Source organism: Cebidichthys violaceus, unplaced genomic scaffold (genome assembly GCF_023349555.1).
Source record: "Cebidichthys violaceus isolate CVI_PGR_0920_01 unplaced genomic scaffold, fCebVio1.0.p SCAF_2, whole genome shotgun sequence".
Taxonomy (NCBI): domain Eukaryota; kingdom Metazoa; phylum Chordata; class Actinopteri; order Perciformes; family Stichaeidae; genus Cebidichthys; species Cebidichthys violaceus.
Genome location: NW_027176372.1, coordinates 11,919,255 through 11,991,343, shown reverse-complemented (window position 1 = coordinate 11,991,343; position 72,089 = coordinate 11,919,255). Strand labels below are relative to the sequence as shown.

Sequence of the window (72,089 nt, the reverse complement as noted above, 5' to 3'; positions counted from 1 at the left end):
ATTGACAATAAATATTATTGAAATGCGTGTTGTTGACACATGGGTAGGCTACAGGACACAATTTAGACATTATAAGGTTCGGAATCAGACCTTTGCTGGGAGAAATGGTTTTAATTGGACTTCTCTTTGAATTTGAAATGAATACCCCTGCTTTGGGCTATATACATCATTAAACACGTAATTGCTATAGATAGCCCGAATCAGTTGAATTTCATAAAGCTTCAACTAATCAGAATTCGGGGGGAAACAAAAGGGGGAAGTTTAAAAGCTGTCCATAAATGTGTGGTTAAGTTGAAATGCAAAAAGGAACACACATCTGTTTTTGTGTTGTAGCAGTTGGACCATGTGTCTTAATTGTGGAGGTATATTCTGTCCCTTAGATTTATCCCGTTTTATGTATTTACCACACTGCCGAAATAACACTTTTACTTTACACTTATCAAAGTATACAAAAATCCCAAACGTGTAGCAGAGAGTAAACGTATTGGGGATGGAGAAACTGCATCAAAATGCATCACTTTAATTTACACGTGTTGTCAAGGCGTAAAGCCAAGACTTCTGCGGTAAAGTGCCTTCTTTTCATTTGCTTGTTTTGACATCACGCAGCGATTTATATTTAAAGGGAGGGAACTAGTGTCCCCCGAGGCGCACTCTGTGTTTGGCAAAGCGCACATCAGATGCGCGCAGTAAATGGTCTGCCTCCAGAGATAAACATGTTCCAGGGAGCATCGTTGCTCATGCAGTCAGCCTTGATTAGATTTAACGTTTTCCTGTGTTAAATCTTATCATCTCTGTTGAGGAAATCCACTGACGAAGTCAAGGAGAGGATACGTACTCTTTGAGAGTTTGCTGCCCAAGTTTGGAGACCGGACGCCAGTTGGAGAGCGCCCGGTGCGCGCGTTAATTACAACAACACTGAGGCGATTATTGAGAGGATCTGAAGATGAATGACACGGGCACTTTTTGCCAGAAAAACCAAACAGAGAACTTGACTGACTTGTCATGTCTGAATTCACGTCCCTCGTCGTACAACCACATCGACATCACCACTTTCATGCACATATTCCCTTCGATTTATGGCATCCTGTGTTCAGTGGGAGTTTTAGCCAACGGACTGGTCATCTACGCGGTGAAAACATGCAAGAAGAAAATGGTATCAGACATCTACGTGCTGAACTTGGCGATAGCCGACATGCTGTTCTTGCTTGTGATGCCCTTCAACATTCACCAGCTGGTCAGAGACAGACAGTGGGTTTTCGGAAACTTTATGTGCAAAGCGGTCGTGGTGGTGGACGTCAGCAATCAGTTCACCACAGTGGGAATTGTTACTGTGTTGTGCATTGATCGGTAAGTGTTTAATCCAGCCATATCGCAGATTTGATGACAATTCTCGTGTTTGATTATAATTATATAAGTGTTGGAAACAAAGTAAGAGCTATTCTCTAAAGCATCACAGTACCGCAGGTTGACAACAAAATACTGCATTTAGATACATGCTATACATACTAAAAGTTTGAATAATCATCATATTAATACAATTTTCTCTGAGAATAAAGCTGAAAGCATTTACCCCTTTAGCAAGTTACAGGTGCGATCATTTAGAAAGAGTCAATCACTTCACAGTCCATCTGAAAATATACCATTAGGGGAGGGTAATCCGTGCAACAGCCCATGATGACACAATGTTCCCTGCATAAATGATGTATGATGCCATGTTTATGATCTGAACACACAGAGGACATTTAATGAGCCTGTGCGCCAAGTGTTAGACTGATAAACATCTTTATTTGATGCTAATCACCGGAGCAGGAGTTGCTCTCAGAGCAACACGTCACACACTTTCAGTAACAATATACATAATGCATTTCTGTAGGGCCACTAAACCAGCTAATTGTCTTCTGATAGGCAGCACCACCAGCACTGAAAATTGGCCTCATAACATTTAGTAATTTTATCATATTATCAATGCTTCTTTGTAGTACCTAGCCTTGACAACACAATGATTCAACTCTATCCTTTCAAATTACTTTAATTATATATTTTTGAAAGTTATAAAGGTTTGCTGCTGCAAACACTAAATAAAAGAGATAAATAAAAACTAAACTTCAAGCCCTTCAAGATAAGCTATTGTAATACTTAATGAAAAGGAAATCAAACTAATGATAACCTCTAACAAACAGACAAACAAAAAGCTCTCTTGTGTGCCACCTCAATAGAAATAATACAAAAAGCAGCATGATTATAGTGTTTAGAACCTCACACAGGGCTGATTGTTATTATTTCATTCAAAGAAACTGTGATTAGAGTTTTCTATTTGACGGCTACAATGACACCCCTCAGCCCCATGCCCCACAAAATCAAAATAACATTTCTTGACAGTTATCTCAGTTTAGGAGCAAAGTCTGTTCACAGTGAAAAATGTAACTTCTAATTTTAATATAATCAACTTATATCTGTTAAAAACCATGAATCCATGACAACTCAAACTCTCTATTTTTTCCCTTCTCAGCTGTTAAGACCCATCCCAAACTGACATTCTAATCTTAGTTCACAACCTTCTGTATCCTCCTGGTAGCGCCAATAAAGACAGTGTTGTTTTAATCATCATTGGAAAAAGTTATTTCTGCTTGTTCCACTTTAAATCAGGACACTGTTTACTTTCATTTCACTGCAGTTATGTGGATACCAACATGTTCTTGTTTCCAAATAAGCAGCTAAAGTACAAGTGTCGATATTTGTTGAGGACATGGTGCAATAAATATAAGAGGTCTTTAAATATTAGAAATAAATACTTTTACTGTGGAGGCTGTCAAAATAACAATGTTTCCCCTGAATCCGTTTGCTGTGATGATATTTTTTCTCACACTGCAGCGAGACAACTACAGAGCAGCGAACAAAGAAACTGGATTGACTCAAATGTCTTTAGAGTTTAATGGGTGCCGACCCAAGGATCACACAGTAGCAAATTTGTTAGCCACACAAATAAGTATGTCATACTTTTAATAATGAACAGCTGCAGAAGGAAACAAACGTGTTTCAGCGTTCAGGCTTTATTCAACATTTCTCAGCATTAAACATAGTGTGATGAGTTCTAGCAGTCCCAAGTGTATGTTTTTTGATCATATGAATGTCTTCCCTGGCTGAACTGAGGCAATACATCAGTAGGCCAGACACATGGGTATTGATCTGCACTTACTGATTCAACCATCACACTAAAAGTATATTCAACAGAGGATGCCAGCTTCTGTTGTTGACCACAATACCAAACAATTGATGAATAGTTTAAGATACAGGATGTCTTGGACAAAATTTGATTCTTACATGGCTGCATAATCTAACCAGTCCAGTCGTGCAAGAGCACAGAGTCACATGTAACGTGTAGACTGCAACTAGAAACACGTCATTTGTTCCACTTAAATGGCACTTAGTGTAAATTATGATAAAGTGGTCATTCATTTCCTGCCAATGTCCTAAAGATTGTCAATTTTGTTGAGCTGAGCTGCTCCTCCAATTGAAACACAATCAAATGCAAAAATCACAATTGAAATGTGTTCATTTTCTACTGCTGTCACCTTGTTGAAACTATACTAATTTGTCACTGCATTCATCGCTCTACTGAGCACGTAATATATTGAGAGTGTATCGGTGACATGGTACTTGATTTCATCATTTCCCCGTGCTTGATTTGAGTCTCTGAGCTCGTCAAGGATGAAAATGACCTCTCGAAGCAAAACTAAAGTTCTTTAAATGCATTTCAGCAAAACTGCTTTTGTCATTTGTGTTTCCGACTGCAGTCCAACTCTGAAAAAAGTGACCTCTTCTTCCCAGGTACATAGCTGTTGTTCACCCCACCTCAGAGAAGAGGACCATCCAGTGGACCATCATCATCAACATGCTGGTGTGGCTGGGCAGCTTCCTCCTCACAGTCCCCGTCATGCTGTACGCCAAGGTTGTGCGCAGACAGCATTTGGAGGTGTGCATGATGAACCTGGATGGGCCTGAGGACATGTACTGGTACACACTCTACCAGTCTATCCTGGGCTTCATCATCCCCCTCATCATCATCAGCACCTTCTACTCACTCACCCTCTGCCACGTTTTCAGCTCCATCCGCCGTGTCAAACGTAAGCAGTCCGTTTGGGCTAAAAGAGCCACCAAGATGGTCCTCATGGTTATCGCCCTGTTCCTGATCTGCTGGTCACCCTACCACGTCATTCAGGTGGTCAACCTGACCAACAACACCCCGACAATTGCATTCGTCTATGCCTATAACATCAGTATCTGCCTCAGTTACTCCCACAGCTGCATCAACCCGCTTATGCTGCTCATTTTTGCCCAGAGTTACCGCGAGCGTCTTTGTTCCAGGAACGCACTGCAAAGCTCCCAGCACTCATCTAAAGTCACGGTGGTCAAAGCGGATGGTTCCAGTGTGACCAATGATCCCAACTACCGCTGTACTGTCATCTAATCAAAAACATGTCTTTTTTTATGTGAATGTTTTTGCTGCTCTTGCAAGGAATTAGTTTGATGAATGGCGTTGCCTCTGAAGTCATATTCTGCAACTTTTTCACATAAATAAATTGGAAATTGATACCATACAAAAAAAATGGGTATGAAGCTTGAGCAGAAATGTCAACCATGAGTAAGAAAAGTACAGGTAATGTCAAAGGTTTTCAACATATGCAGTGTAACACTCACTCACTCACTCACATATAAACATTCCTATTAAAGCTGACCTATATAATAATAATATGTACTAACAATTACATATTATTCCTTGTTATTTATGGTGATATTATTATTATTATTACCGTATTATGACATGTGTTTATCTACCCAGTGCTTTCCACTCCTTTGTTGTTGTTACAATAACTGCTTTTGTTATTATTTATTTATTTATTTTTATTAGTTTTTGTCTTAATTGTTTCTCCTCCTACAACAAGGCACACCTGAGGTATCATACACATACCTAATCATTTCCCAGGGTCCATCTCTGAGCCATTATTACGATAAAAGATGGTATATTTATAAAAAAATATGCATGTTATACTGTTTTGAAAACAAGGAGTCTTCAGCTTTCAGAAATGTTGTCCAAACTATGTTTTATTAGGAAGTATTTCAACAATAGAGTTGCACAAATTCAACCGTTGTAAATATACAAGTAAGTGGCGTTCAAAAGATCTGGGATAATTGTTTTTGTTAAGACTACAATAACATTCGTGGTATCCCTGGAAACATCGATACACAACGCAACGCCTGTCAGCGGGAAACAAAGCAATCAATTTTGATTTACCATCAAACTGACATAAATCTATGTTCTTGTCAAAGTATTTTACCAAGGGTTATGTTATTTTGTGAAAAGCAGATTAAGTTACTCACATGTCTGCAGGCAATGATATAAATCCTGAGAGTCACAGAGATCTGCTGCACTTCTTGCTCTTAGTAGTTGTTATAGTAGTAGTAGTAGTAGTAGTAGTAGTAGTAGTAGTAGTAGTAGTAGTAGTAGTAATACTAGTAGTAGATACCGCCACAAGATGATGACAGACCTGATAGCTTTCTATTCCCTGGATTCAGAGAAATCTAATCAGACCTGTTTCATTAAATTATTTGCATTCTCCATTTATTTGTCTTATAGCATAGAGCTCTTTGGTCATAACTGAATATCGATCAACAGTCATTATCTTTATTATTATTTCAATGTTTTTGGGAGATTTCTGTTATATCTGACTTGGCGATACGGAAATAAACAGTGAAGTAAAACTCCCAGTAAACAGTCAACATATAAACAGTAAACATGCACAAAACACTGAGATCCCACTAGTAGCCTATGGCTTTATAAATTGTATCATAAATATAATATTTCAGTGTATTTTCAGAAAATGTACAGTCCTAGTTATTCCTTAGCTTCTTACTTGTCAAAAAAGATGACAAATATGCATATAAGCCTTATGGTTGAGGAGCTATTCCTGATGCATTCTGGGTATGTTATCTTAGCCAATTATTCCGAGGGATAGGGCTAGGAGTTAGGATGTTCAGATCAACCTACTTGCTCACCCTTTCATCTTCTCCTGTCCACATTTTTTGACAAAACTGTCTATTTATGCCATTGTGATCCATATTTTGGATTGATTTTCCCCCCAGATATGTTTTCTCCCGATCAAACATATGGGTAGAAAGTTTCAGGAAATCATCCCACTGGTGCCAGTGATGAGGCAGCACCGCTGGCTCAGCTGTGGCCTCTGTGGGGGGGCTGTGGTAGTCTGGAGGGGGGTTGCAGGGGTGAGGTTAAGGAGCGAGTCCAATGGATTCAAAATCCAACAGTTAAAGATACTTCCCTGTCTCACTCCGAGGGTTTGGGTGTCTTTCCTACTTTATTTCTATTTGCTCCTTTCTCTTTCAGTTATAAATATAGACACACTCACACATGTAACCTGCACCACACTTAAAATCAACAACTGGCCGGCATATGTTATTATTTTTCTTTTTTTTTGTATATTTTCTTTTCTTTTCGGAGAATTGATTGCAAACCTTGAGGACCTTTTGTTCTCTGTCTGTTTCTATTTATCATATGTGTCTACCTCTGTCTGTGCTTTACTGTCCCTTTGCACCAAAACAAACAAACAAAGGTGTTCAACAGAAAATCAAAGGAAAAAGAAATAAATGCTCAACAAAAGGCAGGGAAAAAACTGAGTCAAAACTAGAGGGAAAATCAGCACAGACTTTTAAAGATGCACTGATGAGAAAAGATGCTGAGGAGCAACTCAGGCTTGAATCTTTGTCCTTTTGGACAAGGAGCTTTCATTAACCTTTATCAACCACAGGCTACACCCGGTGTCTAGCTGGTTAGCGACAAAACTGAAGTGCAGCTTGTGAGATCTGTCACTGACAAACAAGCGCTCTTATTATTAGCCAGCTTTCTGAGGGCTCAGGATGACATTCCACTTCACAGCTGTGAGAGTTGTTTATCTCCGCACATTATGACGTCTTCAATCGGAAAGAATTCTGATAAGGATCTATGAAGGGCTTATAAATTGTACTCTATGGCTTTATTAATGGTTGATAAAATGTACTAATGCTTTACAGTTACAACGCATTTAGGAATTTCAGGTTGTAAAAAAATGTCATTGGCGTGTGTTTAACCTTTCTATTTTGTAAGAATGTAGTTATTGCTCAAAATGCTCAAGGGTTTCTCACCTTCTAAACGTTAACAAGTTGTTAATCCAGATTGTCTGCCAAAGCAGTCAGAGGTAGTTTTCACAATCTGGCAACCCAAAATGTGTACTTAATAATGGCTCATAAAAACACAAGTCAATTATTTAGTAACAATTAATAGCCATTAGTTACAACGTATGGACCTTTTATCTCAATTATTTATGAAGCAATTGTTTGACAGATGAAATAATAAAGGCACTTTATGGTATAGTTTGTGGTAGTCAGTAGACAAATATTTCACATTTAAAGAGAAATACTGGTACCTCATCGTGAGCACAGAATCAAAGTATGTTGTTTTGTTGTTTCTAGACTCAGCAGGACAGCCCCTTTCTGTTTGTTTCAGACATCACATGCGGCGTAAAACACCAGTGACTGCTTTACACTCAATGTCTAAATATAAAAATAAAGACTAACAACAATCTGTCAGATATTCACGATAGGAAGTTGTGGATGTATTTTTGGTGTTTTTATTTTCTCTCTTTGTTTATTTATCCAAGTCCTTAAGCCTCCTGAGCTACAATTAAAGCTACACACCTCACCACCACTGTCCTTTTCGCTGTTGGGTTTCAACTAAAAGAAAATGTATGAACACACAAAGCAATGGACCTAAATACTGACAGGTTTGTTGCTTGAGATTTGGCAAAACTGATATAGCTAACACAGTACGACTCCGGAGACACATTTCCACCCTGCTGGACAATAAAGATGTATTGTTTTGTATTGTGATACGATATATTGATATTATATATTGAGTTAGATGGTGTTGGTTGTATTAATTTGCAGAATAATGTGGTGGTGTTCTCCTTTTGTCGTATTTAATGTACAACGTCCTTCAGATTGTGACTGTTGTGTGTCTTTCTTATTTTCAATGCAAGACCCATCTGTATTCACTCAAACTGCTCACAAGCTGCTTTGACGTGTATTTTTTGTTACAAGGAGCTGCTTTCATAATGGATTCAGAGGACAGATACTGTGATATTGCAGAGACAACAAAGACAGCATGAAGGACAGATAATGCTTTCGCATAAATATCATGTCATTTGCCTGATTGGACATTTGCATGATGAAAAGTGAGAGGCAATGTACAAGCAATTTACATTACCGTAATAATTTATCATCAGAGTTATTGTTTCCAATGGCAGTGGAGCACTAGATGTTATATACTGTGTGTCCTGTACAAAAATCACGTTCATGCAGAAATGTATGCTTAAATATATGGTTCTTCTCTGTGCTGTGTGCAAAGATTGTAGGCATTGTTTTTACTTTGATCCCGACTGGACTACCAGCTGGGCAAAGCGGGGAACTCTATAGAAATTAGTTTGTGATCATTTTTAAAATATGCAGCCTTGTTTGGTAATGTTAATTTCAGCAGTGTGCATCAATTTCTAATGTCTATTGGACACAGTTTCTGTTGTCGCATGTGCTACTTACAGCACGTTTCTGTATTTTGGTGGTAGTTTTCCCTAATTTGTATTGCATATGTTTTAAATAGGTGTTTTCCTAATTTGCAGTGCATTGAGCCCTCGGGGCCACCATTGATAACCCCCTGATGACATCATCAGGGTCATTTTATCAGACACTGCGAAGCCCCTCCATAGCCACAGAATACATTAAACAAGTGTTAACATTGTGCATATTGCTAAATAAAGTTGAGAGAACAAACTATCACAAACTAACTTGGGGACACAGCGTATATTTTCCTTACCGTGGCTAAATCGGGCTGACTTTGATATAGTTTTGCTCAGTGTTTGCTATTGTTAAATAGTTGTCCCTGTGTTGTGATGGTTACTGTATTCACTGGCCAATAAAATCCTCCGAAGCTTACGTAGTGTGGTGGAAAAATGTTATACCTGCTTTAAGTGAGTCTTTTGATGCTGAAATAAAGAATACCAAACTCCAGAGGTTGTCTTTAAAGTATTTATTCTCTGCGCAGAGAAGGCGCAATCATCACAACAGAATGCGTACAGTCTCAGTGAGGATGAACCAAGAAAAAAGTGAACAAGCTTTCTTTGTACAGAATGAGCAAAGGTGGGGGCCGATGGCCAACGTTACAGACATTTTGGTCTCAGACTTTTGGTCTCAGACTGATAGGAACAACAAGTGAAAACAAACGGCCCAAAGGCCTTGGCGCTGGAACATTCTCATACAACACAGTTAGTTATCTTTGTGAACAGGCAAGGGAGAATTCTTCTTTTGCACAACAGAGACACGGTGAAGTTCAACAAAGTTCAGAGCAGAAGTACTTAAGCATGAATACAATATACTGAGTAAAGATATATATATACTAAGTAAGTAGAAATATATACTCCGTAAAAAATGTACCATTACATTGGTTGTTGTAGTCGATGGTAAAACTTACATGCTATAACTTACAATTAATCTATATGAGTTCTAACTGAATGTAAACACTATTTGTAAAGATTCAGACATATATTGTACAGTATACTTTCAAATGTTTTCCAAATATTAAACAAAACTGCAGCCGGTACTTTGTCACTACTTCACACAAACTGTGTACAGAGACTATTTTCATTTGTGTTTAATTCATCAGTGCTCTCATTTATTATTCTATCAACCATAAAGAATACCTGGATGAGAGTCAGTGTTTTAATTATTGATTGGTGCAGTGGTAATACTCAAGATTTATCTTTGATTGCCCTCCCACGACTTTGCTGTTTACAGTGTTTTTCATAAGCTCTTAAGTTATTTATGACTGTAGGGCAGGCTGCTAGGGGATGCTAAGTGTAACAGTGGAAAGGACTGCATGAAAATTAGATGGTGCTGAGGGAGTCTATTTGCCTCAAGTTTGCTCGATGTTGCGGGACGTACTGTGAGTCTATGTGACCTTTAGGAAGTCAAAATCTGAGAGTTGATAGCAGAAACAGTTTCAGAGTCACGAACAATCATCCACTTAAGTGACCGTGGATGAGATCTCAACCTCGAACCGGGCTCCGGTTTGATTCTCATGTTAACAACTGCAGATTCAGACTGCAGAGAATTTGATAAGCTGTATTAAAATCCCTCTGAAGTATCAATGTATCGACGCAGCAGTTTTATGAATGATGCTGTCCCTATCATGAGGCCAAATGCTTTGGGAATTGTGGATCCTCTGTGTAATTTGATTTGAAAGTTGTGGAAACAGTTGAACAAAATTATCATGGTTTTTTTTTTTGTTTTTTTTCATGTTTAAAAACTTTGACAGTATTTATTTTATAGCCCGGATGAGACTGACACAGCAAATGTGCAATAAAATGTGCCATTTTCCCTACAAGGAAAACAAAACACAAATATAATATATTCATGAATAACAGAGAGAATATAAAAACTATCTATATGTTTATAAAGGAGATGAGACATGCTCTAATGTATATTGGATAAAAGAAAGCTAAAGCTGCAGACCATTGTACTCTGAACATAGAAAGAAAACAATCTCTGACATGCAAAAGTGCAAAGGAATGGTCATTCAAGTCGAAATTCCAAGAGTTTCAGCACTTAGTCAAAGCTCATACATTAATCCCATGTAAAACCACTTACAGTGGTTACATTTCTCTTTGTGTACAGACTAAACAAACGTTAAAAAACGTGTTAATTTGTGAGATTTAATGCTTCTGCTAGGGGAACAGACATGAAAGTCAATCAATAACTCAAGAAAAGTGAATGAGCTTATTTTCCAAAATGTATGACGAAAATGTATATTTTCATTTTGAATGGAAAGTCATTTTATTCCAAAATAAATGTCTCCTCTTGTGCATAGGAATTTGTCTTGTTCGTTATTAAAGTAAAAGAGTTAAACCTGTCATCTTACCCTGCTCTTCACATTCACTGGTACAAGCAGCACCTGTTCGGCAGCAAAAACACACCCCAGTCCTGATTCCAGAAAAGGTTGGACAGCAGTCCTTTTATGGGCAAACACATAAATCACATGATTCTCTCCTCACCTCTTCTTTGCACTGACTTCTCTTTCCTATCTCAGTGAAGCAGATACCTCCGGGTCCCACTGGAGACGACATAAATCAAATCATGGATTCTTTACACTCATGTCTCAGGTCTGGCGAAAAGAAGCCAAACTTTTTCTTTTCTTTTTTTCTTCTTCCTGCATTACAGAAAGTGCTATCATCACCACATCATAAAAGATGCACATCTGACAAATTCTCCGCTCTGCTGCTGAAACATTAAAGAAGATCGCTCCATGTAGAGTAAGTGGGCTGGTTTTACAGCACTTCTCAGGTGCTCAGGTGGAGAGTTATGGCTTGTGAAACCAACGCTGACTATAAAAACTTCACTTGTTAACACTAAAATGCTGCTGTAGCACAGTGCTGTCACAATATCATGGATATTACGCTTGAAAAAACATTGCCCTGTGGAAGAAGAAGTAGGGCAGCCTCTGCCATATTTCGAAGAGATAGACTATAAATGAATACTATGTACATTTTGGCTCATCCACCGTCCACACCGAAACCAAATATCACACTGTCCCACTCAACACTACTATTTCTGTCTCTTCAAATTGCGTTGCCAGAGATAACTCACAGGTTATATTAACTGTTATATGGGATGAGTTTTGCCAACCAACTGGAAAGATAACTGTGGTTATGTTCTTCCTTTTACTTGTTGTCAACAAATCCCATGATAAAGGATATTAACAGTCTGTGTAGCTAAAGCCTAGCTTATTTCTTCACTGCTACATTGTGGTCCAAAAACTATTAAAAACACATCAATGAGCCACACCAGTGCACTGGCTGACATGTTCCTTTATTACAATGAACATGGGCATTGTAGTTTATCTTAAGTCAATCCCACATGAATCATCCTGCTACTGTAACTACTCATTAGAGAACCACATGTATAATAATAATGTATAATAATCTGCTGCTAAAATTAGTCCCTAAGAAAATGCACAATTCAATTTTTTTAGTGAAGCTAAAGATTTGTGACCCATTTGTAAAGACCGGTGCAGTGCCCGTTCAGGTCGTGCTGGTTCAGAAGGAGCCAATTAATTTATTGCTAGTTGACCGCGAGGCCGTTCTGAACTCTAATGCCTGTTCGGAGCGGGCTTAATGCTTGGTCCCCCAGAAGTGCTGCTTGCAGTCTTTTTCGAGAACCGCTCTGCTTTTAGTGCATGATCGAGCACTCGACTGTGCCCCACTGGCTAGCTCACGGCAGCCGCTCTGGACGGCTCTCATGCGACGACCGTGGTTTGCACTTTTAGCACTGTTACCCCCATTAGCTGAGAGTTGCTGGCTTGCTGTCGACATGTTGAGAGCCGTCGGGAGACAATCAAAATGCTCCAAATCTTATCTTGAAGCTTTAATACTGAATGTATTGCTATGCAAATTGTACCAGTTAGCCAACTCGAGCTGACTAGATTATTATGTGAATGTTGAATATGAGCAGCGTTCTCCACATGCTACAATACTAATCCTCCACTGAGGGGAACATAGACTCCGAGCTTACAGCTGAATGCTGAGGTGGAGGCAGCATAAGCATGGCTTGCAGGTGAGCAGGGAGGCAGCAGGCTTCAGCACATCGACTAGATTAGAATAATGTTCACTATGCTGCAGTGAGGGCAGTATGCCATGTAAGTGTGGCAGCAGACTTGAGGTTTCGGCCTGGACTAGCTCACAGGCATTGCTTCATGTCTGATATGTTGTGTTTGAGGCCACAAATTCAAAGTTTTCTGGAGGTGGAAGGGGTGACAGCCCTGGTGTGACTCGATGCTGATCTTCATTATCTGTTACCACTCAGGTACAAATTGAACATAAGGGCACTTGGAGGCCTTAAGGAGCGTGGACTCAATATCCGTAAGCACCACAGACTGCACTGAATGATGTGCTTCTTGAGATTGAATTACTGAAAAAATTCATTGCTGGTGCCGTCGAGACCAGGTTGGTGACGCTGCTTAATTACATGCGCATAAGAAATCTAATTACTGGATGAAACTTTGTTTAAAAATATGGAAAAACATTTACATACACTCCAAAAGTCCAAGTATTCTACCCTGTAAACACTAATCCATTTGAAAAGGCTCCTTACATCTCAAATGTAAATAGTGTTTTCAAAGTGTTACTTAAAAGTTTACTTTCTATCTACAGAAACTGGTAAATGATTAAACGTATCCAGCTTCCTCCTCTTTCAGTTGGCTAACAACATAATTATGCATTCTATCCATCATCTGGTAAGAATGGGGAAGTTTGACACTTAGTTCTTGTTCTCAGTGGGTTGAATGTGCGTTCTGTCACCTCCACTCACCGTGATCCCTTGTTCTTTGTGTTAAAACACACAATGTGGGTGTTTGGATTTGATTGTCGGTCAACTTTAAACACGTTTTTGTTAATGGGCGACTGCAGAGCAGTAAAATAATAAACTTATCCGGCATTACAATGCCTGTTCCAGGCCAACGGTAACACCTGAGCTGCTACATTGAGACCCTCAGTCAAGGTGCTGCTTTATACTCATGTTGCCTGTCAACATGTTGATACGGTGTGTCAACACCTCTATTGTGTGATCAGCTATTGGGGAATAAAACATGATTGCAGAGAGAGCTGGAGGCTTCTACACAAAAGTACACAAAAGTAAAAGTTAAACTGAGGTATTTTTCAACTGGGACCCTATTTTGCCATGTTTTTGTGTCTAGGTGACTAATGGTCCAGCATTGGGCGAGAATGCTGCAGCCGGCAGCCGCTAAAGGGGATAAAATGTAATTATTCCGGGCAATTGCACACTGTCAATGTGTTGTCCATCTAATAAAAGAGCTTATTTTTGCCACTGACAGGTTCAGAATTGTCAGACATTATGGACAGGAACCTAAACTTGCTAAAGGGGAAGTATGGTTTTAAAATCTTGCGCGAGGGGACTTGTTGCCGGAAGACAATTGTGAAAACGTGAGTGAGAGTTGAAAAGAGGAGTGTTGGGCAGAGATTCATTTGTTGGAGTACAGAAAATCTCAGTTTTATGTAAAAGATTTTTAATGTCCTAGCTGAATATTTATCTGATTAAGACAACGTGGATGAGCCCTAACCCGAGCAAGACATATTTAGACTCAATAACAAACAGACCGGATCAAGCAAAAGGGAACGAAAAAGGATTTATTCCTCTGTTGAGTCCTTTCCAAATATTAATAACAATCTGAGCCTGTCATTGACAAAAATAAGCCTGGAAGGATTACATTGCTGCACGTTTAGCACTCAATGCTAAAGCAGTTTAAAAATGTGTGTCCCCATTAGTATCATAGACACAAAAACATGGGAAAATAAGGTTGAAAAATACCAAAAATTTCCCTTTGACCTTCACTGACAAAGTGAATACTTTTGTGGAGCAGCAGCGTGAAGAAGCCTCCAGCTATCTCTGCAATCATGTTTTATTCCGCTATATCTGATCACACAATAGAGGTGTTGACACACCGTATCAACATGTTGACAGGCAACATGAGTCTAAATCAGTGACTTGACTGAGGATCTCAATGCAACTGCTCAGGCATTACATCTGGCCTTGGTAAGGTCACATTGTAAAGCATTGTAAAGGTTCTGCTGCTCCATCGCCAGTGACAACACTTGCTCACCACAGCTTGCAGTTTGCTAGCTAGCAGCTGTGTTCTGGCCATCTGGGCCCACGCATGGGTGCAAAAAATCAATAAAGTTTTTACCGTTTGTCCGGCCCTGTCTGTCTCTTTACCGTCCCTCTCTGTGTGTCATTCAGAGCGTGCATGAGAGCGCGCTGCATGCGTGTTCCACTTTCACTCGTGCTTACATCATAGCCTACTTGTTTGAGCGCCAGAACCTCCTCAAAATGACTAGTTTCCCGATCAGAATTTGATATATTCAGTCCAATAATATTTGGAAAGTCGAGAAGAGCCACGCAATCGAATTAGGTTATCCCCATTTAAGTTAGCTGGTAAGTCTGTGGTGTGCATGCTCTGCCCATAGAGCGTTAACATTCTGCCAAAGTAGTGTGCAGCAGTGAGATGGCCAACATGTGGTATTTACATGTAATAAACCCTCACCCAAAATTCAGCGTGGTGTATGAGCTTTCAGCGGACATGCTGCCAACGTTTCAGAGCAGAGAATACTGCTGCTTACTTTTTCAGAATTTTGAAACTTAATTTGATATACTTGCTGTTTTTTATCTGTAAATCAATACAGATGTGGACAATACATCTGTATTGTCCACAGTTTGCCTTTATCAGAGTTCACACTCAGACATTTATTTTCTACCAACTCTTCACCAACCCACATTCCAGTTTCCAGAGATGGTCTTGTGATATTTTTTGAATACTGTTCCTTCTCAATGTTCTCGAAGATGTTCATTTGGGTTGAGGTCTTGTGACTTCTGGCAGAAAGCCACGTGCGTGAAGACTTGTTGCTTTTCCTTGGACTTTAAAGGCCTGGAAGACAGCTCTGATGCACATTTAACTTTTGTCTTGCTAGAAAACTGCAACACTATTTTAAGTCAGGCGGGACTGCATGCCTCTGCAGAACAGAGTAGCTCCTCTCTGTGGTCCGAGTGGAGATGATCTTTTGCATCTCTGAATATGCTCAACATCCTTCTCCCATGCTTCCATCTCCGTGTGTGAGTGTTAGGTCAAACGATGTTGCACGTTCAATTTTTCTTTTCTTTCCAGCAGTTAAACATGGCTACTCTTTGGTTCATTAGGTCTGCTCAGTTTTGTTTTCATTACTTTGACTTGATATATGCTGTTCTTCCACTAAATCCCTTTTATCTTTTGACTGCACTAAGAGGAGCAGTGCGTCCGTTAGTCAGCTGGCTTTGTATCACTTTGTTCCAGCTCATATACGTTTTGTAAAAAAAACACTGCAGAAGTTCATGTAAAGCCCTCTTAAAAATGTAGAATTTGGTACTTGGGAGAACAATTTGGCTCCAATGTACTTTGCTAAATGTTCTTGAAAATGTTACACACAACAGGATCTTTGCACTGAAAGTCCCTCCCCAAACATTATCAGGAACAACAATAACAAGGATGTTTCTGACCAACGCAAGACTTACAATCTCCAATCTCTCCCTTGCTTTCACCCTTACTTCTTCTCTTATTATATTGTTTTCAGTTATTGGCAAGCAACTGTTAGAGTTCTTTAGATAACTTTATCAATACGCAGAGGAAAAACTTGTCTGGTTGCCCGTCGGACAACAGCCAATCAGACAACATAATACGTGCCAAACATAACCGAAGCACTTAAAAGCCCGACAGACAAATAGGCATTGCATATGAAATGTCACCAAGAAGAATGTTTAAAAATAAAAAAATAAAAGTACAACAAACATCCTAGGAAAAAAAGCAAATATATGATTATAGAACCATCTTTTTCCATAAACGGAACTAATCAATAATAATCAATCACTGAACAAGTCCACAATGTTTGTCAAATAAGACCAGCCCAGTAGAATATCAGAACTTGATTTCCATTTACAGTGAATCTGAATCTAAAGCCACAGTTACTTCCTTCTGTTCTTTGCACCAACGACGTAACTGAAAATAAAGTGTGACCATTAGGCTGATAAAAACCTCTTTCATAGTGTCCTAAATAAAAAATAAAAAATGCCCTCAGAGAAAAATGCATGATCATCTTTATGTAGTTGCATTGTTCTGGGATTAGTGGTGGAGACTGACAAAGCTGCTGATATGTGGTTAATTCAGTGATTCACACTGAAAGCTGTTTGTGTATTGAACATGACTCATAAAGCATAAGTCATCCCTTCTTTTCATTTAGACATAATGACCAGCCTTGTACTGATAAACACCTTCCTCCAGGCCTTACCCAAAAATGAATCTGCAATGCCTGAATATCCAGTCTCCATGCACTCTGCAATAAAAAAACAAAGAATACAAGTCTGTGTTTAAAGACTGTTTTGTCTAATTCCTGCATGAATTAAGAATCAATAAAGTGTACTGTGTTCTCATGAAAGCTTTCAGAAAAATTCATACTCTCTCAGCCAAAATCAACACCAAGCTGCTCAGCAGGCAATGTCAAGTAAATACAATTATTAGATACATCATGGCCCAACAACATTATTATGTTCGTCTCTGTGGAGACTGTATGTGAACTAAATTAATCACTTTATAAAGCTTTTGGTATTTTCTCTGTGACCCTTAATACAGCATGGTTCTATGTGCTAGGTTATTTAGTGCAACATTTCTAAAGATAGCTTTTATCTTTTGGTCAAGTATTTACTTTGTGTATATATAAGAAAAATGAGCATGGTTGAGAATATGTTATATGAAAAAGAATTAGATGTCTATATTCTAGTGTTTTGTTTACAAATAGAACTATTTAACATTTTATTTTTATAAGGAACTCAGACTACCGAATGGGCTGGTTGGGTTTGTCAGGTTAGCCAATGAGAGGGCTGGTCAATGGAAGAGCAGAAGCCAGCCTACATGCCACGCAGAGACTCATAAATACAGCGTCACATGTCCTGTTTGAACAGGCTATCATATGGACAGATATAACAAACGTTTGTCACCATTAACTGCACACGCTCACTTGAGAATGGACGAGTAACCTTCCACGCAAATGTTTCTGTGTCTCTTATCCATCCATCCAGCCACTGACTGAAGCAATCCACAAAGAAAACAACAACAGCTAATCGCAAACTAATATATCACATATCTACCCACGTAAACACACACTGGCACAACTACTGAAAATGATTTGTCTCATATCCTGAAAGTGTTCCTCCTCAACTTTTCATACTGCATCAAAGGCTCACCATAATATCTCCAACTACTTTAAACACACAAGCTCACATGCGCTTATTGACGCCACAGAATCTAGTTACTCTCTCTGATTAAGCGATTCTCAGTCTCAACGAGCTGCGAAGGGCCTTCCAGTCATCGAGCGGCCCTGTGTGGGATGGTAATGTGGGATGAAATAACTGAGATTGAATATTGATCAGGTGCCTGTGTACAGCTTTGGGGCACCTCAATATAATCATTTCCACACTTGTTCTGTCTCCTTCTGAGCGAGGCTGATGGAGTGATGACAGATGCAACTACGCCACGAGAGGTGTGATTTGTCATCACTCAATGCACACAAACATACACACACGCACACACACAAATCAGCTACGAGAGTAAGATTTGGTTACACTCAAGCGCTGATCCAGATGCATCATAACTTTCGTAACGTTTCTATTTAAAGGAAGGTGTGAGATGTAGATTAAATAGCGGGGAAATGCTTGAGTGTACTGGAATTGAAATGAGTTAGACCCACTGAATCTTGATTTTTTTTTTTTGCAGCTCAAGTTTAATTGAACTGTGTCAGCAGTGTTAAAAAAAAAAAGTGGTGCTCAGGCTGAAAAAGAGAGTGTCTGAGAGGCATATTGATTAGCTGCTCCTGGAGGAAAGGATCCTCCTCATCACACTTCCTGGCAAAACCTCCCACAGGGTATCCATCTTAATGTGATATGACAACCCTAAGCCATATCAAAACTAAATCTGGACATCGATTTCGACATTCAATTTCAACGCTGAAAAACACTTTTCCGCTTTCATACGCACAGCCAGACGCTGAGGTGTTTGTCTTGCTGAAAGGGACTCCTGCTGAGGCCCTACACAGTGCATTGCTGGTCGCCCAGGTCTACTGCCAATAAACACATGTTTGTCAAAGTTTCTTGCTGTTGTTTGTGTGCTATTTTCTTTTCAACTCTATATCGTCTGACCCCCGCACAAAATCACAAATACATTGAAAACAAGAAACTTTTCAGAGCACAACAGCGAAAAAGGTCAACTTCTAGTGCCCTCAAAAGCAACTGATTAGCATTTTTCATTTCTAATTTCGATAATGTTCACTTTAGCAAGTCAATCTGCATAAAGAATCACTAAGTACTCGTGGTTGCAGCGGGTTGCCAGAGAACGTACTGTTCTCGTCGTGGCGCTTAAAGGGGAGAATATGGTTTTAAGGTATTGGCTCAGAGCTCAGCAGGCAATAAAAGGCCAGAAGACGAGAGTTTTGGCAGCAGAAGCAATTAGACCAGTTTAATAGGTGCAGAAGCTCGACTCTGCGCACAAATCTGGTCTGAAGCTAAAGAATAAATACCGCCAACAGTAATGAGGAGACCAAGGCGTGTGTGATCACGTGGAGTACATCATTTAGTATATAGATTGTTAACCACACATAATTCAAACAGTCTTGGCGAGCTCATGGCATGTGTGTGTGTGTGTGTGTGTGTGTGTGTGTGTGTGTGTGTGTGTGTGTGTGTGTGTGTGTGTGTGTGTGTGTGTGTGTGTGTGTGTGTGTGTGTGTGTGTGTGTTGGCTCAGCTGCAGTTACACGGTTGAACTAAAGTTGAACTTTATATCTGTGGAAAGTAAACTTTTTAGAGAATTATTATGAAATAGCCAGGCTGGCTGGTGCATTTTGTGGCATTATCGATTGATTTTAAACAAGGTTCAACAAGGAAAACAACAAAAGCTGCCAACACTCGTTGTAAGGTTCACACATGGCAGTATGTAGGAGCTTCAGGGCTATTGGAGAAACCCGGTTTTACTGTGTGAATTTCAGGACTTGTTTTTGTATTTCAATCATCTTTTAGGATTCACAGAGATATATGTATCACATACACTAACTATGTGCAGGTCATAGAGCTGTGCTGAAAGACAAAGTTGTGCAATTAATGAGTATTACAAGGATACAAGTAAAGATAAAAGGGGAAAGATGCATTCAAAGATACAAATAATTATACATATATAAATATCAAAATGTATGTATTTGGCCACATTTGTACATTTTTTGTAGATAAAAAACATAAAATGTACATCATTGTTAGGCACACTATACAATAACATTTTACTTTAATTACTTTACTGCATACATTCAAACAAACTACAGGTGACATGATGGATACATTGTCCATTTAGCCACTGTTAGCCGGAAACTTTTGATCATGGCACATATGTTTGCCCCATTTTCATATAAATGTTGATGATCAAATTTCATTTTTGTTTTCCCTGAGCAGTTTGAGAGCTTCTCGTGAGCTGGGCATGCTCACTCTGCTGATAAAGATTAGGCGATAATGCTCCAGAAAAGCCACTAAATGCACCTTGTGGTGACGTTGTTTCCTCAAATGAATGAGACTTCAATTGTGCTATAATTTGGAAATAAGTAAGGTGAATTTTGGTGAGCTTTCTTTAGTAACATGCAATGTCAAGATCAGGACTGTTGTCTGGATGAGTATCAGAGTGAATATGTTTACTGCATGTACTTCTTCATCCTCCTCTACCGTTCCTGGCAACTACAAAGGTTCCTTTCAACAAGCCTTATTCGCACAGGACTAGTATTACCTGGGAGTAATGGCAGAGGTCGTCTGTGTTCTTAATCCTGTGCGAATCTGCCATATCGGTAATTTGTCAAGGAAAAATTTCCACAAAAAAAACACAAATTACCTTATATAATTTGTGGTTATATAATTTATATTAATCTGGAATTATCTTCCAGATTAATATTATATTATATTATTATAATTATGGAGGCTGCATTGGCAACAGGGAATGCATTTAACACCTGCCGCTTGCCAAATACAGGATACATGTTGGCTGTGGCTGGTAAAATTTAAGGTTAGTCAAAAATAGTCAAGGATTAAGGTAACATGATGTTTTCCTTATTTCTTCTGTCTGCTACCACTGACTCATGTTTGATTTTTTTAAGCGTTCTAGATAGACTTCAAAGGGGCAGACACAAAAAATTGAGCGGCCGGTAGAAATGTTCAGTGACTAACCACAGTGGCAGGTGAGGAAAAAAATGATTTAATACCCTGGTTGGCAATTCTAATTGAAAGTTCTGACAGCATTTTAAGTGCAAATTCAGGAGGCTCATCTCGCTACACAGCATGGAGACCCAGTCGCACTACTGGAGCGAAAGGGTTTTGAATCGTAAGGTTTTAGCAAAAATGCATGCGTTTGAAAAGTACTGAGTAATTGATGTACAAATGGTTGATTTGAGCTTAAAGTATTCCTTTCAACCAAAAGAAGTGTGATTAAAGCTGGGGTAGCAAGTTCATTTTTAGCAGCATTAGGCAAGCATGTCATCATAACCTTTCAGCATATTGTAATTTAAGTGATACCCCAGAGTAGGCAGTTTTCTGGCAAAGGCAAAAAAAACAAAAAGTAAACAGTTGGAAATACACTGTTCCTCTCTCTCGTGCTTCATACAGTAACTTGTATAGAACTAGTCATTCAATTCAAACATTATCTCCCGATGGGCAATATTTTCTCTTTCTCTGAAATGCTACACCGGACACACTCGCTTTTTGATAAGACCATCCTCTGTTTTTGGGCTGCCTTGCAGTGGAGGCAGTTGCTACCAATGCTGGAATAGCATGCGGGAGTTTCCGCCGTTGAATCAGGCTTTCATCATCTGAATGGATGTACACGCACATCTGCATTTGTAGAAGAGCCAATAAGGACGCCCTCTCTCTGAAAAGACCTGTAATTAAAAGTCTCCCGCCACTGGCTACATTTTCTGAAGCCTTAAAACAGAGCCAAGAGGAGGTGCAGCTCCTGGTTTTATCTGGACTCTTGAATTACAATATGCTGAAAGGCTATTATGTAATTTTTGCCCAGTGATGCCAAAAATAAACTGCAAACCCCAGCTTTAAGTTGCCTCGCAGTAACATATATTAAGGTGGGAGGTGAACAAATCTGCACTAAATAAGCTGAGAAAGAAGTCAGAGATATTAAATAACCAGTTTTTTTGCTAAAATGATTAAGTAGGACTTGTTGGCAGCTGCATATGTTATGTAACCTTGCCTTGATGATATATAGAGGAATGACAGGATTATGAGCAAACGGCTATGTAGACAGAATTCCATATTTCATGCTAAATAAAGCTTAAACTCTTTGGTACATGAAGTATGTAAGGAACTCGTATTGCACTTCACTTTTACCTTTTTTTAGGACATTATCAGTTGATCCCTTCATGGAGTTCGAAATGATTGATATTCTGGGGAGGCAGCCATTGGCTTGTTATTTAACACCATTCAAGGCCTTTAAAAATCCTTGCATTTACACTTTAATCATTCAGTATTTATGAATATAAAGAAGACTTTTTTATGCGCTCAGAGGTAACATCTCAATTTGTGTGTTTGAGGGAATAAGGGCACACGCTCGCCTCACATAGACTTACAGTGAGAGGTCTCAATGAAGGAGTAACAGTATGTGTTTGTACACCAGGTACTGTGGTGCAACTTAAGCTCACACGCACACATACACACTTGCTTTTAGGGATGCACTGATCTGACTTTCCCAATATCAATTATGAAAACTTAAATATAGTGATGAAGTGATATTATGTACAGGGGATTGCTGTGGCACTAAAAAAATGATGCTGGCAACATGAGCTGAGTGAATGAGTAGCAGAAAATGTTCCAATAACAATGATGGAGAAACTAATTGGATCTGGCTGATACAAGACCTACTCACTAAGTGTGTGTCTTCGGTTACTTTTTGACATTTTGGGAAAGATGCTTTTGACAATGCTATTAACAGAAATGTTTACTATTTTCACCATCTTCGTTTAGTGTGTTTGCATGGAAGCATTTGATGCATAGCACTTAGCACAAAGTGCAAAACTATACCTGAAAAACTAGCAATGGGGACATTGCGCAGGATGCAGTGACTTCCTGGAGTCTTGTTTTCACCTTGAGGTTGCCAACCAGCAGACTCTCAATAAGAGAGTGAAGAGAGAGTATTGGACAATTCCTTTAAAGACTCTACATTCACTTACATTACAATCATTCTGGGCTGCCCTTAACCATAACAAATACAAGTCTAACTTCAGCCATCCCCCGACTGCCCTAAGCCTTTTTAACTTTAGCTCTAATGAAAACAGAACCCCCCCCCCCCCCCCCCCCCCATTAACTAGTTTAAATGTAAAGCTGTGGCCCCCAGAAGCACACTCACACATCCATTATGCTCTTCTGGCCGAGCACCTTGAAAGCACTATAAATATATACTGTATAGCGCTGATAAATATTCCAGCTAAAAATGGGTGACATGCAATTAGCTCTTGTGTGATTCTGTCTTTAAAGCAGAGCCACTTGGGTGAATTATTGTTGGCCAGAGAAGCTCTATCCTTCAACTTAACCCTGAGGCGCGCTCCTGTGACTGAGGTGCCAGCAGATTAAGAGCAGTGCCATGAGTTTTGTGCTTCAGCCATAATCTTTCTTGCCATTAATTAAATTGAGCTCTGATTCGATCACTGTTTTCCAGGTAATTACAGAAACTCATTCAATTACGCCATCAACCAATCAGGTCTGACCACAACACTCGCCACGCAGCTCAGACGTTGTGACATCATTGATGTCTATCTGTCTTGTTTAAGAGGAGGCCATCACCAGTTGTGGATCATGTGGTGTCAAAACAATCATAAATGTTTTAAAAGCCAGATAAGAAAAGGAGCACAACACTATGAAGATGAAGCGTATTCTTGTTTTCCAAACACATTCTCACTCCCAACTTGTCAAGTGACGCTCGACGTACCCCTCCGGCTAGTTTTGTAGGCGGGGGGGGGGGGGGGGGGGAGGGGGGGGGGGGGGGGTGTGCATAGTGTCTTTTCAAATTAACTTCCATCTTCAGAGAAAGTTAGGTTTAGGCAACTAATCCACTCAGTTAGGTTTAGGCTTGGATGTACAGTATAAAGAGAACTGATGCAGCGTCCTGTGAAAGTTGCTCAGTGGTGCATGCAGCACAAAAAGTAAAGAGTATGGAATATTTCTCCAAAGATTTGATTTGTTGATGACTCCCGCACACCGTCTCTATCCTAGCTGGTCTCAAAGAAAGCCTTTAACACACCACATGAAAAGGCGAGGGGCTGAGTGCCGTCATGTGATGTCTATTTCTCCAAGTTAGCTGACGCAGATGTGACGTCACCTGCTACTGAATGGCCGCCTTTGACAGTTTGGCAGGGAGCGTCTGCTCCACAAAGCGCATCGATGAAATCAATTGCCGTCCACGCCAGCAGGACTAACGGCCCTATCTGGAGGCTGACATGGTTCTTCCCTCGTGGAGAACCACAGGAAGTTTTCCCACTGCCACATAATGTGTTAGCGTTCCTTGATGACCAGTGTTTGTTCAGTTCAACCGGTGCATCTGGGTTTCTGCCCGTTGCTCCAAAGTTGCAGGATTCATTCCCGTGTGAACCATAGGAAAGAATTGATATGCTTGCTGACATGCTGTAACCGTATCCTATTTGTGTTATGATTGGTGTGATGAAGTTGTGATTTCGTTGATAAACAGACATTGAAGGGTGTAGATGTTGCACATGAGAAATGTACAAGCATGCATACTTATATTGCATAAACCTTTCTTTATGTCATAAATGTATCAAGCTCAACCCGAATTTGTGGTGTGACTTTTCCTATTTCAAATTCAGTGAATCCAGGTTGATCCAGAGTGATACACCTTCAGGAACCAGAAGCTTTTCTTCTCTGAGTGTCAAATGGAGGCCAGTCAGCCTCCTATAAGATCGCAAACTGTGGCTCCACTGTGCTCTTTAATTGGCTAATTACAAACTGTGTGGCTCTAACTCGGCTGCTCAGTCAAGGATTAAACTTAGGGGCTCTCGGGCTACGGACAGACACTGCAGGGCTGCACGGAATCGGACCTGGGGCCCCTGCTGTCAGTTGCATGATCGTATCTACAGTGCAATGAAGTGTGGGAAATCTCACTAATCGTTCTGCAGAGTGAACAAACTCAACAGAATATATGAATGTTGAAAGGGAGCATGGCTTGGAAGAATAACACTAAGACTGTACGTTAGTAAAAGCCCAGACAAAAGCGGAAGATATTGCACTTGATGTTTAAAACATAAGCAGGTTTGTATATTTAACAGTTGGTGGTGTATAGTACATGTAAAATGCATTCACAGATACCAACATGTAATATTAATGCAGAAACTGTTCCAAATTAATCAATTAATTAATTTAACATATTGACATTTACGGGTGGTAACTCTGCAACATATCCTCATATAACGGTTCGTATGATGTCTTACGAAAAGTTATTTTGTTATTTTTTGTGTGCTTTCCTACGAATGTCCAGCAACACAAGCAATCAGTGCGCCTGTGAGTCCCTGCTGTCTTTAGGCCACAAAACAACTTGGTTAGATTTAGGAAAAGATTGTGGTTTGAGGTTAAAATAAGTACGGAAGTTACGTGACAAATAGAAAGTCCGATGTGTTTGGGTCTTTGTTGTTCTTTATACTTCGTTGTCTCACTTGGCTCATGATTACGTGGGTTTCATTTAAATTGAAGTACAAACCGTGTATGAGAACAGGCTGAACTGGGTATTCACATTCAGCAGGCTGAAGATTCACAGCCCAACCATCTTTAAAGTGAACTACATGGAAATGACAAGGTGCCATCATACCGTGGAACAGCATCTACTGTATATGTTTGCATCTACACGTCTGCTGGGGTCAGATGCATTAGCATGCTTTGAGCTCTCGTTACAACTTGAAGCAGAATACAAGACGAGAGCTGCAGCAGCAGAGTCCGGCGTGGCTTTGCAGATCTGTGAGATAGCCTGGTGATTACATTTAAAAAAAATCATCATTTATAAACTGGAGTATCTAACAGTGATATCACTTCACTGTGTCCTTTAAATAATATCAGTCTGGCTCTGAGCAATGAACTACAGTGTGGATACACGGGAGCAGATTGTTGCTGCCTACTACATGCATGATGTTTCCTGTGCAGATAAAAACACAAGGCCAGTCATATTTATTGGACTGATAAGGCTCATGGTAGCAGCTGCTTTAAATCAAATCAAAGAGGAGGGATCTCAGCTGCAGTAGCTGTCCTTGCAGCCACATGCTTTATGTAAACCGGTACGACACTAAATTCATGAATTTTCAAGGGTGACTAGGTTTACAAATGATAATTCGCTGTCGTTCCCTGCTGCCAGAATCTGTAACATAAAGGCCACAAAAACACGGACGCTCGTATCCACTAAGTCATTCGTTCATTGTCAAGGAAACAGCTCCACTTACTGCATCCTGCTGGCGTGTTTTGTCTTCGAGATGCACGGTAAAAGATAATGTCAATAGTCTCTGAAGTTTATGGATTATTTTCTGCCTTCGAGTTACTCTCTTTGATCTCAACATCAAGCAGAGCTGCAACAGCAGGTAACTGAATGGATGTTATTATCGCCGCTAGCTGCTCTCCGAAAGCCTCTAATGGCAACGATATAATACACACCAATTTCCTTCTGTCTTTTAGCAGGTTCTGCATCGCATTTTTGCTGCTTTGCAGGAATTAAGAGATGCAGCCACAGCAAATGTGTGTCAGTGTCTGAGCTCAGTCACTATTTGTCTCCCTCTATTGGCTGACTCATCCGTCATATGATGAATTAAAGCACTTTCTAATCACAGAAAAACAACATTCCAGTGTAAGTGGAACAATTAGTGTAGCATTCATTCTTCATTTCTTGCCAGTGTCTAACAGAGCAGACTTGCTGGACCCCCCTTTCCTTTAGAGCTCAGTGGTGGAAGAAGAATTCAGATTCTTAGTGAAAGTCAGAAAAGCACAGGGTAAAGATAATCTCGTCCAAAAGTCTGCAAAATGTACTCAAAGCATCAAAAGTAAAAGCATTGACATATATATATATATATATATATAATACACACATCATAATTATTATTGTAGTATTTAGATGCATTAACATATAACATATTAAGGGAGTATTTGGTCAAGACAGCACCAATTTAATAGGTTTATATACTGTCTACACAATTTTTGGCAGTTTTAAAGGATATATTTCATAAGCTGGTCATATGTAAAAAAAAAAAAAAAAAAAAATGTATCGGCAATAAACAGCAACTACAGATATGATACAGTAAATGTAGTAGAGGTATTAAGTAGTGGAAATAGGAAATATTACAATTTGTCACTCAATTGTAAATACAGGATTTGAGTAAATGTACTCAGTGTCCATGAATGCTCGGATTAAAAAAAGACAACACTCCTCTGTTATCATAAATCCTTTAATATATGAAAGGGGCATATTTTAATCACAATATACAGTGTAACAGACCATGTCCCATAGCTTTCATATGCAACGACTCTTTCCAAGGCTACCCATCCGAGTAGACGGGTCTAAAGTGAGAGAGCGGATGGATAACATGGTTTTGTTTGTTGTACTCTGCTGCAATCGAGACACAACTCAAAACTGTACTTGCGAACTAAGAAAGCCGTTGTTGTTGCTCAGTGGAACAAAGGAATATTTATGGTGGTTTTTGTGAAAACTACTGAATCCGTATTCCCCAAGTGTAAAACCCATAAAACTCAAACACGTATTTGTTCCAGTCGGATCACGCTTGTGTCTTGATCAAATGTCGTGACCTGGTATGGAAATGTCAACACTAACAACCGTGATATTGCTGTTAGCATGCTCACAAACCAGTCAATTATGCTGCTTCTCTGGGCTCTGTGGCCAGCGTGAGCATGTGAAGACTTGTGAATGCCTGATGTGTTGCTCACCTTCATAAACAAAAAATGCCTCAAAACATTAGCAGATGTCAAACCATAAAAAAAGGATCACAGGGTAGATTATCAGAGGGAAATATGTGTTTCTTTGTATTTGTTTGCAAAAAAATAATTAAAAAAAGTTCAGTCACATCATTCATAAGTGCATATGCAGCTAAATAAGTTTTAGATCAATAAAGTTCTATCAAAAACTGGACAGAGATGATTTCACCCTCATTGTTTACAGAGATTGACAAGCAAAACGTTGCTCAACTGGTCGTTTGTCGATTTAAAGTCTTTGCGATTGCATATGAGGTCTGCACACAGGGCTGCAAACAGAAGAAATGGAATGCTCATCTGCTTTCATGGTCACTGAAACACACAAAAATAACCAGAATAACATCTCAAACATTGCTAAATACAACCCTTTATTTCACATTCCTCAGCTTCACTTGTCTTGTGCATTGTACTGCATGAGGGTAAGAAGACATTCTAACCCAGCGTGGAGCAGCGGGTCCACGCTGATGCACTTATACATTCATGGTATGCATAAGGCTCCTCCTCGGGAATGATTTAACTGCCTACAGGGAAAGCAGAGAAATTAAGAGGGTGTTTCATAATGCAAGGCCATTATGATAAAGGACAAAGCATAATTAGCATTGTTTTCTCCCTCCTCCTACATTAAAGGAATACAAAGCCCAAAATTACCCAAAGCTGTTAAAACAAACAGACTCCACAAAGTCACCTTTGTAGTGTCTGCATAATAAAGCCACGCTGCTACGACTGATTATTATGGCATTATTGTCCTTATTACCAAGGTGACTGTCTGATTATTGGCATATCCAACCAGACGCGGCGTCGACTGCAGAGAGAGAGAGAGAGAGAGAGAGAGAGAGAGAGAGAGAGAGAGAGAGAGAGAGAGAGAGAGAGAGAGAGAGAGAGAGAGAGAGAGAGAGAGAGCTTTTTGTCTAAGAGCTGCAGCTCCGTACTGCAGCAGAACTGACACCCGTAGCCTCCATCAGCCTTCAGCCAGATCCTCAGCATCACTCAAAAGGCAGCAGCCCACCATTTTATCATGTACAACACAGAATCTTCTATAAGCAGAGGTTGGGTTTTTTTGTCATGAGGGGGAGGGGTGTCGAAGACCCTGAGCAAACAAAAAAAAATGATTTAAGAAAAAAAAAAAAAAAGAAATCACTTTAAAGATGTGTTGAACTAATTAATCACCGTTATCTGTTTCAAGCTACTTGTGAAAAGATTAAACGAGAAAGGTGTGGAGGGAAAACAAACACTGGTTTATTTATTCCTGATCTTCTAGACTCCATTGGGACAGATTGATTTACCTGTTGTAAATCAATTAGTGAAATCAAAGAGGCCCACACACACACACACACACACACACACACACACACACACACAATAGAGAGATGTTATATCACATAAGGCTGTTAATGTTTCTGCATTTCATCTGAAGAGGGGAAAAAAATGAGTATTTTCTTAAGACTGCTCGAGGCCTTTACTCATTGATTACAACTGAAGAGCTGAAATGAATGAGCCTCTCCCGTGGAAACTTTCAACCGAGAGTCATTAAAGACTCACTTCAGTCACTCCAGTACAGATGCATTGTGCTGCTCTGGATCTATTCCACTCGCTCATTCGTGACACCTGAATCCAAACGATTGATGTTTCGTCTTGCGTTTCTCTCTCTCTCTTTCTTTTTTTTTTTCTCAAACGAGCCCCGTGTTTAAAAATACATCAAAATGACAGGCTCTGAAACAGGTGCAGTCAGATCAGGTAGTGTTTTGAAGAGGGCGTAAGTGGGTGAAAGCAACATGCGACATGTAAGCATAGCAGGCGATCATAAGGTGCCATTACTGAACGAGCTCCTCTCTGTCTGTCTGTGTGTGTGTGTGTGTGTGTGTGTGTGTGTGTGTGTGTGTGTGTGTGTGTGTGTGTGTGTGTGTGTGTGTGTGTGTGTGTGTGTGTGTGTGTTTATAGACTACAGACAGACTCAGTGAAGCAGGGTTTGGTGTTCTGCTCACAGAATATTAATGCTACTCATCTTTCAACTTATGTGCATTGCAATTCAAAACATTTTTTGGGCTGGGTGTGCCAAATCATGCCTCTGCTGCGTATCTGAATGACACTGCTACAACCAGAGACAGCTGTAGTGGTTTAAATGCAGACAAAAGAAATGTACAAAAAGCATCAAGTGAACCCAGTATATCAGAAAGTACATTCTGTAAGGATCATGGACGAGGGATGAAAAGCTGTAACTTAATAATGTGATGCCAGAGACAACAAGAGCGGACCACCAGCTGAGTACAAAGTGAAAATTTGAGAAAGAACAAATAATCACAATATGTCCTCGGCACGGGAACAACAACAACAACAACAACAACACGGCAAATTGAGAGACTTGTTGTTAGCTTGGTTATTGTACTACATCAACAATCTAGTCAACGTTTAAGCAGCATTCATGTTATATTGAGGCTGTTGCTAATATGAAAAGGTAACAGCTTGCTTTTTTACTACTATTTACTAAAAACCAGTCCAAACTAAAGACACATTGATTAAAAGAAAAAAAGATATTATGTAACATTTTTAATTTTTGTTTGACTTCTTATTCCAACTGGCACTTCTCGCATAAAAGAAACAATAAATTCACATTTTGGCTGTCTAGAAATGCTATTCTGAAATGTCATTTGTGTGGCATTCCTTATAAAAACACAATTGAGGCCGGACAAAAACCTTGGCAGTTAGCTTGTGGCCGGCTGATATTATTTGGTCTCCATCGGGACTGCTAACAACATCAACAATAAGAAGCTATTTAGCAGTTGACTGATGGGTCAGAGGTAAAAACAGGTGCCTGGTGAAGCCAACCAATGAACCCAGAATAAAAATCGGCGTCTATAAAAAGATAGGAAATAAAAAGGATGAATACAGGACATCTTTAAAAACAAGACAAATATTCTTATTTCACTATGCAGAGGAAACAATATAAGACAAGTGTGGTAACATATATCAAGTAAAAAAAAGGCCCCAAACCAGCAATCCCATGTGCCTGAGGGATGCTTAGAGATGAACAACAACCTCAACTATCATTAAGCCCTTTCCCTGTATAGCATAGTCCTATGATCCTAACCACGCCAGGCCTTTCCATATCACACAATACAACATCCTTCAGGAAGTCAACAGATAATACAATCACTGCAGGGCAAACGGGGCTATTTTCAAGGAACTGTTAGTATTTTCTGCAACAAGTTAGAGTATCTGAATTGCACAGACATGGATGGAAAAAAATAGATATGCATTTAACCAAAGGCAGAAAGCATTACATTTTCAGCCAGGTCCTGAGGTATTGTGGGGCAGGGTGCAGAAATTCCATGTACAGAACAGGAAAGGGGAGAAAAATATCACTGGAAATTAATGGCACTTTTTACACTTTCAATTAGAATTGAAATCACCTGAAACGATTTGAAGCTGCGGACTTGACCGGCCAGTGTTCATAGTCTTTTCAGTGGTCATTAAAAAGTCAGAATGGAACAAAGATTGACGCGCAGAGGAATCCATGTGTTTTTTTTCGGGCCGGCCAGCCACCCACAATTCCCTACAGCAGGAAGTGGGGACGAGCATGTTAAAAATATGCTGTTTGTAGGCGGAGATGTTCAACCCCTCACTGAGAGGAAGGAGTCCCTGTGACAATGTAATGCTCGACCTAAGCATTACATTGTCCCTTTTCCTTCGTTTATTGTTTCGTTTCATCCATGGCTTCTAATCTCCCAGTTGAAGGGAGTCCTTGTGCAGCTGCGCCCCATAAATACACTTGTCCAAAGAACAAAATCAGAGGAAGCAGAAAGGAAACACTAACTATGAAGTAGGCAGGACCGTCCTCTGCATTTTAGGGTTAAAATCCAGCTGAGTGGTAAACAAAGTGTTGACTGTTTGGTTTGTTTGTGTGGGATAATCTTCTCCCCATTCAAGTGTCACTGATAAACAGGGAAGTAAACTCTTTGTGTATGCAGGTATAAAAGTGGGAGAGTGCGTATGTGCTGCTTAGCTCAACGGCAATGCAGTGCTGACGGGTCTCGGTTGTCCGTTGTCAGCTGGACGGGACTTGTGTGCTGTGTTGACCTTGCTGGGCCTCAGGGGCGGGGCTCTCCCTCACTTCACCTCTCCTGTCACCAGTTGGCTTTGACAGCTTTGACGTCACTCACCAGGTTTTGAGCAAGGCAGATACCGAAAATCTGTAGAGGAAAGCACACAGGGCATGAAGTAAAGCGGTGTTTACAGAAAAGTAAACCAGAATACAGAATACCTTTAGATTTAAAGGGGTTTGCGTGATGTTACCCGTTGTCACCACTAGATGGCAATGATGATACAAAATCAGGCCTATTGCACATCGTTAGTTTTAGGTCAACAGCTTATTTCTAATGCACTAGGTTTCATTGTGTAAAGTTTTGTAAGAAAAGCCATGTACAAACAGGGAGGTCTTACCTGTAAAAGTGCAATACCAACAAAGACTCCAGCTACAATAATCAGGTTGTCCTGAAGCCACTTCTCAAACTGTCCCACACAGCCCTTGGTATAGATATATTTCTGCCGTTCCAGCTCCTTTTTTAACAAGAACAGATTAGAAGAAGAAGAAGTTAATTTAAATCAAGAGTGAATATACAGATTCTTTTAAAAAAAAAAAAAAAACGCATTAAAACGATCGGCTCTCAGACATCTCATTAGCCTTTTGCCTGATTTAAACAAACATCTGAATTGTGAACTCTGGCCTATGACTAATGCTGAACTAAACAAACAGCACAGATAGCATTTTGAGCAGTGACTCCTTCACCGCTGAGGAGGGCATGATAGCTGAGTCACCCTTGGATTACAACGGGTCAGTGTCTGGACATCACGGGGAATATCAAGGCAGTGTGTTTAGTTTCTCAGGGGACCCTGTCTGGACTGAACAAACAGACGGAAGCTGTGTCCAGATGGCTGTTTGCGTTGTCGGATCCACACCATGATATACATGCTCTATTCAGGGACGGAGATAAAAAAGGTGTAATTTAGTGCTGTAAAGACACTAAAATTGGGGGGTAAGAATGGGTGTGAACAGCATATACAATGCTCTCTTTGTTGCTCTTCAAGACAATTCAACCAGGCGAACCCTTTGTTCTCTTGCAAAACCTGAAAGCTTGCTTTTCACCAATGAAAGCTAAAGGGAGCCCCTTTGGCAGCCAATAAAAAAGCAGGAAACACTATGTTGTTCTGGCTGCGAACTTCCTCTAAAGCTATTTCAGCCCCTTTTTTTTGTGCCGCTGTCCTCCCCATGTCTCCTGCTCTTCCTCAGCCTGCACTCCATAAACAAGCTGCACAGGAACTTATTGCACATCACTGATAGTTTCAGCAAAATGTCAATGTCCAGGGCATTAGCAGAAGAGCACACAAGGGAAATTAATTCATACCAACTCAAGGAGGCAGGTGGTTCACTGTATTGCAGTGTGCCTAGCAACAGCGATATCTCTGACTGCAGTGCAGTGAGTTGTAACCACCACACCCACACACAGAGGAAAAGGGAAGGCACTGGCAGAACCCAGTTGCCAATTACAGAGTGTAGTAAGGCTGCTCTCTGGGCTATAACTGGAGCCTAATTATCCCCGTTAGAAGAACAATCTGTTATTAAGTCAAGAAGCAGGAAGAGGGGTGACTTAACCCTACACATTCTCTGGGTTGGCCAACTGTTGCTAGCTACACGTTTTTAGTGTTTTTTTCTACATCTTTCTTATCAAGAATGTGAAGTAAAGAGGCTATAAAAATAAACATTTGATTAGTTTATTATATTTAATCCATTAATCCAGTTTTTGACTGGGGGGTTTGAGACAAGCAATCAAGCCCAATACAAATGGACCTGATTGCCACGACAGCCATCGCAAATGCTTTAGGTTGTTTCAATCAAACAGGTTTGCAGCTTGTCAATCAACGCGCCCTCAGGAGTGATGTCACTCAGCAGAAAGGCTGGCCCTGCCTGTCAATCACGCTCCACTACTGACCCCGACTGTACTGTGAATGAGGATTAGTTCTGTTTGAATTGCTAGAATTTGGTTAGACTTGAAATTATCTAGATTTATTTGAAAAATAAAACAAATCACAATACACATTTTCAGAGAAATAGGTATAGACAAGAGATGGACTGGAGAGTGAAGTAAACCAAATATAGGGTTAAGTATATAGCGCGTGGTAGAGACATGTATAGAGATACAAACCCATTGAAGCCGAACATCATAACCACACTGCGTGTTGATGACATCCTCCTGTAAAAACAACACAAAAATGAGAAAATCCTGTTTGAGATGTTGAATGTCTCTTTTAAAGTCTGAGGGATGAGAGCAGAAATGAAGTAAGTTAACTAACTGCTCAAAAAAGTAACTTTACAACACGCTGTTCACAAACAATCCGACAACCGAGTATGGCTCCAGAATAATGACAAGAATTGGTACATAGTGAAGTCAGTAATAGCCAAAATACTCTTTCTACTCCATTTTGTCCCTTTTCTACTTTTTTTTTCTACTTTTGAAGAGAAAAAGTAGAAAGAAGTACTGCAATTTCAAAACTAGTTTAGCGCTGCAATTAACGTATATTTTTGCTATCAGTTAATCTGTGGAATATTTTCTCGATTCATCTTTTCTTTAACATTCCAGACCAACAAGTCCAAAACTAAAAAGATATCCAGTATACGATCATGCATGACAAAGAAAAGCATCACATTCTCACATTTGAGTAGCTGAAACCAGCAAGTGGCATTTTCACTTAAAACAATTATTCTATTATCAAATTAGCTGATGAATTTACTGTTGATTGACTAATAGTTACAACTCTATATGAGATTATGAATTCAAATCACGATGAGGAATTATGCACCATCAATCCTGCATTAATATGGTTGAATGACTCACTGCAGGGTCTTTGACGCAGCAGGAGAAGGGGACTCCGCAGCGCTCTCTGCTGGGGTTCAGGTCAGTGCAGTTGAAGTAGATGTTCATGTTCCAGTCGTCGGGCCCGTGAGCTCCACAGCACGACCACTGAGACGGCAGCAACAACAAGCAGAGATTAGGCAGCCGACTCCGGGTTAACAGACAGATTTATTTGCTCTGATCTGGTCTTTAAACAGCTCTTTAGGGCCTGGCTCAGGTCAGCCTGGGTGGGTAGCCAGCTTACTGTGGCGGGTAGCGACTACAGATAGTGAGACACAGATGGCGAGGCAACAGAGGATCTAATCGCCTTTACAGTACGTCATGACAGAGGCCAGTGTTTACACTCGGGAGCCAATTAGCTAAACTGTCTCATTCATATAATTGGATAATCATTTGAGGGGAAAATACAATCACATTAATCATGAGATTTACTCTACAATCGCAGTGGCTCACTCGCTCTCCTCTCTGCCCAGAACTGACCTGATTCAAGAACAGCTTTGAAACTCATATTTTCTAGAGATGGGAGTGACTTCTTCCAGGAAGGGAACATGAGCTGTTATGAGGAAGTTGGATTTTCTACGTTAGTGACACACACATGTTTCAGTCAGTAGGTGTTGACTCACATATTCCTGGGCAAAGTCAATCAGATTCTGCAAGTCGATGTCATCGCGGTATGCCTTGACATTATTGTTGATGAAAAAGTTGAGCTGGTCTTTGATCCAGTCCTTAAAGACAAAGGCAAGGATCCCCGCCGTCAGCTCCAAGAAGAAGATCAAACCCAGGAACACAGAAAACTAGAAAGGTACACAAAACACACAAGCAGAAAACAAAAAATCATTCACTTCAATCAGGTAATCTGGGAACACCAAGGAGAATGCTGTTCTCTAAAAGGGATCAGAGCACCAATAACATTATTTCTGGCATTTCTTGTAAAAGAAGTAGAAGGACAACAGCTCTGATGTAATGTCCCTGTGCGGGTCTGGTTGTAGGGCCGGTACTGATTTGCTGAGTGAGAGTGCTGCAACAAAAACCGCAGTCCCAAAGGTGCCGTTATATCATCCCCTTTACAGTAAATGTAGGAGGAGACGGGGCTAATGATAAATGCACAAAAGCCACATTAGCTCCTCGCTCTGACGCCTGACTTACTGCTGCTAATGGACATTGCCTGGAGTTAATAGCTACTCAGCATCGCAGCCAGCAACAAGGCATGTTTGTCTCCGTCAGTCACATGTAGTTATCGTTACAGCTAGACGCAAACAAACCTCCCAAAATGGTGTTGCCGTGGCTTTGGCCGTCACAAATGTTTTGGTGGCTTATGAAGCTCGGATCGCCGTTTCTGATCATTACTTTCTGATAAAACAAGACTAACACATATTTGTGCTATGCAACCACCCAGAGCATTTGGCTCGGGTGAGTCACCTGCTTGCAGTTGACAGGCTCGGCTCTGGTGTGAACTGCAGAATTAAGGGGGCGTGAAGTGGTTGAAATGGTGTCTGTGCTCAGAAAGTCGGGAGCTGGCTTACAAATTTAAGCAGGGAGGTGTTCTCTCTGAGCGCTCCGATACAGCCGGCAAAGCCCAGGATGAACATGGACCCCCTCCAACGACGATGAAGAGCCACACGGGGTCCAAGCCCCCGAGATCTGTGATGGTTGACAGATTGGACAGCACGCCCTGAGGGAAAGGGAAAAAAAGACAAAAGAGAGTGGTTCAAATTCTGACCGTAATATTTCCAATAAAAAAACCTTACTATCTCTATTACAAGGTCCTCTCTCTACAAAAACACACAGTTAACCTTGAAAAGAGATCGTGATAACAAAGACAAATAGGGAGAAATTAACCGAGAGGCCAGCTTGGGTTGTCCAGCTCAGAGATGCAGAAACATCTATTAAAAGGCAATACTGTGATTTGTTAAGAATGTATCTGCTTTGTGTGTTGCTTCCCAAATACAGTAACACAACCCCAGAGTTTTTTTTTTAATCATTTTATCTTAAAACTACATTTTGGCAGATCTCTGTCCAACCTATGAAACAAGTCACTTTTATCAGAAGAGGCACAGTTCAGAGCCTTCTGCAAACATTCATCTGTCCTTCCTCTCTGCACATCCTGCCCTCACCGCCCTGAGGGCAACAGGGTGTCCAACGTGTTTTCCCGTCAGTCTCTGACACATTATTCAAACAGAAATGACACCCTGACGCCAAAGAGTGCAGCCCACTGGAAGATGAGTCAACGTCTCAGGGTAGCACACCAGAGACAGGTTTGGGAGTGAAAAACGCTTGTTCGTACATAACGTGTTCCGGTTCGTGCATGATCTCTCATCAACTCTTTCTATATTTCTCACCCATCTTATAAGAGATCCCACCGGGGGAGAATGTGTGTGTGTGCCTGCTCTCGGCTCTGACATGTTTGATTGTCACAAACAGTGCACATGTCAAACACTTGCAGCTAAAGCCCAAGAAGCTGAAATCTCATACTGCTTACGTTAAGCTCCCACTGCATTGAGCAACTATGGGACAAAGGCATAACTGCAATCTGGTGTTTTTTATGGCAATCGTATGGAATAAAGTGTGTTCATTTGAATGTAAGCATGAAACACAGGAAACAATGTAGCCTGGCTGAACGCTGCCGGCTACAAAACCAATCATAGTCACTGAGACCCCAAACTCACCATTGTGCCTTTTCCAGGACATCCTATTCATCAATTGGGCTAATCCCTTTAAATATTCACGCGGTTCCACTAAGGTTCACTGGTGCAGGCCTATTTGCATAGAGTTCATGACCAGACGTTACTAATCAGTACATGCCTCCACGCTGGTGCAGCATTTACGGAACAGGCCGGCACAATTCGGCCTAATTAATGAACAAATTGACCGTTAATTCGATGGGACAGAGTTTTTAAATGTGGCCATGATCCACTGCACACGAGAGGTTAATGGCAGCACCTGATGTTTGCTGCTAGTATACTGTGGAAAATAAACAGAATCCAGATTCCATGCAAATTTGAGGCACTGAATTTGTGGTAGCTTTGTAATTTTGGCCTTTTGACTCCTTATTTGCAGCTATTACTAGCTTCTGTTAAATTCTGCAACTATTGGGGAAAAACAGATTGGCTCAACAAAACTTTTCACAGTCACAAATCACACTCCGGCTGCAGCAATATAATTCATTTCCTGAGACAACCATGGCATGTTTACCAGGACCGTTAGACGGTAATATGCCTTTGAGTGCTACAAAGCGTTACAGGAACAGTGCCGTTATTTTCCACGCCACTTTTCTTAAAAGCCCTGTAACACCTCCCCCCCCCCCCCCCCCCCCCCCCCTCTTCAGAGAAGAATTTGAGCTATGTTGTTGCAATCGTGTTGTATTTCAACAATGTGCGTTTGTGTGACGTCTTCACTTACCTTCTCCGCCCATGCCCACAGGCCTACGCCCAAGAAGGCGGCTCCTAGTAGCTGTAACCCAAAGCACAAAGAAGAGTCACTTCACCTTTTACTGTCTGTTGTTAAACTCTGATGTGGGTGAGGCTGTAGGAAAAAGGTGATGTCATGAATACTGAGGCTCAATCAAGCACACGAGAAGAGCTCGTACAGAAATATAGAAATCTCTCAGTGAAAATAACCAGTTAACAGTGCATTTGTGTCGAACCCCATCACTTGTAGAAAGAAGCCAATTGAAAAAATTGGCTTTTAGAACTTTTAAAGAAACCTAACTTTTGAGAAATGTTTTAACTTGCTGTGGACAGAATGAGTCATTACATCAGGATATTGCAGGTTAGAGTCATTGCACTGCACTTTGAGGTTGGAGGATCTGATATTCTGGATAAGCCCTTCGGCTTTAGCCTCCCTTCCCAGTGAAGGATGGATGTAGGGCTCACAGTTCAAAACACGCCAAAAAAACGTTGAAAAGCACCGGGGTGACTGCTTGAGATGGACCACCACGTGTAAAAAAACTCTGAAGTGTACAATAGTGTACTATAGAAGAATGGTGTCAGGCTAAAATGAACCATTAACGCATTCACCTACACAAAACGAAAGACACAATACACAAGTACATTATAAGTACATATCACAAGTTATTTCTAAGTCCTCTAGGGCCCCATGAATGCACCTCCACACCTCATAGAATTGTTTCATTTTATTGCTATGGTCAGATACTTTTATACTGTATTTTGTAAAGAGAGATGTAAATAGGTTGTGAGGATTTAATTGTTTGCTTTTAATATTTATCCAGGCTTTTCAGCTGTGTTTTTGATTATATGATTAATAATATCTACATTTCAAAATGTAAGGCTTTAAGTGAATATTCCTCATTTTTGGTAGTGTGGTTTTATTGGTATGATAATATTACCTAATCAACTGCTTAGCATGCCACAAAATGTCATTCCTAAGAGATTTGGGAAGGAAATGAATTTAACTGAGGCAAACTATAATGACAGAGCCAGAAACATAACAGCTCCATTGAAATTGGATTAAATTATACATATTGTTGGGAAGCTGATTAAATCTTAGGAAGCAGGTAAACCAATGGCAATCCGTCAACATACACAACAAGACCAACAGAAGTGACTGTGAGGCGTTGCTTCAGGAATGTTCTGGTCGAAGCATAAGCAGTTGTAGTGAAGGGTGTGGCAATTTTCAATAAAAAGAGGGGAAAAGTCCCGGTAAACACGTGGAGATCAGGTAGAGGAGATTAGACTGACAGAGGGAGTATTAAACCATTTAGCCTCCGACTCTAAATAATCCACATGGATTAAAAAGAGACAGAGAAAACAACTCTCACTTCACAGCATGGAAACCACTGTTACACAACCTAAGGTCAAAGGTATCATTTTACTGAACGGTTCTCTATAGATATTGTGGATAATGACCAGTTGTGAATGCTTGATAAAGATTAATCATACAACATTCAATAACTATTGTCATTTTAAATCAAACAAAATCTTTAAACGTTGACAACATTTTTAATTGAGAAAAGTAGAATTAGGATATTATTCACACTGCGCTATGAAGATGAGCTTCAGAGAGACTTTGTTATTAAAGGAATCTATATATACATTCAACAGTTAATTCACCGTCTGTTATATCATAATGTGATTAAAAACATTCATTTGGCAACGACAGGGACTCGGATGGCCTCACATGACGATTAAACCTAGACTACTAATTAAAATCTTCTTCTAGTAACACCTGTTTGCAGTATACACAGTATGCAACAAGCTACAGTTGGCAGTATTAGGCAGCTCACGCAATAGTTTTAATTTATTTTCAGATGAAATATAAATCAAGTGCGGATGTCATTGCATCAAGCATTGCCAATCACTCTAGGACAAGAAAACACCTGTATGTGTTACAACATGTTTTTGGATGTGATTTCTGAATCTTTCTTTATTCAAATTAAGGGGCCGGACTTTCTAAACACGCAGCACACAAACGTATGTCTTTGAGAGAACAAAAGTCTTCATTACAGAAACTTCCTAAGTCTGAAATCCTATCTCGTCTTAGTTTAGGATGGCATTTAGTATTTTGGGAATTATTCCAAACATGCTTCCTTACTGCACATCTTATCTTAGAATAGGAATTTAGCTATTACAGAACGGTCATCAGTTAGGAATTTTCTTAGTTAGGAATCATAAATTACAGTAGGATTGCTTATGTCCTAAATTCTGCCAAAATTGGCAGCAGCACTGCTGTTTGCTTGTGTGTGTGTGTGTGTGTGTGTGTGTGTGTGTGTGTGTGTGTGTGTGTGTGTGTGTGTGTGTGTGTGTGTGTGTGTGTGTGCTACATCCGTCTCTGGAGAGGCCTACAAGGAGGCATGGGGCTCTGCCGGTGGTGCACAGAGCACAAACACACTTTGTTTTTAGGGTGACTTTAGAGGTTGCAGATCGTGTGTACATTCTAAACGCAGCACGAATGCGACTGAAGAATCTAATTTACAGTTAGTGAGTATTTCTTAAGTAAAGATAATATAGGAGGACTGAAATAAGACAGAACACAGCCATGACTTTAGGAATTGCTTCAGTAATAGGATTAGGAAGATTGGATTTTTCCGATCTTTGAAACTTATGTTTACCGATATATATATATATATATATATATATATATATATATATATATAGTTTTGTATTTTCTTACCAAACGCCTGCCCATCGTCACATGGCTGATGTACTTCCTGTGTGATTTCCATTTCTCTGTCCTCAACAGGAAATCAGAGATCATTGAGAATGGCTTGAACTTGAGTGGAAACATTAACAGACTTTAGTGCTACCTTCATCTGTTTCAAAAGGTATCCATGTAATGTGGGGAAAGCAGACATTTCTGGTGATACCAGAGCTGCAGAGAGCGCAGAATCCACACTGACTGATGGCATGCGTCATAAAGTTTATCATGCAGTATTCCATGTATAATAATGGTTGGCTAGTTTAACTATTTATGGCTAATTGCAAATCATCAATGCCCCGGTGGTTCAGTAAGGACACATCACAATCTCTTTTCCCCATATCTACAGTTTGTTCTCTCCTATAAACTATCCAATAAAGCAGGAAGAAAAAACATCTTTTTACTCTGGTGCTTCTAAAATAAAACACCAGCCAGACAGCAGAATAGTACTTCTTTTATACGGCCAATTTCGTTATTATTTCCGGTCAAAAGTACCTCAATGCTTGACATGTCAAGTTGCATTTCCCCTGCTACAGCTTGAAGCCCCCTTGAAGGCAGCATAAAGTGGGACAATATGGAGGTAAGCATGCCTAGTATCAGCCCTGTCATTTCAACTTACTATTACTTACACAGTTTCTCAGTCTCCTTCTCAACCATGGCACCATTAACGTTCTAAAACACACTATAATTCAGCCATTGTTACGGAACAGCACAGCTGAACAAAATGTAAAATAAACGCACAACTAAAATCAAGTCAATTTAAGCAACAAAAAATGAAGCTCAACTAAATTCAGGGTTCCTACACATTTCCCATTTCAAAATTCCAAACTTTTTCAGACATCTCATCTCAGCAGGGTTTTTTTGAGACCATATTGGGCTTTTTGACGTGGTGACTCTGGGTGACAGGACTACAGTGCTTCCGTCCTTGCAAATGGCTTACAATTGCCACCTCCCCCATGAAGGGATGTCGAACGATTTCACACAGAGTTTGCAACTAGCTTTCTTTTCCCTTCTGGAATCCCAACCAGGCTTCATAGGACTGTCAAGTCAGCCCCCGGAATACTTGCATTCACTCTCACATAGCGGTAAACATTTTGGCTGCGCTGGCTGCCTGCTCCAAACGCCATGAAAAACTCTTTAATGATAAATTCATTTTTAGAAATTCTTGAATGTTATATTTTAGAAAACAGAATAGGGACAATAGTATGGAAACACAAATATTATACCATACTCTCTTTTCTTTCTGCTTATCCAGACCTCTAAATTACTCAAATTATTTTCCATACTGCGTAGGAGCCCTGTGAGAGACTTGACTCACTGTATAACATAACGTAAGCATATTCTTTATAGAGCATTACCTGCAAACCAAACTTCCCTCCCGGCACAATAAGGTTGGATTGAAGTGAATTTGACTGAGTACATTGAACCTGAACCAAACCTGCGTTTGTACACTTCTTGCGGTATTTTCCTTTCATCTAACTTTTCCCACGCAGCGAGCAGCCAGAGTCAAATTCAGCTCAGTCGGTGGCATTGAAACACACCCTGTGCTAAACTCTGTCAATGCTAGTCTAGCTAAAATGTTCTTCAGATTATCAGTGCTTTGTATCAATGCTAATTTTACATGAGATTCACATTCATGGTCTTGTATCTCTCAGCAATTACGCAATAAAACTAAGAAAAGCACAGTACTGTGTTCCTGCTTACTTTATACCTCATTGCTTGTGTTTATTTGGAGATTGTTTTAAAAGATGAATTTCTTTATATCTCACCTGCTCTAAGAAGCAATTTGTTTCCTTGTCTTCTGTACATGTGTATCTGCCTAATCTACATGTTGTTATCACTGAGCAAATAAACAAAAATCTGGAACTAGATGTCCCTGAACCCGCCTCGTTATTCAAATCGGGCTGCTCTGGTTATTTTTCTGTCAAAGTGCTGCTGCAGGATGTGTGTGTGTGTGTGTGTGTGTGTGTGTGTGTGTGTGTGTGTGTGTGTGTGTGTGTGTGTGTGTGTGTGTGTGTGTGTCCCAGAGCGAGTACTTCCTCTGGGTGTGGGGAGGGAGGGAGGGAGGGAGGGAGGGAGGGGGGAGAGAGAGAGAGAGATTATCTACACTTGAGAAGATGCCCTCTTAAGCCAGCTGATCCCATTAACCTCAACTAACTAGCAGACAAACCAAGCTGCACACTGCCTGGACAGACACAACATCACAACTACACAGGGAGGGTGTAGACTTACTCAAGTGTGACTGCCCTTTTGTTGACTCGCTAACAAGCTGAACGTGGCCGGCCATGTGAACACTGGCCATTCTTGGGGATATGATATCAACGGTGGTGCCATTTAGCATTCATGCTCGACAATGCAACATCAATGTAACAATTTGGCTGATTAATTACAACGGCGTGTTACTGAAAACAAGTTTCAGGGCCAGAGTATATCTGACTGGAATGGACTATGGACACGTGATGCCATAATGGAGAGAAGCTGGTCAACGCTATTGCCGTGTATTCAGATACATCCAGATGTTGTGTAGACCCAAATGACTCATGATAAACACTGCACTAGACATGGAGTACCAGCACAGAAATAAAAATTAATCAGAAAATAAAGATCCAGGGGAGTGGACGTTTGCCTCCCTGTTCACATCCTGCATCAGTGGGAAACAGCCAACAGGCATTTATTTCGTTAAAACAAACTTAAACGTTAAATTTGTTTGTCATTTCAGCTTCACTATACACACAGTCAAAAAGTCTGCTTTGCTGTCTTCCAATGTAATCAGAGATGCATACCACATATACGACACGTCGAAACATGAACCCCCGTCTATACCTCTAAATGTAGCTTGAGTAACATGTCCTCAAATGACTGCGTTCACACTTATTTACAGCGGTCCACCAACCTGTGATGCGATAGCCTCATGTGAACAGTCACACTTAAAGCTGAAGCTGGGCTAATAACACACAGCCTGCATCCAACCAACTCAGCAGCTTGGTTCGAACATAACAAGCTCATAATTACAGCATGCAGAGCTTCCAAAACATTTCGGCAACTCAGGCTGGAAAAAAAAACCCTGATTCATTTGGGCAGATGTGTCTATTGTGAGGACGAGAGAAGGTATGTTGTTCTTGGGTGAGAACGATCGGCCGTCAACAGCGAGCTCGGGCGCTGGGAGAATCCACACAGATTGTACTGCTCTATTTTCTTCACAAAAGTTTTTGGGTCTTATAAGCATTCTGTCTCAATTTAGGCAGCATTTTCAAGCCTGACAAGATCACTATGGGAAAGACAAATGGGTTGATTTGTGGAGAATAAACCCCATCTCTCTCTATTTCGGCAATGCACTAGCTTGTCTGTCAAATCCGGTTTCGCGGCGCACAGACAAGAGGAGAACATCTTCGAGCAATTATTAACGGAAACAGCCAGCGAGCTGGAACTTGTTCTACTGTTTCGGAGAGGGAGCTCAGACAAGGGACTGTTAGCTCGGCCCGAGTGTCAAAACAGTCTGAGAGAACGCAATATGAGTCAGACACAACACTGTAGCCCTATTTCCTGCTTGATTGCTCGGTCCAATTGAATTCTCGAGCACCTTCCATTTGTAAAATTAACTTGTGCATTGTTCTTTAATAATAAAAAAAAAAACACAACTCCTCTGGCCTGCGACATGTTCGGCAGTTCATGCCACCTCAGTTTCTCTCTCTCTCACACACACACACACACACACACACACACAGACACAGACACGTCAAGAGATTATAGTGCGATACTCCCACATGTTGAGGAATGAGGAGATGGTGACGAAAGGAGGAGCGACAGGAAGAGATCCAGTTGCATGTGGATCACATGTGCCCTGATGAGTCCATCAGAACAAGCGTATGGGGGGGAACACAGACTCACCCCCCAGTCTTTGTTATTACCGTGCGTCTTTGTGCGTTAGTGGGTGTGTCAGTGAGAGAAACAATGCTGTCCCACAGAGCCAGAGGACTATAGTGGTGGAGTGAGTGAAAAGCGGTGCTTGAAAAGAGGAGGGCTGGGGGGGGGGGGGGGGGGGGGGGGGTGGCCTTTTCTTTCCAACAGTGTGTGGGAAGACCCTCTGGAGCACACAGACACGCCATTCCTTCACCCACAGACATCATGATACACCAGACGGGACGGGTGAGGAGGGAGGGGTGAAGGAGACTGAACAGAGGAACTTTTCAGACTGAGGAGGGATAAATATGGAGGGGGGCATTGTGAAGGAGGTGTGGGCTAACTTGCCAGGGGCCCAACAATACAAATGGGATGCATGTACTTTCTCAAACACAATGGTACCAATCCTCACTACCGAGAAACTAACATCAGCCCAGCTTTTGTCTTATGTTAGTGTGCATCTCCACCAGCTACACTCAGAGATAATCAAACCATCATCAGAGGTGCCTTTACATTCTAGAAACTATAGTGAGCCAATGAAGGAGGCTATTTAAAGTGACTGGTGATATTGGTGACTTAATTAGCTGCTGGCAACTATTGTCCAAAAAGGCAATTTCAGAGTTACATGAAAGGAAAAGTTGCAGCATGAGGACAATAAAGAGAACGACTTGAGAATAAGTGGTCTGCTAACCGAAGTGAAAATTAATAATTTAAAGTCATGACAAGAAAGTTTTAAAGAATTATATATAGAGTATTATTCTCACCAAAACAAATAACTAAATTAGTGACTTCCTCTAGGACAATTAAGTAGCTAAACAAGTTGTTGTGAAAGTTACCACACGTTAACAACAACAATGAAACCAGAAGAACAACATTAACAACAACACGTGGCAATTCATTTAATGCTTTTCTGGAAACTTAAATGATCCTATTACAGACATCTCCAACAGTCACTAACGTTAAGCTAACTTTACCAGAACATTCAAACTTTAAGTTAGCGTTATTTTCATATGATATCGACAAGACAAGGATGAAAAGACAGTATTTACTTACCCAGAATAAAATGTTGAATCCAAACAAGAAGTATTTCACGCAGCAGCTGACTTCGGATTCTTTTAGATGATGGTGTTTTCTACTCATTCTTCCAGGGATAGTGGCGGCTAACTGCGAAGCTAACCAACGTTAGGTAGTTAACTAATACGGTCGGTACTTTAAAAGCTTGGCCAAAGCTGCAGTTCTTGATAGACCAAAGCCACGGTTAGCTGGCTCCATCAGCTAACGTCACACAACGCACTAAGTAAATCAAACATATGCGGCTAATTATCTTCTCCTCGCTTTAACCAGTAGCTTGCTAGGCCAGCTAACTAGCTGGCAACTTCTATAGTTAGCATTAGCAGCTAACAACAACAAATGCATGGACACTTAAGGCAAAGACATTCGTCTGCTGTTCAGCCGATATTCAAGTTGCCTGGCGTTGATTTCGTAGAGCACACACCGGGAGACAGATATAAAGCTGATGGCCTTTCAGCTAAACGTCTCCTCGATTATCTCTGTTGCCGCATCGTCCCTTGAAATCTTCATCCTTGTCGTTTTGTGCTGTAAAACAAGCCCCTGCTGTCAAACGAGGAAACCACTGCACTGGAAACCTTTTCCCCTCACGAGCGCCCCCCTGTGTCTCGAGGACGGGTCTCCAAAAGGAGGACAGGCTGAATTATCCTATATCTTTACTCCCCTATATTTCAGGTTAATAGATGCGCAGGTGCAGCAGTTTTATAATTGAATCAATGCAAAATAGGAAAAAAAACAATCGACAATAGTATTTTAATTACACGGTTCACAGATCACCGTGTTGTTAATTTTCCCGTCCACAGCAAATTAGTCATATAACAATATATTACTATACATTATTTATCACATGGACTAATTTATATTCGGCAACACAGTAAAAAAAAAAAAAGGAAAAGAGAGGAGTTGTGAAAGGGAAACTGCTCCGCTTGTGAACACAAGCTCTCAAACCTGCTGCACAGCTGCTGACTACATGCCACCTTATTCACAGTTCTCTTGCTTTTTTAATTAAATGAAACCTGTGATATCTAACACAGAAATACAACCCCCCCCCCCCCCCTCCAACAAAACGACTGTGTCAGAATCACATAATTGCAACCACAGAATGTGAGCATTCAGACTGCACTTAGTTATTCTCTGCATTTAGTTATTCTCTGCTGCTATGACATATTAAAATCTCTGTTTGGAATGACACTGGTGAAGAGGAGATTGATTGAAATTGTATCTTCAATGTTTTTTCTTCACAGTATTTTTTGGCTTCATTTTAATGCTATGATGAATTCTTGAATAAAAAGAAATAGAGACCGTGAGAGAATATGTGAAATGTTTATTTTGAGAAACAGCTGCAAGTACACAATCAGTTCAAACAGTGTCGCCTCATTTGAACTTCTGTCTGGAGTCCTACAGATGGCAGTCTATGAACCTGAGATAAATTTAGTTTTCTTTTCACCCTGAGGAGTTGCTGTCAGGGACATTGCAGCCACCTATTACCTCGAATGTGTAGTAGGTTGCACTGACAGTGAAGCACGACATGAGCGTTAAAACCAAAAAAATACGTCCTTAAATGTGCTGATCCAGTACATGTGTATGTACCTAACTTGTGAGCCAAAGGGTAGTCATCTAGTAATTACGCTGTCATTAAATAAATCTAAGAAGATTGTATTGGTATTTTTTAAAGTGACTGAAAATAGACAATTCATAATATCTCACTCCAACTACTAAACTGCATCAAAATATACTAATTCCACTACCATACAGTTCTAATGGAGGGGCTGTTGAAGTGCATGACGGGGTCATGTAAGGACCAGATGAAATAAGAATCCTAGTGTAAGTGGCATTGTACAGGATTTCTGCTGTCCTAAATTACTTTAATTGCTCCTAGTGTACAATAGGGATGAATTAATTAGATAAGCAAAAGACTAATTCAACAGTATGAATGTGTGGAGAAATGTGTTGTATCCGAAATGATGTGCATTCCATGACATGATTCCAAATAATGTTTCATTTTTGTATTGTATATTTAGAAAAGGAAACTACTACTTCAGCTTACAGTAATTTACCACAGTTTTCAGTCCAAGGTGTTACGAAGTATTACAAAAAAAAGACAATACATTTTTCAAAGTTCACTTTTTATTATGCATTGATTTTCAGACATCATACAGTTTGAAATGAGAGAAAAAAATGCCGTATTGAAAAAAAACCAATTATCCCCATCCAAAATGAACAAGTACAATGATTATTTTATGTGTTTGAGGATGTCAGCAGTGTTTAGTTTGTCCAGAGGCAACCCGGGTTGACACCAATCCATGACAGTAATAAGCTTAATCCTGCTGAAGGAGCCAGGTCACTGTGTAGCAGGTGTCCCTCAAAAGACACACAGAAGTAAATATTTAGAAATGGGCTGATGCTTTTGACCTTCATGTCAGGGAGGGAAGGAATGGTCTGTTGTGTGTGCTGGTTCAGGACTGGGCAAGAATCGAATGGTGTGAAAAGAAAGCCAGTTGTGGTTTGGAGTCAGCAGGTTTCCAGCTGTAATTGCCACCATCATGTAAACATATTGAATCACGCAAGAACGTTCTCATTGTTATTTATTTGCTTGTTATATTTTTGAATGACACGTTTGAGCAAATCAAGTTTTAAACAATGCCAATTCAGCCGTTAAAATGGAATGAACATAAGTGCAAATCAAGTATAAAAAGAAACTTCAGAAGTCGAAGAGAATGTATTTAAAAGAGATATGTATGTATTTAAAATACAATCCATTGCTCTTATCCTTTTCTCACAAACATTTAGATTAATATGTCACAACATACAACATACTTCTAACTTTCTTAGAACAACGTTTTGTTGTACCTTTTCTGACATACGCATTTGCTCCTGAACCTCATCCAACCAAGCCACTTTGTACACTAAGTACAGGCACAGAATATGTTCATTTGTTTCTCATGAAAGACATTACAGGCAGTCTGCCAAAGGCGAAAAAACTAAGGCATACAAACATCGATCTCCGATATGAATATTACAATCAATATTCCATTACATTTGCACGTTGACAGCTAATATTTGTTCATGGAATTGTTCAACAGCAATGTTTAAACGTTTGCAAAAAAACCTTTGAAATCTCCTCCTGAATCATGGAAACAGTGTTTTGATTGAACAGGTGCGTCAATGCCTCACCGAACCTCCACTTAACTAATCATCTCCTCATCCTCTCTTCATTCTCTGTCAATCTGTCTGTACAGCTCACATTCATTTTAGCAAATGCAGTACATAAAGCAACATATAACATACCTAACAAACGCTGTTTATTGTTTTTGATTATTGCACTGATATAATTATGCACATGATTTATTTCCAATTGATTAAAATGGATAATAAACTGTGATGAATACTGTGACCCTGTATGATATTGTGATTAACATGTGTTCCACCATACCACTGTGTTTTTGTCATGGAAAAATGATGGAAACTCATTATCTACTGTATCGTTAGATTTGATCCTTTACTAATGCAATGAGAATGCCTTAAACAAAGTACTGTACAGTCCAATGAGCTACATAATTACACATTACTCATTCAATATGTCCTTTTCTATACCCTACTTTTAAAGTCTCTTCCCATTTTGACTTGCATCAGACCAGCAAACATTAAAACAGATAACATTAAAAACTGATTACCTTAAACACCATTTAACTTGAACAGTGGCTATGAGTGTATGTTTGTTGTGCAGGTGTAGAAAGTATAACATAACTGAAGTGAATTCAAATAACTTTGGTTATTGCATTTTGAGTCTTTTTGGTATTAAGAAAGCGTACAAGCCACAGCAACTGCGTTATGTAAAAGCTTGTTCTTGTCAGTTCTTACTATGAATGTGAGTCATATAAAATACTATTACTACCTTGATACAACATTTACCATTGTCCAGGATCAGTATTCAAAGTTACAGAAAGGCATCTTCTCTTCGTCTGATGAAATGCCATCAGAAACTCTGGATGATCCAATGCCCCAGAAGTCTATGAAAACTGAAATCATACTGTGACGACCTTCTTGTCACAGCCTCACAGGTCAGTGGAGACGGTGCTTCTCTTCACCCTCAGGCTACCGCCCCAGCCGCGGGGACAAGTGTTGTAGGAGTGCAAGCCAGGCGATCGAAGGCCCGAGTCTTCCGACTCAACAGAGGCATCAGAGTCGGTGAGGGAGCGAGTGTTGTAGAGCCTCACAGGGGAGCAGATCCTCTGCGTTGGGGTTGGAGGAGGGCTGGTGAATGTAGGGGACTGGGCACCAAATGCCCGCGACTGAAAGGGGCTGATGGGTGGTTTGTGACAGTCGTAGCCATGGTGGGAATTTCCCAGAGGTGAGATGGGGAAGCTGTGACCGCTCAGTGCTCCAGGGGAGGGGCTATTTTTACGTTTGGCTGCATTGATGATGTTCTTCGCCAGAAGGCGGTGGTTGGCTTTAGAGTCTGGGTTATTAACAATGGGGGACATGCAGCGACTGTCTTTGGGTGGGGGAACGGGAGAGGTGGCAGAGGATGTGTACAGAGGTTTAGTGGCCTGGAAGGATAAACTGGTCTGAGAGAGTGCAGGAGACTGGGAACGAGAGCCCCAAGGAGGAGAGACAGGAGATGTGGCTGTAGATATTTGGGTTGGTCTGGAAGTAGGAACAAAGGAAATGGTGGAAGACTGGGTATTTTGGCTCACCATAGGGGACTGGCATCTTGATCCCCAAGGAGGAGAGCGTGGAGATGTGGCTGTAGATGCTTGGGAGGGTCTGGATGCGGACATGGAGGTGACAGTGGAGGACTGGGTATGCTGGCTTACCATTGGGGACTGGCATCTTGAACCCCAAGGAGGAGAAAGAGGAGAAGTAGTCGTAGACGTTTGGGATGGTCTGAAACCAGGATTGGAGGTGATGCTGGAGGACTGGGTATTCTGGCTCACCATCGGGGATCGACATCTTGAACCCCAAGGAGGAGAGCGTGGAGAGGTGGCTGTAGATGTTTGAGAGGGTCTGGATGTTGTATTGGACGTAACCGTGGATAACTGGATATTCTGACCGGCCATAGGGGATTGGCATCTTGTACCCCTGGGAGAGGATACAGGGGAAGTAACTGAGCGGCTAAAGATGGTGGTGGAGGGCCGATTAGTTTGGAGGCTGGGAGTCCAGGTCCCAGCAACGGGGCCCTCTGGGCTGTTGAAACGTCTGGTGAGGCTGGGCGTCCTGGTTGGCGTGGGAGTCTCACTGGTGGTTTCAACTGGGAAGGACTCTTTTGGTGTCTGTTGACAAATAATGTATTTTAGACTCTTGGAAACATACATTTAAAATACAGCTTAGAAAATAGAAATGTTAGTATAATGTATAATAAATAAATGTCTTCATTATGTTAATTATAAGGCTTTGATTTTCCCATGACAATATGTTTTGTTCTGCATAAACTTACAAAAGACCAACATTTTACAGTGAAACAGATGCTAACCCTATTCACTAAGACACATTTTAATTATACTAAGTTCATTTGATTTGATAACATAGTATCCATGTGTTAACCCTAAGCCCGAGTGGCATTTAGGTCATCTCTGTGTATTCCCTTCTTCTTCAATAAGCCTGGCTGCCAGCACACATAGGCCTTTAGTGTCTCTCTCAGGTTACTGTCATCTGGCTGTCCTGAGGTGGGTAACCTTTACGGGGATATGAAGTTACTCGACTAACGCTAGAGCAGCATTCCATCTGATGCATATAATAATTAAGAGAAAACTATCTCCACTGGTGATAATAATAGTCTTTGGCATAACTGCTAGGCTCAGTGACCTGAGAAGTTATGGTCTTTTAAGATTAATGTTACCGGTCATATCTCAGAAGTTCAGGGCATCTGTGAAAGCATAAAGGTCAAGGGTCAAACCATTTGTCTGACGACCAACAAGAACAAGGGGCAGGTCTAAACATGACCACACATAACTAAAATTCTTGTTAAAGTGTGAAATATGTTGCTATGTCAAGCTGAAATAACTGTTTAAATATAAATGTCACTTACTGTGTTTCAAAATAGATCTGTCAAATTATCTAATCAACGGAGGCATTTATTAGTGTGTTGAGGTGATTGCAGTGATTGGAAGAAAGGCAGGAAAGTGAAATAACAAACACTAAACAGTTAAACTAATAGTCGAAAAATGCCAGTGAAGTCAGGAAATGAGAAAAAGGAGAAAGAGGTCACAGCAGAGCGTTAGAATAAAGTTTTAATCAGAGAAGGAAAGACTCTAACACAAAAAATCAATCATCAAAGACAGGATAACAGCAGAAGAGAGCAGTGAATCAAAGTTTATGAAATTCAACAAACATAAACCCGGTAGTCTAAAACAACAGTGATTTATGATGTCCTGTGAAAAAATACCTCTGGAATTACTGCTTTAAGTCACGAAAAGAATACATATGTAGGTCTGTGATGCAAATTAGTATGCAGCCTGTAGTTTGAAACATCAAAGAATCTAAGTACACAACGTATATTTATGTAGAAAACGCTGGAAAGCAGAGTAAATTACCCCGAAGACATAAAGACATAAAAGGAGTTCTGTCACTGCAACCTTCATGTCAGTGAGCAGCATTAAATTGCAAATCATAGATCATAAAGCAGATGTCAGACCATCTGTTAAAGTGCTTTGTGGAGCAGCGTCCCTTGGTGCCCACAGAATTGGGAGACAAAGTGGAAAAAGTGTGAGGTTGTTTCTCATCATATTTTAAAACTTACCGAAAATGGATGTATTTTAGGGCTAACGTGCTTAGCGGCTTTGGGAATGGAATTTATCTGATTACATCAAGGCACATTTTTATTTGAACTAAGAGTAATTACTGCTGTTTATTTGTTTCCTACTGTAGAAAAAATACAATTATAGATTCACTGAAGAATAAAGGTGTAATCACTTATAAATAATTTTGCTGGGAACAGACAAGGTCTCGCCCTTACTGCGATTATTATTACGTTTCTTACACAATCATTTGCTTTCTGACACATGTGATACACATGCAAATATTCCACACCATTTCATACCTACAATACAAGAGATAGTACTAGAAGAAGGCACGAGCAAAAGAGTGCAGAAACCTGTAAAATGTAGCCCTACTAAAAACCAACCATCAGATTTAAACACATTTTCTAAAAATGGTACAGAGAGGGTCTCCACACCTGTGGCGCAATCCCTGCCTTCTTGGCAGAAAACGTGGGCCTTGGCGCCTGGAGCCCTGACCGAGGAGAGGACACTCGCTCCGGAGAAAAGGCCGCCATAGGAGAACTGATCCTCGGCTCCCCATAGGCTGGATCTGGCCGATATTCTGCTCCTCCTCTTGTGGGGCTGAGAAGCAGCTGTGGAGACATACACTGGGCACTGAAGTGAGAAGGAGGGTTATTAGGTAAGGAAGCCTTTCTAGAGAAAGACTGGGAAGACATCAGGTTCTTGGACTGTGGTGCTCCTCTGGGTAGGGTACTAATGGGGTCCTTGACTGGGTTAAGGATGAAGAGGGAAGAGGAAAGCTGGTAGGGCCGGTGCCTCGACAGGTCCATCTCTATCTTGGAGCAACCATTTTCCAAAGGAGGGGGCTCTGGAATTGGCTCTGGTGCTGCAGCTTTTTGCCTTGGTTTTTGCTTGACTGCTTGTTGGGCCTTCAGGTTTTGTGAAAGCTGAGCACTCATGTCAGAGTTTTTAGCAATGGCCTTGACCCTGCCGGGCATGTTTGATGGGTACACCCAAGACGGTGGCAGAGACATCGTGGGAGAAGGAGACCTAAGTTGTCCTGCATTTTGCTTCTCAACGACGTATTTCTCCATCCTGGACTGACGCTTGGCAAACAGCTCAGCCCCCTTTCCTGATACATTGGTGAGGGTCTGCTCTGGCCTGTGCTCTGCCCTTGGACGGGTCCTGGAAGTCTTGAGGCAGGAAGCCCACTCTGGAGCTCTTGCCTCCTCGGCCCTGTCCTCTTCCTTGGCGAGGAAGTTGGAGGCCTCTGCCCCCAGCGCCAGCAACTCTTCCTCGGATGCTGGCTCAGGCACAGATCTATGTCCATGTTTCTTCCTGTCATCCACCCCTTGCACCAGAGAGAGCAGCTCAGGGTTCGGAGCTACCACTGTCTTCTCTTTGAATGTGAACATTGACTTCCTACTTCCCCTTCTAGTAGCACCCTCCTCAAGTATTCCTGTTTTGATTTGTGTTATCGGCTTCCTCTCTCCAGCAGGCTGAGGAACAAAGGTGGAGGGCTTCGGGGCTGTGGGAGGGCCATAATGGGGCATGGGTGGGTACTGAGTCACAGAAGAGACAGGGAACTGGGGTGGTGTATTGAAGGAAGGAGACATAACGGGAGACATCGGAGGTGGACTGGAGTAGTAGGTCTGTGGAGGTTGGTTTGTATAGGCCGGTAGAGGAGGTGTGGGATATGAAGGAGGCGGAGGTGGAGGTGAGAATGCCAATGGTTGAGGGGCAGAGAAAGTAGGGAGAGGAGGAGTGGCATAGGAAGGAGGAGGGGGAATTTCCATGACAGGGCTGACCGCCTCTGTGGACTGAACTGTCAGTGGCGAGAAAAAGGGCCTGGCAGTTCGATTGACGATGGTGCTTGTCTGCCTTGATGTGGGCACAGACACCCTCTCGGTTCCAGAGGTACTCTGGCAGCCATTATGAAACTTTCCTGGGGGAGCTGGCTCTGTGTGACCCCCATGTGTGTCTGCCTCCCCTTCATCATGTCCCATCAGAACTGGATCAGTATTATTACTTCCAGGGGGAATCTCATCCTTGACTTTGTCCTCATGGATTTTATCTCTTGCCTCTTCCTCTTCCTCCTGCTCCTCCTTAACAGGGAGGAAATGTCTCTCTTGGATAACAATGTCCTCCATGTCGTCTCCCTTGTGAAAATCCTTACCTGGTTCCTCCATGATATCACCTACTGAATGTACCCTCCCAGGCGGTGACAAGAGTGGCTTTGTAGCGCTATTCTTAAAGTTCAGGTCTCTATCCTTTTCCTCAGTGCTCCTCTCTGCCCATGTTAGTTTGTTAGATGAAGGGTCTGTTTTCACATTCTCAGCTCTGTCCCCCCCTAACCCCTCTCCACAGCTTTCGAGCGTGAAGGCGCTGACCCTCTGTTTACGCCGGTTGAAGAGCTGCACGCCTCTGGAGCTGGAGTTTGAAGGGACGGTGAGCTGAGCAGCGATGATGTGACTTCTGACACGAGCCTCCTTCAGCTCCTTCTCCGACAAACTGGCGCTCCTGGTCAGATCTGGAGTGAAAGAGACAGTGAATAGCCTGATCAACGAGAGACAACACACATGGAATTTTGTCTTTTTTTTTACAACAGAGATGTTTGATTAATGATAAAAGGGACCCTACATTTGGGAGACTTAGCAATGTGTTGCATCTACTGTTCCGTGTTCAAACAAAGACAACTCCCTCAACATCTAATTAAAACTCACCAAACTGCTTTTATGTACAAATAGAGAGAACCAGCAAGGACAAATTTGAACAAGTCTGAGATAAAATATTCTCTTTAAAAACCCACATAATTGTTTCTGCACCATATGGTTTTGATTGCTCTTTACAGTCCTTTTGATTACAACCAATCCAGCGAGAAAAATACGGCTTTGTGGACACTTGACTCAGCAGAGTGGAGCTGTAGACAAAGAACAGACGTAGGCAAAGGAAACATTTTAATAAGCTTGTTGACCGAAGTTAATAAAAAGATTTACATCAATGTGTCCCTCAGTACTAAAGGCATTGTTGTCAATCATGTCTTACACTGATGTTGCAGGTTTGCCGATTGCCTTGAAAACATATAGCTATGTTAAAATTGACAGTTTGTTTTTTAAGCTTAAGAGCTCCAGCAGGCAGCGGAGCTATTTCCTCTGCCATCTGCAGTAGTCCCTCCCTGAGCATTCCTCCAGCGCTGAGAAAACTCCCAGCCTGAGCGTCCAACATGCCTTTGGTTTCTCTCTGTAGTTAATTTGTGCAATACTGCTGCACGAACCCTTAATAGACCATTTTTACAATCTACGGCTCCCAAAAATTACATCTTTCGACTGTTGTCTATAAACATACTATACAATCAAGTGTTCCCATCTTAAATATAGTGACTACATCACGCTTCAAAGCTCGCCAGAGGAAAATCAAAGCTGCATTTCAGAATAAAAACCTTCAGTTATAGATTCTCTGATGGACATTTTAAAGGAAAATAACTGGTGTTGGTGACACCCGTTATTCGTCTAATTTACTGGTGGGAGATAGTCGACGTCTCACTGTCACAGCCATAGACTCTCTCTTCATGTAATAAAGTGACGGATCCAGACAGCTACATTATTTGATCTAATCATGTGCCAATCACAATAATTATGCGTAGATCAATCACTTGTAAAGCTTTCCTATATAGAGCAAATTCTGCGTGCAGTTTTTCCTGGCACAGAGAATGAAGCTAACATGATCCATCCCACAGCAAAAAGGAATAATATGCGTCTGTCATTGATTTTACAGACTTTCAGTCTGCCCTCACGGTAATTGAATTAACTCTTTGGTAACCCATGAGTTCCTTTTACATGAACCCATCTAAAGTGCAATGGCATATGTTTATTATATTATAATTTAATATACAAAGAGGAACTATAGGGGTAGTTTGGATGATAAACATTTGCAGTGCATTTAGATGCACAAAATGACACCCTTTGATGATGACAGTGGTTATGTCTGCAAGGCCATACATCAATGTCAGCATAAACTATGGTAAATCCCTCAACTTGACACTGACAGATGAAAAGAGAACGTGACACTATTACAGGGAGATATATCAACCACCTTACGTATTTGTGTCAGCAATATAATAAGGATAAAAGCGTGATCACACAACCTTTTAAACAAGCAGTCCTCTCACAGCCATTGACATGAGCATAAATCACCTTCCTTTATAGACTGCAGCAGAGAACCTACCGCACAGGTACTTACTGTATACTCAGCGCCTTTTATCATGGGTGGGGATACCACCACAGGTCCCATTTTTTTATTCGCTATTTCACTTTTTATAATCCAGAGGCCACCTGGATACACCAGAGTCAGAGCAGTGAGGCTTGAAATGAACTGTCCCCTCACTGTAAACATCTACCTCTAGTGGGAGCCAGACTGGTCATCGAGTAGTGCATGCAGGTGCAAATCCCCTCAGTGATTCAAATCGTGATAAAAATAATGAAAATAATAATAGTGGAGTTTTTGTTTCATGTCTTTCAGTGAATTTGATAGTAACGTGTCCAATCAGTTGGTTATTATCTGATTAAATGACACCAACCACTTAGTCATGGAATTTCCAGTAATATGTAAACTAATAAATATGTTAATAAAACCAATAAACAGAGATAAATCTAATGTTAATTTACAACGTATATTCAAGATGTCATAAGGAGCAGATTACACAGAAAGGCACACAAATCTCAATGCACTTCGCTTATAACTTTTGGATTCAGGAGGGGAAAAAATCCCCTAAAGTTTATGGACGGAAGCCTTCCGTTACAATAACAACACGCTGCTTCTCACAAGTCATATTTCTTCACAAGGCAGCCAAACACAAGTTGTTCCTCAGGTTGCTGTAAAATATCCCAAAGTTAACCGAAAGTTTCATTTGTCTGGCTGGATCCAATTTAGTGTCTGATCCCTTACCTTTTTCATGTTCAAATTCAGAGCTCCGCTGTTTTCTTGTACTTCCACAAGAGTTTTCAATTGAACTGCGTCTGAGAGCTTCACACCCCCTTTCTGTAGCGAGACACGGGGTCGGGTTTCTCTTCCTCCGCGCTCTGGCGCACAGACGGGCAGACAGGGAGGGAGGTGGTCCGTATAGCTGGAGGCTGTGCTGTCTGTCATTCAGCCTCCAGCTCTGCTTCACTTTTTCAAATCCCCCCCCCCCCCCCCCCCCCCCACACATCCAGGGTTTCCTACTAATTATAAAAACAGAGACATGCCTCTGAGAAAAAAGAGCTCAGGGCTTCTGTTGCGAACGTATTGATGTTTTAGCAGTTGCACATAGAATGCACTTTGTTTTGACAGTTCTGGATAGGTATCCAATCAATGGCGAGCATTGAGCAGCTTATCTCTGTCTAATGTCTTGTGATGGCAGGGAAGTGTCTGACCCTTGTTGCAGTCTTTGAAGTGGAAAGGGATACCAGCGATAAAAAATGTGTCTATAGATTAGATCACTGAGACTCCAGAGATCCAGCACCTGACCTCCGTTGCCCTCCATGTAAGTGTGTCTTTATCGTGCACTCTCTCCCCAACCGAGTGTCTGCCCTCCCTGAACCCTCCGGGCCCTAAGCTCCAACCTGCAAGGGGAACATAGGAATTTCCTGTCCTCCAGCAGAGACAAAACTCAGCCCTCTGCAATGATGCAAGAGCCTCTGCATCTCTCTGCCCCCCCACCCCACCTTCTCCTATAACTTATCCCTCTGCTCTCTGTCCCAGCCCCTCATCCCTGCGTGGGTGAGAGCAGACGGCAAACTGCCCCCACGGCCGGAGGATTTAAATCAGGGGGCCAACCCTGCATTTGTGTATCAAAGGTCAGATTACCCTGTCGGATGTTATCTTTTTCCGGGCGATGGCTGTGGGGTGAGTGGGATGACAGCACCAGCCCCCGTGGGTGATGTGTGAAGCGGTATGGAAAGACAAGGATTAACAGGGGTCCTGGGATCTTCCCCGACTGAATGTGACTTAAACTCTTAGTGGATCCCGTGGGGGGAATAAAAGACCAAGCTCTACTGCTTATACTATCACTTCTGTGTGTTACGGAAAGTCTCTGCAGAGGTGTAGTCCACTATTAACTGTGCCTCTGTGTTGTTTTTGGTGGTATGTGCTCCATTTGAGGAAACTAATTAGCGAGTAATGAGTGATGGGAACAGTGTTGGAGGAGCAGAGGCTATAGATCTGTATCGGGGACAGTTATCTGATTGCCATGACCTTCCTGTTAAACTTCCTCACAGCACAATGTATTTTTACTGTCTTTGAAAACTGCATCTGACAGACTTGTCACAGCACAGAGGTAATTATCCAGCTTTCCGGCTAAGTGTTGTTTCAGTGTTTTTACCATTTTTCCATTTAACAACGAAACGTTGTTGGTGTTATAGAGCGTGAGCTTGTCTTTTTTCTTACTTGCTGGGGGTTGACAGCTGTGAAAGTAAAAAGAAAGGTCTGAAAAAGTTTCCGAACAGCTTTTGCCACAGGTTAGCCCGATACTGTCAGTGGCTGGGTTGTATATTCAGACTGGCTTTCAGCAATGATGCATGATTGCATTTCCATTGCTGCTGGAGCAGCTTGTATTTTCAAGGCATGGAAACAGATGTTTCATAGAGAGCTTCACTGTGTCAAGTTGCACTGAGGAGGCAGGGCTGCCTTTTTTTCTCTATTTTCTATCTACTCCCCTCAGTTATATGTCTTCTGATATGATGATACAGTTAAAGCCTTACTGTAGCATTAAGGCAGCGCTACAAACAACCCACTGCAAACGTATTTACAACTACATTTCTGTGTTATGAAGTAACAGGGAAACAATACCCTTTCTTGCTGCTGCTCGGGTTCCCCAAATAAGGACAGCAAACGCCAGATAAACAAACACTTACTTGTTTTCCGGCTCATCTGTTCTTTGTTGAATCCTGCCGTCTCCCATGATGCATTGCACTCTGTCCCAGGAGTGTGCGTGTTGTCGGTTGCCTGGAGAGGTTTTCTCAGTCCTCCTGGACTCCAGCTCACTCCCCTCCTGATAGACGTATGTCCCTTCTCCATTTCCATCGCCACTCAAAGTAAAATGCTTCTGCTTGCAGTGGAAACAAAAGCCCTCGACAGGGGGATGTGTGAGCGTTTCGTTCCAGTCAGCTCAATCTTCTCTCCCGATAAGAGGAAACTGTCGGTGCAGTTGTAAGATGGAAGTTTTAGTCCTCACTGGCAGGCAGTGAATATGTTTGGAAATACAAGAAAACAGACAAAAAGGGACAAGGAAAGGAATAGCTCAGCTTTCCAAGTTGCTGCTTCCGGTCGTGGCTCCCCTTTCAGCAATAATCCTTCCACATGTTGTCCTGTAGTCAGCCAGAATTTGACGGAAAAAGTGTGCTCTTACTTTGGTCTTCATGAAGTATTATTCTCGAACTAACAGGACCTCCCAGGAGGGTCAAGCTCAGATGTGCCTTGGACGAGTTCCCATGGACAACTGCCACGAAAATTGCACAAGTTTGTTGTGCTCTGTCGGAATTCTGGCAAACAGGGCTGTGAAACAGTCCAGTCTTCTCTATTTGCATTTCTCTAATACTCCTTCTTCTTTCCCAGACGTTGCTCTTCCTCCTCTGCTATTTTGGTCACCAAAACATGCTTTTCGTCTGCGTCCCAATCTCCAGCTCGCAGATTATTTTTCTTTCAGAGAAAAGGATCTGCCCTTTATCTTGGAGTTCATAACTCCACAGTGACGTGAAGGGGAACTGTGTATATGGCAGCTTCCTGCTGTTAGGTGCATGTGAGGAATAACATTTCACTCTGGAAAGGTCAGTCCAGAGACTGCTTTGTATTCAGAGCTCCAATGTATTCAATTAAAGTTGCTTTATTTTGGTGTTCTGTGTTATTTCTTATACATTAAAGCCAGACTCAGCCTCTGAAGGCAGGATAATCAATTCCGCTGTTTTGTTTATTCACAAAACCACAATTGAGAGGGATAGTTCTTATTTCTTCTGGTGGTAGTTTTGATTTATACTGAAATGCATCAGCACACTAGAACTAAGAATTTGTCATGAATGCAGTAATTCTGTGGTTGGCAGCTGCGCCATTCGGATTTTCTTTTTGTTTGTTTTGCTGTTTGTAGAAAAGATTTGATAGCTGTGTTCTGATTGTTCACCCAGTTTGTAAAAAACTGTTTTAGTTTGGCAGACAAAGCTTCAGCTGCAGATAAATGGATGAAAGGCGGCTGTTCTTTATCCAGTATTCCTCACTGAGTCCATTTTCTGTCCAGAACCATCTGCAGGAAATAAATATACAGGTTAAGATTCAGTTTTTCAAACATTTCGTCAATTGTGTTATTTAAATGTGACATTTGCAAAGACAAAAGCTGGATGTTGCATCGACCCACAAACAAACCACAGCTTTGGCAAACAGCTGGTACAAGAATCCTACTCGATATTCCATCATCGCCCTCTCTGTAATGGCATGAGTTTCAACCCAATGCCTTGTACAGGATATAAAGTATATAAGTCTTTTGTGCCGAGTCTACAGATTTTACAAATTGGAGTGGGTGACAAAGTGAAAGAAGTGTGGCTTAAAAAACACTTTAATATACTCAGTTTGGCTCATCTAATACTTTTAATGAACACTGGTTTACTTCCAAAAGGCTTATATCTCATACCTATATGTCCATTTTTGAGACAATGAAAGTCCAATTCTCTGTCTTCGAAGATAAAGATCAGCCCTTTGACTTTGAACTGCAGTCAGGCTAAAAGGGTGGAAAAGGAAATGAGGAGACGCCTTTATAAAAGTCTGAACATGATAAACTCGGTGTTGTCTCCAAAGACGGAAGAAAGTCACACTCCACTTTCGCTATAAGGTCGGAAATGTGTATTATACCTGTCAAACAATTAGCTTTATCTCTACCTCGAGGTGTGTGATGTGATGCAGAACGGTGAGAAAGTGAATGGGGGATTCAAGATTTCTACGTAGATGAGACAAAGACAAAAATGTCCAACAGTGACATATCTTGCATCCCTCCCTCTTATCGGATAAAGCATTTCCTTAGATCTGCAGTGTCATGTTCCCACTTCAAAGCTAATAGTACACACTGGCAACGTTTGTAATGATAAACCAGTGCACGTCCTTTTCCATGCTCAGACTTGCCTGTCCTGGAAGCTGATCACGATTGCATTCGTGTTTGCTAGTGAATCACCGCTGTACCACTCATGAGTGGGAGGTCTGCGCAGATAACTACACACATAATCATTACTTCTGAAATTCCTGCGGGGCATAGCGACCACTCTCGCATTCATCTTTTCTGAAGGTGCGCAAGTGCCATTAACTTGTTTGCATCCCTTGAAGATCGTGTTTTGTGGAGAGACGTCCCCCTGACATGACAGCTGAGTCTGTGGAAGGACTGCTCATTGCCCCTTAAACACAATCAACCCAAACAAAACACTGCCCCACCTCCCTGCAAAAGAAAGAAAAACCCTTTTCGTTTACTGGCGCGATCGTGTCAAGTGAGAAGAGATGAAGGCCGGTATTGTTTAGACACACTGACAACAGCTCTTTGATTCCCCCAGAAGTGTTCGGTTCTATCTGGATCTCATTTGGAGGCTGACATTGTCTTTTTGAATAAGCTCCTCATCTTGCTACATTTCCTTTATTCAAAGTTGTCTTCCGTGGTTCCAAGATGTCATGTTTGCTGTAATCAATGAGAAGAGAGGTGAGCACGGGTCTGATTGAAACATGGTTTGATTACTTCTCTTTGATTCAGTCTGCAAACATGTATTAACTCCCAGAAAAAGAACAGATGTAGCAGAAATGCAGACTTAGCAAAAGAAAACCCCAAACACAGACATATGGGATCTTGAAATCCTCGTCTTCCACAATCTACCGTCCAATTGCCTTGAAGTTCACAAGCTATTTCACAGCGCCCACCTGTTCAGCTCCGGTCCCACCCTCACACAGTTTTCCTGTGCCACTCATTGACCTCCACGATTAGAGCCATGGATATCTTTTCCAGTCCGGCCCGTAGGCCACTTTAGTCTGTAATCGCAGAGTTCCTGTACATCATCAACATTAATGATGGATCTGTACGCTGACGGCAAATTTCCCACAGCTCTCTGCGGCATGCCTCGCTAAAAAGAAATGGGTTTGGCAGCCATACAAACCACAATCATTTGTCTCTCATGGACGATGTCATGTACATTTATTACACATCTGCATCAATAGCTAACATGAAGACAGCATGTCAGCCACCTAATAACTCATACACTGCATGCATTTTCACCTCAGGTATGGCATCTGTACATCATCAGTTGCTCTGGGCGCACATGTGTTGAGGTATGTGAGGTGTGTGGATGTCAGGTGAGCGTGCATTCCACCTACTGTAAGTCTTGCAAGTGTATCAGTTACACAGCTTTTAATGAGGCATCTGGTCACGACGTTGACTGGCAAGTCTTTAGGATTGAATCCCTTTGGGGCAGAGCTGCTGTGTGTCTGTTATCTCTTTCCTTTTTGCCTGGATCCCTTACAGTTTGTCGAGCAAAAATCATTCAGCCGTGAATGCTAAAGGCTTTAGCAGGGCCCTTTGCTCGCTCTCTCTCTCTCTCTCTCTCTCTCTCTCTCTCTCTCTCTCTCTCTCTCTCTCTCTCTCTCTCTCTCTCTCTCTCTCTCTCGCCTGCTCAGACAAAGAACTATTCAAGGGCCCTCGCAGCACTACAAAATAATTTTGGGTAGTGCTTCGAAGTTGGCATTCCTGGTTCATAATTCCTCGGAAGGCTGTGATAGTCAACATGCCTTAGCCTGCGCTGGCTGATGACTGACATCGAACACACACTGCAAGACACAGACTCCAATAAAAGTCACAAATGTCTTCTTCTCTCTGTTTCCCTTTCCGCTAGGAATCTTGCAAAGTGCTGTCATAAATCATGCAGAGGAGAACTTTTTTTCATGCGGAGCCCATCCTACTCTCAGAGTCACAGGTGGGGAACTTCAAGAGGAAAGATAAATACTTGAAGTAGGTGTGTATGATCTAGTGCCAAGAGAGGAAAGGGGGGGGGGGCTTCTAAAACAGTCAGTCATAATCTGAAAACTGTTAGACATCAAAGGGAGAAAGTACAAGCACTTTTAAAAATGTAAGATGTGTGTAAATAATATCAATACTGCAGGAATTATTTGAGGAGTGGCATTGACTTTTAGCATTGTTATTCCTGTCGCAGTGAGCCATTTGACAAACCACTTTTCTGCAGTTTCAAAGCATCTTTCGTCACAACAAACTAAAGGGGTATCATTAGTAAATATATCCATGGTAACATGTGGCTGAAGAAAACCTGCAGTTGCCTCCCCTGTAAAGCAGTTAATGGGCCTCACCTGTTGTGTTAACAGGAAGCAATTACTTATATATGTAAGTCAATACAGCTCCAGCCAGGTCTTTAATTGGATACACCATCTAATGTTACACAGTGCAGTTTAACTCTATAACCTGGCTACACAGCAGGCTTCACACAGTCAGGACAATAGGCTCCGATATCAGTGACCACAGTGCTAATGTAGCCGGCCGACCCCCTTCTGCAAGTCTGCAGCCTGCGCCGAGGTAAAAAACTCGGCCCCAGATGTTTGTCATCTACTCAAACAAAGACTTTTCAAAGTTTCCCTCCTCTTCTGCTCCAGTTCACTGCATTCCCACCTCTCTCTCTCCCTCTCCAAACAAAGATAGTGTCTTACCCCGTGAAAGATAAAATAAAATGGGCTGCAGGTGACAAACTCTGCAGCAATCAGTTTCACAGCGACAGATAAAATTCCGGGATTCTGCACTCCTTCCTGTTTGGTTTAGTCATGCTGCTCACTGCTCACCTGTACTCCGGTGGGTCTGGCTGTGTGAGGGCAGCGAGTGTGTGTACTGCCCCTTTTCAGCTCCTACGATTCTGCACACACACCTCCCCCTTTTACCTCTCCCCTCTCTCTCTCTCTCTCTCTCTCTCTCTCTCTCTCTCTCTCTCTCTCTCTCTCTCAATTGAAGCAGATGAAGGATGAGGGTGGGAGGGGGGTCAGTTGGAACACAGACGGCTCTTTGTCTGGGATCTTTTTATATGGTTTCCTTCAAGCTTGCATACTGAACACATTATGGTATAATATATTTTCATATTCAACACAGGGATGTTGAGGGACCAGTGGGCCCCACTCTGCCCTCCCCCCTTTTCCTTTCTGGACCCATTTTCCCGCCTTGCACACCGGGCAGGGAAATCCAAATAGACAAAGTTTCTGCTAAACCCACCAAGAATTTGTTGATGCAGTCACTGGCTGCTTTTTGATAATAAAACACACAGACTTAGAACAAGAAACTTCAGATATAAGGGCCCTTCAGAGCTTTTTTTACCATGTGTGTGGATTGCTCAGGACAGTAACTCATGAACAGTTAGCAGGGACGTTAATCATAAAATTATGATCCTCGCTAATATCATTTCTGATCTTCAAACAGTGATTTACTCAAAAGATCCCACAAGTGCCGTAAAAAGTCAGTAACATCTGTTTCACCATATAGTGCCTGAGGCTTAGAAGTGATTAGATCTCTAGATTTATGGATCTGCCGTTTTCTGCAGAGAAACATTTGTATATATTTCACTGATTTTTAAAATCTTTCACGTTGAATCCTGAGGGTCTCCAGAGAGACGAGGACTGGCTGTGGGCGCTGGGTTCTTGGATCCACAGTGGAGACTCCATGAGTCATACGGTGGAAAAAAATATATGTTTCTTGACTGGCTGCCAGGGTTTAAGAGTAGCATCTTAATCTACTTTTAGACATAGGATAAGCTAACTTTACATAATGGTGCAGTTACTCTGCTCAGCAGGTCACATAAAGTTTAATTAACAAACTTCACAAATCAGTTTGGATCATTTTCAAAGAATATGACATCATCCCAGCCTCTTCTGTAATTCGGAGGGTGTTGTTGGTAGTCATATGTTTATCTGAACTTTTCTTTTCGCCACCTATTCCTCACCTGATAGATGGTCCTGCCAAATGCTCAGACAATCCATCATTGTCTAACGTCTCAGCAGCGCTGCCTCTTCTCCCCCGTTCCTCCCGTTCTCGCTCTCTCTCTGTATTATTCCATCATTTTCTCCTCACACATCTGTCAGCCCAGATCGATCTTCCCTCTCCTTATCTCTGTATTTTCCTTCTTTACAGTCCCACTTTAGGCTATACTTATTCCCCTTAATCTCCCGCTCTCCATCACCATTCGTGCTCTCTCCTTTGGCTCGACCACTGGCATGTTTAAGACCCCATGCAGCTGGGAGAGCAGCCATTAGCTGCTGGGTCTATCTCTCTGACTGCTCCCTCTCTGCCTTTCCAGCGGCCTGTGCTCTTCTGCCGTGATTCTCTGAAGGGCAGCTGTGTGTGTGGGAGAGCAGGGAGCTGAGGGGAAATGTTAGAGCACATTCCTTCAGAAGAGGGGCTTTTGCTGCGAAGAGAGCGTCGTGGAATTTCCTAAGCGATCTGGTTTGCATTCTCTCTCAAGTCAGATCCTTCTACAGAAGTTATTAGAGAGCGTTTGCTATGTCAGAGGCCTGAATTGATTAGAATCATGCACAGGGCCCTTCTCTGCTTTCTTGCTCACCAAACCAAGCCTCAGCTCATCCCTCTGGAGGTAATGGGATACAGCCATGGGGCTGTTCAAAGGCACAGCTCTAGTATAAACACAGAGAAAGGCAGAGAGAAAGAGAGGATATTTGCCATGATTGTGGATGTTTTGATGGGTAGATTTTCCTCAATGATGAGGTGCAACTCAGTCAAGCTCTCGTCTCGAGTACAGCTGCATAGCGATAGGGTTGATTAAGAATCTTCTGGGATACAGTATGTATGCAGGACTAATTCGGCTCAGCGATGCCTCTGTTTATTTTCAGTCAACCAGACATCTGTATTTCTCATAAAATACCTCAGAGGGTGTTGTGGTCTGAAGCAGAGATGAATAAAGCCTGGTAGAATGAGGGTGTGTTCACTTGTGGTTTGGTGATGTATACTACTGTAAGGCCTCATTAGAAAGAGACAGTCCAACAGTCTAATTTAAGCATCATTTTGAGCTACTTGTACTTTACTTGAGTATTTCTAATTTCTGCTACTTTATATGTCTACTCCACTACATTTATTAATTTATATAAATGTAGTTTATTTATATTTAAGTTACTAGTTACCTGGCAGATTTAGATTAATGAAACAAAATAGAATCAACAAATTAATTATGTTGATGTATAGGGCAAATTAACAAACTATACCCAGCAATTAAAGTAGTTTAAAATTAGCCCCACCATCACCAGCTTCAAAATTAAAGTGATAATGCATCAATGATTGCAATCCAATGATATAATATGTAATGGGCCATTCTTTCAAAGTACCTTTGGTACTTTCATTATATTTTGATTGTACTTTTTGTTATGTAAAACATTGAGTGCATGACTTTTACTACTTCTACTTTAAGCTCTTTGAGTAATCAAGAACAAAAAAAATTATCCAACCAAAAAATCCAGCCCAGTGTTGCCAACTCTTGAAAATAACTAGCAGCACTAGCCCTAAAAGTTGCTACATCTAGCGAGAAAGTCTTCAACACTGACAGCCCGTCCCTACAGGCCTCCCTCCAAAGCCACTCCTCCAAAATTATCATAAGGAATGTAAACAACAAACATGGCTTCTGTTAGTACTCACAGCTGTCTAGTTAGCAGCATCTGGAAGACTCTACTGACGTGCTATAAGTGCATGGGCAGAGTACTGTGCAGACAGGCAGGTAGGTAGATTGGCAGGCTTATTGCAGTCCTGTGGCGGCCCCAGTATTTGATTTATTGATTGCTGTCAGGATGTAAAGAGAATTTCAACAAATATAGAAAATAAAAAATGTTTCTCAAATACATTACCCAGCTTTAAGTACAAGATCTGAGTATGTCTTACACCTTTGCTTATTTCTGCTTTGAGTGCCAGCAAACTCCCCAAAGCCAACATATACACTAAATATACTCCATGGCAGAAGTATCACTACGACATAGTTTAGTGGTCTAAATTGCTTCCACAGACTGGGCAGGGCATCTGAGCTGCTATAGACTCTCCAGACGTATTTTTGTTGTTTGTGTGCGTCTACATGTGCGTGTGCATTCATTTATGAACTGTATGTGTGTGCCAGACCCACATCACCATCAGCATATGGTGGGAGCCCCGCTGCAGTAATACACAGACAGAGATGGAGCCCAAACCACAATCAGCTGGCTCAGGCTGTCTGTCTGTCTGGGTAATGTTGAAACACAGAAACGCAGAGCCAACGGTGCTATTTACACATAACAAAAAAAATCAAATCAGCTATATGGCAACATCTCCTCCTTCTTAATATGTCAGTTGCAACAATGCTGCTCAGACATGTGGGAATCAGAAATAACCCCAAATGCATCTCAGGGGCTTGCCCTGGACACAATCACTGCCAGCTCATCTGTTTTTGATTTGTGATGTTTTAATGTTATAAATTTCTGGTTCTGAATCAGTGTAAAATCACCCTCATTACTGTTCACATGGCTCCGGCAGCCAAAACAAACAAACACCGGATGTTGCAAAAAGTTTGGTCAGTTTGATTTAGTCCAAGTTTACTAGTGGAAGAGTAAACAGGCCCTTTGATTCCTTGTTTCCACATATGCACAATGTAGCACCAAAAAGATCACGTATGTCACATTTTAAAAGCTAAATGAGTATCTGCTGAGTGAAACTGAATTAATATGAAAGGTCGGCATCACAGATCTGTGATTTGGGTGTGAGCAGCACTACACAGCAAGAGGTCTCGCAAATGCAGGTTATCTGTACAGGACATTACTTAATTCATTGGAATGTCATGCACTCCTTATTCACTCTATTGCAGTGAGAAGTGTTAAAGAATAAGGGGAAGTGGGTGGGAGCCAAAAAAAAAAAAAAGCCCCATCACACACACACTGTAACTTGTCACTTTGCTGCAGAGAGGTTTTCTCTATGCGGCCTCCTTCCAGCCATTCAGATTTAAGCACCACATTGTCAAAATTGCACTTTTCATAGCAGCCCTCTATCCATCAAATCAGCATATGCATAAGTGTATGGATCAATAGATGTGACATCCCCGACTGATTCTGTTTGGTTCAGCCTATTTCCATCTAAATGCCTTTCTGCTTAGCAGTCGGGCCTCTCTGCAGATGGGATAGGAACAAGGCAGGAATTATTCTCCTAACAAGAGGCTCACTCTTTGTTTGGATCAACGCTCTGCAGAATGTAATCAAAATTTACCGGGAGACAAAAACAAAAATGCCAAACACTGATCTGGTTCACCGCCACGCAAGCTAAGGACTTATTCTGTGTAACACACAATGCAAGGTCCTGACAAAATATTTATTCGTCTTCCCTCCTGCAAATGACATTAGTGCGTGTGCCCAAAATATCTGCCGCCGTCATTGTGAATGTGTTATGTTGGGAAATGCCAGGAAATCAGAGGCCCCAGTGTATGTGTGTGTGAGAGAGAGAAGGAAGAATCAAAGAAAGTGAAAAACACAAAGGGAAAGAGAAAGTGAGAGAAATACTCATTATTTTTAGCTCCAACTCTTCACTATAATGTATTTTTTAAGTGGAAAGGAACACAAAACACAAGCTAGTTTTTACACCTAGAAATTGCTGTTACTGTGAAGTAGCTTTCTGGACTCCTGAAGGTGATACTTGTTTGTATTTTAAGAGGTAGGTTACTAAATATGACATCGCTGACATGACACTAGATAAAAAGTAATGGCGTTAAGTATTTTCCCCCAAAAATAACATAAAATATGTAAAGTAGCATAGCTTTTTTCTAACAATGTCACACTAAATTAATGTTAAGTATCGTCAGTTAACATAATCAGATATTTCCCACTTATACTAAACTGCGTGAATACTACTAACTCAAAGACACATGCATCTCCATGTATGCATATGTAATCAGGTTATGGATAGATAGATAGATAGATAGATAGATAGATAGATAGATAGATAGATAGATAGATAGATAGATAGATACATATTGTTTCAATATATTTTTGGAATTGATGCTACAGTTTGTGATGCTGCACTGACTTCCTGTTTACATAGTTGGTTGCTTCTGATTTGACAGTGCTACAGTTGTTTACTAACTACCGATTTCCGCATTACTAAAATCTTAACTAGCTAAGATGTTCCTTAAGTTTGACTGGTGTAACCCGGTTTAGTAAGTCATTAGTTTCTACAGTAGTTACTAAGAATTTAGGAAGGACTTCACACTCAAATTTAGGAATGAATTGACGAACAGCTTGTGAAATCACAGGGCTGACGTTGTGACATCAGTAGAGGGCTGCTAGCATCCCACTGCCACAATGTTTCATGTTGCTGCAGATCTAATTAAAAACCAGAGAGCTAAACTTTCTGCTCTGCCTTGGCCTGACCTGATTTCAACAATTAAGACTTTCGATGGAGATTATGGGTCAGTGCTCGGTGGGATGGCGCTGCTCATGTCGTCGCCACAATTAATTTCAGTCATTCCAGACATGGTGAGTTGTAATAATATTAATCCTCATCAGAAGTCACTCAGGGTGTATTTGTGCCGTTACAGTACCTTGTACCCTCCTCTGTTTGCATTGTGTCTGGAAGTAATTCACTTCATACCTTCATACCTCCTTCATACCATCTGGGCTCTCGTTTTTTTTTACTCACTAAATTAAGAGACTAGCGTGAATCATTTTTTTCCATTCTGTGGGCTCATATTTATTCTCAAGACACTAGAGTCTCTGTATGTTCAGTTTTCTTTGCCTTGTTACAGTTTCTCAGTAAAAATAAGCCACTGGAAAAAATGTCAATCTCCCATCTGGGAATAACTTACTGTAACAAGATTTGCTGAGTTAATGCACAAATAACGCAGCTGCAAAAATATTCATGTCAAATGATGTTGTTAGACGGTTTATGGTGAGCCATAGTCTCTTGAATGATTTCATTCACGATGCAAAATCCGTTCACGGGGCTTATTCAGAGAGAAATGTCATCAAAGAGCAAAAGCTGAAGCTCAGTGTCATTTCAGTTGCCAGGTAATGCCTCAAGGTTTGCCAGAAGGTGAGTCAGGCTGTAATAGGTGTTCCTGCTGTTCACATTTAAGCAGAGTCTCCGCCGTGTGCTCTGCTCATCACTGTCACTCCATGAGTTTAATGGTCTTTCACTGGCCAGCAGTGGATCCCATTACTTTGAGCTCAGTGCAGATACTGGCAAGGACATGACTTTTCCATTAAGGAGAAAGTGCTAAAAGAGTCCATGGAGACCGATGGACGGGTCACGGTGAAGCTGCTTCATCAGAGGCTGGAGATGGTTATGTATCCTCTTTGGACAGGCTCGAGAGACCACAGGAGACAAGCAGTTTCTAAAGAGGACCCCTCTGAGCTGTGCACCAGCCGCCTGACAGATGGGACTAACAGCAACAGAAACAGCCGCCTCTGCACCCTGGAAAAATCAAACTCAAGACCTGACAATGAGGGGCATCATCTCCCACCTCACTCTTAGGAGCTTCTCACTTTCTTTGTGAAGAATGAGTAATAAAAACATCTTAGTTAGCTCTGCTCAACAGGAAGGTGTGAATGGTGCAAGCCTTGACAAGAGGCGTTGCAGCAACCCACTCACCTGTTTATAAGACCACCTAAATAAGATGTTACATGATGTTTTAAATGCACGACAAGTTGTACATACAGACATGTATTTAGGATAAACAGTCTTGTGCCATGGAATTTACCCACTAGCAATGGGAGCTTGGTAACTCTTTGTATGGCTTCTAGGGATTGGTCTGTTTCACCACCATGACTTATTCAATGGTGATTTGTATCAGTAAAAGAAATGCAAAAATCCTCAATTCAAAGCCCAGACAATTTTAGGAAAAAATTTCCTCTGTAAAGGTTACAGGCAATTTGATCACAGATCAAATTTGTGTGAAGATTCATTTTTTAAAAAGGGTTCATGTGATTCCTACAAAGTAAAGAAATACTGGAGCTCATTCTGGAAGTGGTGGGCAGCCACACCGACAGATTTTTGGCCATTACTTTTGGGTTTGGAGTGTGTGTGTGTGTGTGTGTGTGTGTGTGTGTATGTGTGTGTGTGTGAAGGTATGTGTGTTTGGATGGAGTAAGGATAGGTGGTCGCACCCTCCTTCTATTACAGTGGTTCAGGATGAGAATAATGTTCTTCACGGTGGTTTGTCAGTGGTGGTAGCCCGTTATGACCAAGTACAGTTCCAATTAATTTACTGAAGGCAAGGGGAGTTTATCTGAATAGCACCTTGCAACAACAAGGCAATTCAAAGTACTTTACATAAGACAGAAAGGCGTTAAAGGTGCAATGTGTAATTCCTAGGCACCTGCTCCAAAGAGCAGCATTTCACATCTGGGTCATCAGTTGTCAAAAAAAGGCAACCCCTAACTAACAGCAGGGCAAGATTATGCTAAATTCAACCAAACTGCTAAAACTGTTGTCTGCATAATTATGGTAAGATATTTTGTTGCTTTCCAGAAACTCAGCTAGTGGAAAAAATGCAGTAGTGGAACAGAAGAGAGCAGAGAATCCTTCAAATAGGATTCAAACCAGTTTAGCACAG

The 72,089-nt window shown here is 41.2% G+C and overlaps 3 protein-coding genes across 6 annotated transcripts; 1 reads left to right on the top strand and 2 right to left on the bottom strand.

Annotated features, from left to right (window-relative positions):
* The first annotated feature begins 935 nt into the window (after window positions 1-935).
* Window positions 936-4,734, top strand: mchr2b (melanin concentrating hormone receptor 2b). Its single transcript, XM_068715380.1, has 2 exons — window positions 936-1,347; window positions 3,829-4,734. The coding sequence occupies exons 1-2, from the start codon at window positions 944-946 to the stop codon at window positions 4,466-4,468; spliced, it is 1,044 nt and encodes a 347-aa protein (XP_068571481.1). The 5' UTR covers window positions 936-943; the 3' UTR covers window positions 4,469-4,734.
* Window positions 4,735-30,272: 25,538 nt separating this feature from the next.
* tspan17 (tetraspanin 17) lies at window positions 30,273-46,321 on the bottom strand. The gene is given in 9 exon segments (XM_068714438.1): window positions 30,273-31,930; window positions 32,181-32,297; window positions 33,941-33,988; window positions 34,631-34,756; window positions 35,272-35,442; window positions 36,172-36,243; window positions 36,246-36,320; window positions 38,048-38,098; window positions 45,755-46,321. Coding segments are annotated over 9 exon segments (813 nt in total). The 5' UTR covers window positions 45,842-46,321; the 3' UTR covers window positions 30,273-31,864.
* A 1,557-nt stretch (window positions 46,322-47,878) lies between these two features.
* On the bottom strand, window positions 47,879-65,825 carry LOC137875310 (synaptopodin). Of its 4 annotated transcripts, none has more exons than XM_068714434.1 (4): window positions 65,466-65,825; window positions 59,379-60,757; window positions 52,944-55,018; window positions 47,879-51,042 (listed from the first exon to the last, which is right to left on the bottom strand). In XM_068714434.1, exons 2-4 carry the CDS (start codon window positions 59,545-59,547, stop codon window positions 49,825-49,827), a joined length of 3,462 nt encoding a protein of 1,153 aa, XP_068570535.1. In that variant the 5' UTR covers window positions 59,548-60,757; window positions 65,466-65,825; the 3' UTR covers window positions 47,879-49,824. The 4 variants fall into 4 exon arrangements, with proteins under 4 accessions (XP_068570535.1, XP_068570536.1, XP_068570538.1 ...); XM_068714435.1 differs by lacking the exon at window positions 65,466-65,825 and adding an exon at window positions 64,321-64,372; XM_068714437.1 differs by lacking the exon at window positions 65,466-65,825 and adding an exon at window positions 64,192-64,258.
* Between the last annotated feature and the right edge of the window lie 6,264 nt (window positions 65,826-72,089).

Excerpts from the sequence above, each read along its gene's own strand:
- LOC137875310 (XM_068714434.1), bottom strand. The coding sequence starts at position 59,547 with ATGGAAATGGAGAAGGGACATACGTCTATCAGGAGGGGAGTGAGCTGG. Across the intron at positions 55,019-59,378 it reads ACAGATGAGCCGGAAAACAA|ATCTGACCAGGAGCGCCAGT; the intron begins GTAAGTGTTTGT and ends CTTTCACTCCAG. Across the intron at positions 51,043-52,943 it reads AGGCAGGGATTGCGCCACAG|ACACCAAAAGAGTCCTTCCC; the intron begins GTGTGGAGACCC and ends ATTTGTCAACAG.
- mchr2b (XM_068715380.1), top strand. The coding sequence starts at position 944 with ATGAATGACACGGGCACTTTTTGCCAGAAAAACCAAACAGAGAACTTG. Across the intron at positions 1,348-3,828 it reads ACTGTGTTGTGCATTGATCG|GTACATAGCTGTTGTTCACC; the intron begins GTAAGTGTTTAA and ends TCTTCTTCCCAG.